Genomic DNA, 72,089 nt, shown 5'->3' on the forward strand with positions numbered 1-72,089 from the left:
GTTTCAACGACGAGTTTATTAATAATTAACAAGTTTTAGTTAATAGTTAATTAAGAAGGAAAAAATAGACTTGTCCGTACATGATGTAATTTCTGTTGGAATGTTTCAATGTTTCATCTATAAAAAAAAAAGTTAAAAATAAAGGTTTTGGGCTGAGCTCATAAAAGAGGAGAAGAAAATGGAGGATTGAAGAAGAAACTTGAGTTTGATTGCTTGTTTGAATGACCATCATAGATAGCTGTGACTTTCTGGTTGGAGCTCGTGTACTATAATATTATAAAGAAAAGTTTAAAAGAAAAAAATACAGAGACATTCGATTACATAGTAAAAGATAAAATATATATATTTTTATTTCGTCATATAAAATAAATTTAATTATGTTTTTATTTTTTTAAAAATTAATATGAATATTCATTAGTCTTTCAAATTTGAAAAAAGTTTCACCTTTCAAATTTACGATTTAAAGATTGAAAATAAATTTTAAATTTAAATTGTAGAGATAAAATGATTTTTTAAAATTTGAAAAATTAAAACGTAATTTTGAAAAAAAAAAATAGAGAACCAAAATCGTATTTTTTTTTAAAAAAAAATTATAAATATAATTAAATCTTTGGAATATTTTGAAAATTAGTTCTTATGTTTATGAAATAAATTTGTTATACTCTATATTAATAAAGTAATACAGGGTTTTAGTTCGCATGTGATAAGAAACTAAAATTGCTCTTTTTTTTTATCAATATAAAACTTAAACATTTTAAATTTTCATAAAAATTAATACTAATACTTTGAAACACTTTTAGAATTAAAAGCATATTTAATCCAATATTAAAAATACCAGTTTCTATGGCTCAGTTCGGTTATTTAAATTAGTTTAACCAATAAAATATTTTAATTTATTTCCTTAAAATAAAATAAAAATTATAATATATAGGGTGAGTTTGTTTGAGTATTTTTAGAAAAAAAAGTCACCAAAACACACTTATTATGGTTTTTTAAACTTATTTTAAAAAAGCATAAGCAATATTTAAGTAGGTAAGGAGGCTGTTTTTGCAAAATATGGAAGAACATGTTTAATAAAAAAATAACATTGTTTTTATAATGATAGTCTAAGTAATTTATGTATTTTTTTAAAGAATTACTTATTCTTATATTTTTTACAAGCACTTTATTTTTTAAATTAACAAACTTACCCATAAACTATTTCTTAAATCTTTCTAGTGATATTAAAAAATAAAGTTTGAGTCTGCATTATTGGTAAGAACCGTGTTTTATAAAAAGAAGTGATGAATATTTTATTATTTTAAATTATAAAGTTATATAAGTGTATATATATATATATATATAATTAAATATTTTATTATTTATTTGTTATAAATAGGGGGATTAAAGTGATTTAATTCCATTTATACATTACTACAAAATCATTAAATATAAATAAATATAAATGGAGTTTAGAGACATAAAATAATTATTTGTTATATTAACTAAATTATATATTTTAGAGACTAAAAGTTATTGATATCTAAATTAATTTTTATTATTGATAAATAATTTTTAAATTGTTATTTATATAGTTATTAATGTTTTAGCTACCAATTATTTAGATTCTAAAGTTGATAACTAAAACCTTGATAACTAATTAGATATCAATTTAGGAACTATTTATCAATAATAGAAACTAATTTAGATATCAATACTTTTTTTTAGTCTATAAAATAATATCAAATTTAGTCAATATAACAACTAATTATTTTTTGTTTTTAAAATTGATTTTTATTTAATGATTTTCTTGTATTGATGATATGGTTTGATTTATTATAATTTGATTAAAAGATGAGTTACTTCAATACTTTAAGTTAGTTGACTAACTCATTTAAATATATTTTTAACCTAAATTTTGAATGTTTATTGTAGTATAATCATAAGTTTATTTTAGTTAAAAACAATAGGTTAACCTATTTTCAATTCTAATCAAATTTATTTAGCTTACTTGTTAAGCAAGAATCATTTTGGTCCATATTGAAAATGTTTCTTTTTCAACTCAGCTTAATTCAAATTCGTGGTGAGTCGGTTGACTCATGGATTTGATTTCATTTTGACATCCATAATTATAAAATGAGTGTCTCTTTAAAATGATATACTCTCGAAAGAGATGATTATAAGTCTTTTTCCCCTTCATAAATCTGAATCGGTTGACTCACGAATTCGATTTTATTTTGATATCTATAATTATAAATGATTGTCTCTTTAAAATTATATACTCTCTAACTTTTCAGAGATAATTATATGTCTTTTTCCTCTTCGTAAATCATTAACAAAATACTGCAAATATCTTAATCTACTTAATCATAATTTTGATTTGTGTAAATTCTTTTATTTATTCTCATATCTCAAACTATTTTTCTTCTTGTGCTTGTTGTAGAAGTAGGGTTATGTTGTGATTTAAAATTGAGTTGAGTATTAACTTTTGATTTTAGATTTTAGAATTGTTATTAGTGAATTACATGTTTGAAGTAATTCTATTTCGATGTAGTAAATGATTATTAATTTAGTTATATTTTAAGAGGTAATATTTTATATTATCCTGTGTAGGTGGGTAAGTGAGTTGGTGAGTGTGTATGTATGTCTCTGTACGTGTGTGAAGATGAATATTTGTTTTCATCTCTTCCCTTATTTCTTTGGAGAGATAATGTTCCATTCATTTGGAAAACCAACAAAATATTTAAATTATGTAAACATAATATAGTTTAATACATTGTATCTATAAAAATATTGTATTACAAATTTTGAGATTTTATATTTTAATTAATTAAATTGAATGTATGAAAGATTGAATGCCTAAGTTGATGAATGATTAAGTTACTGGTTTTTTTTTGGATATGACATATAGTTATTTTCAACTAGAATAATAAAATAATGATATAAATATATTTTTCTCCTTACATTTACAATTAAGATCAATAATCAATTCACTATATTAATTTAAAAAAAAAAATAAAGGTATCAAATTTTAGGATCTCAAAGGTCACAAAAGTGTCAAATTGCATATTTATAAAAAAAATTTAGGATCAAATTGATTTTTTTAAAAATAGTATTGTAAATTGAATATTAACCTAAATGGGGACATAAAAATATTTATACCTAAAATAATATTATATGAGTTTTAAAATATTAGTGTAGTGTTAAATGCTAGTTAAAGATGTTAGAATTAGTATAAAGAATTTTGGGTAAGTTTTGGATGCTTTTAAATTTATTGTACATTGTCTTCTTTGATATATTTCTATTTAAGAGAAATGTTTTAGTTTAAGTGAAAATGGTACAGAGATGTAAGTTATGTTTTCTCACTCAAACTATAAATTCTCAACAAGTTAGAATTTGAAAAAAAAAATATCATTTTCTTATATATGAAATTGCTCCATTCAAACAACCTTTTTAATGATAAATTTATATGATTTTAGGTTGATAAATTTTAAGATATGATGTGTTTTATTAATAAAAAGTTAATAATTACTATATGTAAAATGATAATACGTTATGATTATGAAGAAATCACTACAAGAAAAAATGGTTTTAACGAGGGTTTATTTTTACATTATCCTGGATTAAAACCTCCATTAAGTCATTTACCAAGGGTTGTAGTTTCCCCTGCTAAACCATCTCTGGGCAATGTGTTCCCCAGGGTTTTTTTAAACCTCAGGAAAAGCCTTTCAAAACTCTTGTTAAATACCATGAGTTTAAGAACCTCCGTAAAATATCATGGGTTTCAAAACCTCCGTAAAATACCACAGGTTTTAGAACCTTCGTAAAATACCATGGGTTTCAAAACCTCCGTAAAATACCATAGGTTTCAAAACCCCCGTAAAATACCATGGGTTTCAAAACTTCCATAAAATGTTTTAGAACCTCCTTAAAAAATACCATAGGTTTCAAAATTATGAAATTTTGTTTTTTTTATTCATTTACCATTTAGGCATTCATGTGTTTTTTAAACCACAATTATTTACATCTATTGTATTTGTTTATCTATGTTTGTTAAAATATTTTTTTCTATAAATAAAAGAAATAAATGGGACCAAGCTTTATCTTCAGCAATATCTTAGGATGAAGATTAAGCAGAGATAAATTAGTGTTTAACAAGCACTAAGTAAATGTGCATTCCAGTTAACAAGAATCCTCTCACCAATAGATAAAAACCAGACATCATTTGTTGTTAATTGTTTCCTAACCTTTTTGCCTTCACTATCTCTCAAAATTATTGTTAGTTTAAGAGGACGAACATAAAAAACAATACAATGTGAGTTTGCGAAGTATTGATTCAAGCTTACCAATGACATCAACAAGCCATGATCTTTTACGTGATACATGCTTTGATTGTTCAGTTTGCATCTCAATACCCACATTTTCTTCCCTTTCTTCATCAGATTGTAACCTTGGTGTAGGTTCAGATGTAGATTCATGGACAGATTCATTTGTATTATCAAATTGAAATTCAGGTGCAGAAGTGTTCTTAGTAGTAGAAATCAACCTATGAGGTGCATGTGGGGGAGGAGGCTTCTTATTATTATTCTCTATAGGATGAGAATTCACACGAGGTGCTGCATAATAATTAAATGAATACATGTGAAAAATAATATATTTTTAAAGAGAATGCCAAATTAAAATATAAGTACAAACATCTCACTAAATGGAAGTTGTGTATGAACTTACTTGAGTTATTAAGGGCTGCAAGTTGGTCAAAAGTGTTATTGAGGGTATCATGTTCTGTTGCTGTAGTCTTCTTGATGGACATTTTCTTCATCTTCAGGTATTCTTGAAATAATAACATTAATACAAGTCAAAATAGAAATTCAATAAATCATAATATAATGCATGTATAAACAATAATGTATAAGTAATAAGGATGATAATTTAAACAAAAATAATATACAAGTGTTCAATTAAAAATATGACCTTGTTAACGATATACTCCCTTCTCCATTTACAAATAAAGTTTCAAAAATTGTTTTGTACAAATGCTTCACATTCATGAAAAGTGACATCATTATCTTCTCCCATGTCATATAAGTCTCATGGCTTTAGATGCACAGGAATGCTCCAATCTTTAGCTAATTCATCCACTACATAATAAACCATTTGTGCTTCTTTAGCTAGGATGTATGGTTCATCATCATCATAATAACCAATGTGTATCAAACGTGTAAAGTTTACCAGTGTAAATCCAAGATCATCTGTCATAATCCCTCTAGAAGTAGTTGTATTAGCCCACATACATTTGAACAAAATAACAGAAAATCGACCATTATAGTTTATCTCAATTATGTCTACCAATTTTCCACAACCAGGCACACCCCCAAATTGCATTTGATTGTCGATGCTACTTGCATAACTTCTTGTCCCAAAAGTACCATGAACTTTTAAGTATGTTACAAATAACATAAAGTGATAATTTGAAAAATAATTTAATTACTTAATTGACTTAACTTCAATTTAAATTTATTTAATACATATTTTAACAATTAAATAATTATACACATATTTTAAATATTATTTTGATTGTAAGCATACATTATTTTAATTAATTTCAATTAATCAGGATAGAGAATCAAAATCTAAGATTAAAAAAATAAAACATACGAGAAACTAGTTAACTATTAGGTTAGGTAGGTTAGGTAGAGCTTCTCGTTTTTAAAACATAATCCAACTCAACTCATTTTTGAGCGGTTGAATTGAGTTTGATTAATTAGGTCAAAATTTTGAATTTTTTTTTTTGGAAATTGTAATTTTCAAGTAACAACCTAATTAAAAAATATAATGTTTATAGAAGTTAATTCAAAACTTTAAGTAAACTAATAAGTGAAGTCATAAAAAATTATTCAAACTAATTTAAGATATGAAAATAAAAACATAACAAAATTTATCTAAACTATTTTAATGATATATATCAACATAAGTTAAATATAATCTAAAGTTTAAATAAAAATTACAATACTTTGATAGATACAATCTTTCCAAAATGTTAAACACTAAATAAATATATATATATATATATATATATAATCAATAATTAGTAAGATCAAATTTATGAATGAAATATGTAAAATTTAAAGACAAAATAAATTATATATACATGTAAAATGAGTGATCTTAAATTTAAATATTTTCTCTGGATAAGGAGTAGTCCTAAGAGTAACATTATTCAATGTCAAACTACACTGCTCTAACAATTTATACATTTAGAAAAAATATTAATTTGTATTCACATTGTAAAGAAATGGAAAAAAGAAAAGAGAAGACAATATTATATTTTTTTATTCAAATTGTAAACAAATGGAAAAATAAAAGATAAGACAATAGTATTTTTCATATCCGATTTAATTTTTTATGTTTCACCTTTAAGTTAATTTTGGTCACAATTCAAAGCTTCAATTGTTGTAAGACTTAAAAAAACTATGAAAGGGATCAAGTACACGCCACCGCCCCCACCCACCACATCCCCACTAAAGATAAATTTAGATGACATAGTAGATACATGATTGAACTTCAAATGGTGCATATTGAGTAAGACCTTGAGCGAATGTTACTAGTGACATACGACTTGAGACATTCATACTTTTCATCTTGTGCCAATAGTAGACCTATACAACTAATCTTTTCCATTTGTTTGAACACTGGACCAATTACAAATTGTCAAAAGTAATAATCAACACTATGTTTCATATAAGAATAATTAGTAATAATCAATAAAAAAACACACATTGGTTTGTTTTTACTCGTTAAGAAGAGCTTATGCTCTTGCAAAGTGTAAGCAAGACAATGATAGAGAAATATATAAGACTGATAGAAAAGGAAGATAATGTAGAATTAAAATGCAAAACATTTCACCTAAAACAGTGGTAGAAGACAAGATTGTGTTGGAAAAGAGGAAACAAAGGTGAAAAGAAAAGATGAACAACAAAGACGAACTACGAAGGCAAATGACGTAAAGGAGAGCGAAAGATGGAGACAAATATTGGAGGTGAAAAGTGGAGAAGAACTACAAAGGCGAGGATGAGTGCACCACAATAATGGTTAGGTTTGTTTGTCTAATGTAGAATTGAGATGACAGAGGCAAATATAGAAAAATAATGATGGAGACGATACTCAGGGTTAATACGAAGAATAAGGCGCACCACCATGAGAGTGTTTAGATTTATTTGTTTGATGTTAAGGTTGGGATGCAACAGAGGTGAATGCCGAAGGCAAATGACGGAGATGAAACGAAGGACACACTGCCTCCACGAGAGTTTTAGATTTGCATAGGGTTATGTCAACTACAAGTGAGTGTGAGACAAATATAAGAGTGAATATCAAGTTGAATCTTAGGTCACCAATACTAAACCCATTAGTCAACTTGTATAAGAGTGAATTAGTTTAGTTTGGATCGAATTTGACTTAATTATAAATAAAATTCAACCTTTACTAATTAAATTGAATTAAATCAAGTTGAATTATTGATTAACCAAACCTAATGAACACGGGTAAATGATTTCTTCTTCAAAAGCTATGTATGAAATCGGTTATCACACCCCCAGTTCCTCACTATCTACCATAGATTATGTTAGTTACATTAAATTTTTTTTCTCTGTAGGATTATTTGATAAATATTTTTTTAAAGTATATTATTTTTTAAAAAAATGTAGTAGGCAACTTCGCCTTGGCTATGATAAATAATGTAAGTTTATTTCAAATCATAATCATCTATAAGATAGATGTGTATTATTGCAGAGACGTGTCTGAAATCATTAAGATATATAAGATGTGAATGAACAGGTTTTGGCGTGAAGAGAAGCATAGTTGGTTGAACTAGAAGAGAAAGAGTTAACGTACCCTAACATATAATAATAAAAAATGTATAATGTATACTACAAAATAAATTATAGTTTCATGCAATGATATGATAGTGGACCGAGTTAGCTGATAAGCTTTAAGAAAAGTAAAATTAAAAATGATGAAGGGTTGTTGTGTTTGCATTGCTTGGAATGGATTGGAACAATCCAACTCCACTTGGTCACAAATCTTCATCATCCAACTAGGTTAATGGCAACCACTGAAGTGTATATCTGAATGAGACATTATTAACTTATGTTTTGTGTTTAAAGTATTTTCTTGAAATGTTTTTTTTTAACCTAATCAATATTATTTGCATATTAACCTTTTCAAGAAAAATGTCATTTTAAGAATGTATACAATTTTTTTTTTCTTCTTTTTACCTTTAGGTTCCATTTTTTTTTCACAATTCAATGAATCTCGCAATATAATTGGTTTGACTTCCTCTATGTTCAATCAGTTTCACAAGATTTTCTCAATAATATATCAATCAATGATAATATATTTTAAATACACACGTATATATACCTATTATATATATATATATATATATATATATATTATAATTTAATCATAACTAAATGAAAGCATCCTTAAGGATATGTTTCAAGTGAGATTTTGGAGGAAATGAAAGGAGAGAATTTATTTTGTTACTTTTAAAAATTAATTAATAATGATATAATAAACTAAATATATAGATAATGATAAGAAATTTAGTGCTCTTTTTTAACGCACTGTATATTTGCTAGACATCACCCTAAATATTTTTTAGCATTTATCATAAAATTTAATTATTTTTAATTATCTATGACTATATAACATTTATAAATATATTTTACATTTATTATGTATTCTAATTAAATTAATTTATATTACTTTATTAATTTATTTTTAAAATGATTAAATTATAAAATATGATTAAACATCAATTTTTTTTATCTCTTTTCTTTCTTCTTAAAATCCACTTCCAAATATTTTAAGGAAGCTAGAAGGTCTTTTGATAGACTTTCTTCTTCAATAGAATTCTCTTTTTTTCAAAAGGTCTAATTCTATTTACTAATGACATGTTGGTGTTGTTATCACTAGCATAAGTTTGTAAATAAGTATTAAACCCATATTTTAGTTTGTATTGTACTAAATAAATAATATTTAATTAATATAAATAAAAATAAATAAACTTTTTTAATGTATAAATCATATAAATTAAAAAGTATAATACATATAGATATTCATTAACATATAAGTTATATTTAAATTTATGATAAATAGTTTTTATTAAGATATAATATTTTTTTAATTATTGAATTTTCTTTTAAATATTGAGATTAAGTTAAAAACTAAAAATATTAAAAAGGATTAAGAAAATCTCAAAACTACTTTCATAAAAAACTAACTAAAAATATTAAAAAGGATAAAAAATCTCAAAAGTACTTTCATAAAAAACTAACTAAAAATATTAAAAAGGATTAAAAAAAATCTCAAAAGTGCTTTCATTAAAAACTAACTAAAAATATTCTTTAAAAAATAGTAGTAAGAAATACTTTCATTCAACATTTTTATAATTTATATACTCAGTGGTTGTGGAGGGCATGTGATTATTTAACCTCGTTACATTGTGGAAATTCTACTAAAGATAGCTAATTAATTTTTTCGACAAAAATTAATTATTATAAAAATTAATAAATACTTTTATAAAAAATATAGTTATGAAAAATAAGTTTAATTAATTTTTGAATTACTAGTATATCTGACTTTTGTGTTTAAGTATTTAATAAATTATAAAATTTTAATTTAAGTAAAAATATTAATTTACATTTTATTTCTCATATTTGTTGACTTTTTATTGATGTATTTAAAGTTGAGTCCTATGAAAGTACACACTTTCATTCAATTTAACCCTACTTTTTATGCTGGCCGGTGCTCATATACATAATTTCGATATCTCTTTCTCAATATCTTGTCGTTTTGGTGGTTGCATCTATCATCTTCGTATCTCATTAATACAAAGATTTTTCGACAAAATTATTGAAGGGAACCATATTTATTACATTTTCATCTAATAACATATTATTATATACATAAGTTGATTGATTTAATAATTGTCATCTTAGAGAAATGATTAAAAAGGACTTATGATTAATTTGGCTGATACTGTGAGATACATGCCCATAACTTTTTCTAATATGTATGAAATATATCTTTATTTGATGCATAAAACTAATACATTTTAAGTGGAATGAAAAAGCGGGTTCAGCACGGGTTGACATGTAGTTCGTTGAGATAAACGTGGGATAGATTGTCTATTTTAATTTATTGATCTCAATTTATTGATCTCTTTAAATCTCTTATGCATAATTTGTAGTGTAGGCCAAGTGCAAGGAGGATAGATCCGCATAATTTAAAAATTTAATTTTTTTTTTCACTCTCATATTCTGTTCATGTAGTCTATTTTTTTTAAAATTATCTATTCCAAATTCTACAATCTAAAATACATATTTTTATTTTGAATTGTGTAATCCGGAATATTGTACAATTCAAAACACAAATTTTATCTCTAGATTGTATAGCCTCAAAAGTCTCTGAATTTTATATTGGGAAAATTTTACTCATATCTTATTATGAATGTGTCATGAATATAATATTGAGAGACCATTTTCCCAATTCATCTAAATAAAAAAATAAATTTATTCAAAATTTGTATTTTAAAATTTATTTTTCATTAATTTTAAAAAACTATGTTTTATGCAGACTGACCCACAAGTCCGCGGATCAACCCTTATACAGGATGAACTAGTAAAATCAGCTCGTATATTCTACGTGGGACAAACCAACTCAGCACGCATTTTGTAGACCAAATGCAAGGTGAGTTTATACAGAGTGGACCAACCCACATTGTCATTCCTAATTTTAAGACGATATAAATAAAAATATTTTACCTTTTTTATATTTTTTTCCCAAACATATGCAGTGAGAAATAAAAGTTTAGTCAGCATGATTAAAAGATAAAAGTTCTGAAATTTTGTATTAACACAGTTATTTTAGTCTCACATAAGATAAATAATTTTACAGATTAATAATAAATTATATATAGGTCATAGGGTTACTCAATTTTTTCATGAAGGAAATGTGTGTGCTGATAAGTTGATTAATTTAGGATTTATTCATAAAAAATCATTTCATTGATATAATAGGCTTCCATCTAGTCTGTTTTTAGAATTTTTTATAAATAAGTATAGTCTATTTATGTATCGTTTTTGTTAACATATGAGTTTTGGTCTAGTCCCTCCATAATTTTATTGTAGTTTCTTTCTTTTTTTCTTGTTTTTAATAATATTTTTTTCGTGTGATGACAAATAATTGTTGTTAATTGAGGTGTCAACATAGTTGAAATGTCAAGTTGCATAGTGACGCCTAACATGAAACTTTGTAAAAAAAAAACAAACTATATATAGGCCATATTATGATTAAAAAGTCAGAGTAAATAATTATTAATATATATATATATATATGTGTGTGTGTATATATTGCTCTTACCGAGTATGTGATAGAGTAATCTAAAGTGAAGTAAAGGATTTGGGTTGAGTAATTGAGCATATATCTCTTATTTAAAGAATTGTCGAACTTTAACAATCAAAGCGAGTGGTGGTCCACCTGCAGAAGGTTCTCAAACATTCAAGTCAGTAAGAATTTAATCAAATATAAGTGAAGTATGAATGAAAATATTAAGAGTGTGAAGAATACTCCCTAAGATTTATAGGTTCATGGACATGTGATATGTACGAGTAACTATGTTTCATGTGTCAAGAATAATATTGATCTTTATAGGTGTACTTGTATAGAATGATAGGGTTTCAATAGTACCTAATACCAGTTGGAACAATTGTCTTTGATCTCTCGGTCACTCCTCCTACATCTTTCTTGTACTCCTACCTTAATGCTCGGTCACTCCTCCTTTGTTCCTCTCGTACTCACTTCTTAGTGCTCGGTTGGGAATTCACCTGTAAAAGGTTCTCTGATGATAAAGTAAGTACTTTGTATATAGGAGTGTATGATGTATTGAGAAAAGTGTACCTTACTCGTAGTCATGCTTATTCATAGTGTTTAGTAGTGGGCTATCTCATTCATGATTCGTATTTGACATGTATCTTTAATAAAAACAATATTAGTTGATTTATCTCATAGTTGTCGAATTTATTGAAATGTTACTTGGATTTTCAAGGGTGTTATCCGGATTCGTGGGATATTACCCAATTTATCATAATATTAATAATGATAATATTATTTATTGATAATAATGGTATTAATAATGATAATATTATTTTTATTTATTGATAATATTGTTATTACTATTAATATTAATAACAATAATAACATTAATATTGTTTATAATAAAAATTTCTCCATAATAACTACATCATCAATAAATTTAGTTATAATATAGAGTTATTTTTTTAAAACTAACTAGATTAACTCTCTTTATCTAAATTTTTTTGTTTATTAAGAAAGTGGACTATGAACTACGATTATAAAAAAATTGTTTTTTCCCAACTTGCGAAAACTCACAAACCAAAGATAACATAAAAGCTATCTTGTTCATTGAAAAAGATACTTGAAAACCAAAGATAACATAAAAACTATTTGTTCATTGTTTTCTTTAGTGGAGTTGAGTTTACTCTAAACTACCTCCTTACTAGTAATTTCAGAAAGAAAAAAAAAAGGGAACAACATCACTAATTAATTTTAGAAATCACTGTAGAAATTACGAGTATCTAAATTATTTATCAATAATAAAAATTTGTTCGTCAAGTCCGTTAAGATATTATTATTAGGGTCAATCATTACATTAAAAGTATTGTTCGCTTTGGAGATCACAACCCCGTCACAGTTTTGTCTTTAAAAGGTATATTGGTAGGTTAAGAAAGAAAGATATATAAACTGTCATTGATCTCGACTCTTTAGCGATGTGAGACCATTGGGTGTATCGAAACAAAACTAATTTAAATATTAATATTTTTTTTAGTTTCTAAAATAATATGTAATATAGTTAATATAGAAACTAATTATTTTTTATTTTTAAAATTATTTTTTATTTAATAATTTTCTCGTAATGGAATAAAATATTGTCTAAAGTTTTTCATTAGTTTTAGAAAGATAGTAGTTTTAGAAAATAAAACTAAAATGGTTCAGTTATATACTATATTTATTTCATAATATAACCTAAAACAAAACTTATTTTTCATTAATTTCAAATAATTTTCTCTATTACTTAAAAAAAAATGTCCTTACCAATAAGATGTGTATGAAGATTAAATATACATGAATAAAGATAAAAAGGAGATTTCTTTAGAAGATTGAGAAAGAGAAAAGTGTTAACTACAAAGAGTGTGAAATGTTTCCGCAAAAGAAAGAAGAGAATGAATATTAAAAATGCTTAATTAGTAGTACCAAAACTTTATTAAGGATGCATTGTCAAGTTATTTGCTGATTGGGCCAATCTGTTTTCAGGCCTTTATATGCAGGCCCAAAATGAAATCAAATTATTTTTATCTTCACACATTTTAAAAGTATATACACAATGTCAATGTCCATGCCCATCAATAACTTTAGATTGATTTGTAATTTCATGTTTATAACCTTCAATTAAATAGTAAATTTTGTAAAAAAATGTAAAAGTCTTAAGTTGATCTCCCTTGTATTCTATGTCAAACTTTATGTTAGGGCTAAGAAATTATGAGTCAAATGAGAAGGGGAAACAAGAGTTGTACAAACAAATGAACAAAAGATTTGAAAAGAAAGAGACCCAAGGACATGTGACCATGGTTGTGGTCACTCAACACGCAACTTCATGGTGAAATGGAGCATATAGGGATTCTTTTCAAAAGCAATTAGTTGAGCTTTAAGATGAATGGGAGAATCTCAAGTCTATTGGAAAAATAATTCAAGGGCAAGACATCTTAGGAACTTCAAGCATATGCCATTCAAAACAAAAAAAAAAAAAACAAAAGGAAAGTAAAAAAGCTTTTAGCAAGAGGAGTATATCCAAAGCATAACCCTTGAGTATATGCCAATGTGTCTATGGTTTGCCCTAAGTGTTTTGCCTATATAACATGTAGAAGGTGACAATCACTACTTGACAAAGAGGAAAATAGGAAGCAAGGGAGTGAGAGAGAGGGAGTTGTGTTCATTAGTAAGCAAATTCACTCTTAGGGCATGTCTCTTTTGGCAGGTAGTGGTGATTACTTTGGATTCATTTAGGGTTTACCAAAATATGTCTTATAGTAATCAACTTGCCAAAGGAGAGCTGCCCTGTGAGTGTTTGACTTACCCATTTCTCTCCTTTTCATGCATGCAAAGCAATTATAGGTAATGTGTAGGTGAGCTTGCAAAAATTAGTCAATAGCTTCAAAGAACTTTAGGTAGAAAGAAATAATATTTTCATTAGTAACTTTTTTTTTGTCGGAAAGTTAAGTGATTTGTCTATAATTATTTTTCAAGCCTCTATTTGATTTGTATAGAAAAATCTCTACTTAGATTGTATAGAAAAATGTGTGAGCATGGGGGCAGTACAGCAGAATCTAAGTATGCTGGAGGCTCAAAGAGGTTATAACGAACCACTCTAGATGATTGTATTATGGTTAATTTTTTGGACTTGTTGATCAAGAGTAAGATTTTTTTTTTATCAAGAGTGAGATGGACAAAGAACAATGCACTTACACCAAGAGAATTTGCTCTTCTTTACATGGTCTTAAAAGGTAATGGTTTACCCTCTTAGAAATCAATAACCAGGATTTTATAGCTGGAACATGTGATGAGTACTTTTTTATCTATGCATCTTGGTAGGAAAAGGTTATATATAATGCTTACTGATCTCTTCATCTTGGTTGGGAAATGTATTTGTAATCATGTTTTGCAGGTGAAAGCATAGGTAAGTGCAGTCACTGTGAGAAATGAGAATTCAAGAAGGAAACATGTGTTGAATGGGGCATTTTAGACGCTTACAGATGTAGTCAACTAATCAAAACAGAGAACACATTGAGTTTGGACATGTTTGAGGAAGACAAATGTCTGAATTTTTATGGGCACAGAAATTGAGTTCGACTATAGGATACAATTGGAGAAAACAAATGAAAATACTCAATTGGTGTACTTATTGTAAGGTTTTTTTTCTCTAAATGAAAAGTTGATTTAGTCTTCTAATGTACATCATGTCAAGACATTGATCCCTTATAATTTTTTTCTAAAATATGGTTTAGAATGCGATTCCTTAGTGTGTCCAATTTTCCACCATTTTTCAATTGTTCCTTAACTTCTTAATTATTGGAATAAAATGATAAAGATTTTCTTAGTTTAGAATTTAAAGTGTCTCACATATTTCGTGAAAACAATATGTATGTTGATTTTTTTAATAAATTAAATTACCTTTAGTTTAGTTTTTTTACCCCTAGTGGTAAAGTTGGATTTTTGTAAAATTTGTTACAACCTCCAATGATGTAGGTTTTGTTAGTCATTTGAGTAAGTGTTCTCTTTTACATGAATTTTGTTTGATCCCTTACCTATTTGTTTTTTTTTTTTAATGCTTAAAGTTTTTGGTTTGTTGGAGATCTCTCATGAGTCGATTTTATAAGATTGAGTTAGATTTAAAATTCACTTTATAATATGATTATCAACCTAATTAAGATTCTAAAATTTCATAATAATATTTAACATAATTTAATAAAAATAAATGTGTTTAAATCACTATTTTGATAAAATAAATTCAATAAAAATTAGTGTGAACTTGACTAGAGAATGAGTGAGAATAACAATCCAACTTAGCTTGGTCTGCCTCAAACATAATAAGCTGCACATGTTGATTATTTCTCGGCCAAGTGTACCGAATCAACTGTAATATAATACTCTTTAAAGTACGAATGTCGAATTCACAGGGAACAATTCTAATTAAGATTTTCTGTTATAAAACTCATTAAGTATAGAAAATAATTTTGAGACTTTGTTCATAGCCAAATTAACGATTTCACAAATAACTATGAGAGTTAGGGTTTGATTCAGGACGTAACAAAACTAACTTATCAATTATAGAGAAAGATACTTGGGATTGAATTGCGTCTATCTCAATCATATGTATTTTGAATAATACAATATATAATACTCAAAACTACTTATTCTTGATGCTTAATTTAAAGTCATTCATCTTGATTCCACATAGATGAAATTCATAAGATAATTTCTCAAACACTGATTCCTCATATTTAACAAATCATCCAACTTTAGGAACAAAATTATAATGCAATCAATAACCTGGAATCTATTCCTAGCATTACAAGTTATCAAGTATTTTCGTTTATTTCATATCCTTAAAGGTACTTTCCAGTTAAATTTAAGGATCAAAATCAAGACTCTATTGATCAGACAGAATCAAGCAATAAGCATAAAACGAAAATACCCAGAACAAGTAGAAAAGAGAATTTTATATATATATATATATATATATATATATCACCAAGAATACATTTGATTAAGGTAAATTACATTCAATCCCAAGTTAGAAAGAACTTAGCCACTCATAAAAACAATAATAAATATAAATAAAATAATATTACATAATAATTAATATTTTTTTTAAATATTAAAAAATACATTTAAATATAACACATTCTTATAAAATTGACTTATAAGGAATATTGTCCTACTTATATTGTAAATTGACAATAAAACTAAATATTTATGAGTGATTTGACAATCTAATAATAAGTGACATTATGTATAAGAAACCTTCATATATTCAAAATTAGATTTTTATGATTAACTAATCTCACATAACCAATTTGTAAAATGAAGATTGTCTTTTTATATATTCTAAATTCACCTTATCTAAGTTAGAATAATTCTGTACAATTTGCTAATATGATAATATGATAAATTGATAATGGTAGATGTTACTGTTTGATTACGTATACTGTGCACATTTAATAGATTTCCTTTTACATTTTTGCGTTGTTTATTGATATTATTTTTCTTGCACTTTTAATTTTCTTTTCGATTTTGCTCTTTCGTTTTATTAATGTTGGTAAGGTGACCCTATCAATCTTTTTCTTTTGTTGTTGACTCATCATAGTTAAAGTGAACAGGGAAAATATTATAAACATATATTTTTTTATGTATGAATGAAGCTTCTGGGTGATTTTGTCCCTGTGGCTTTTCTCTCACCAAATCTCAAGATGGAAAAAGGGATTCCATAGAGAAGGAAATCAAAGAACATTGAATAAATACTCATCATTAATCGATTCCCCTTAAACAACTCAGAGGAAAAGGAAGTATGGAGAGACACTCACGAACCAAGAGGAATAAACTCCTCGGATATCCATAGCATAACACAAGCATATGCTATTGCTTCATTGACCCTTTTCATCTCATTGATTAGATTTATAAACTTGCCAAGTTTACTTGCAAAAATGTTGTTGTTCAAAACTAAAACTTAAGCAAATAAGTCATGGAGAATGGCAAGTATGATTAATTTGAAGCATCCGTTAATGCCAAAATATATATATATATATATATATATATATATTATAATTTGATATGAAAGGGTGAAATATAATGAGAAGAATAACACAAACATGGCAAGTTGCATTCCACTCACTTCTCTTAAAACTAAAATGCCATTCTCTCTAAAATTGTCATACAGGTACCAAAGTTTAAAGTTATGGTCACATTTTTATTAGTTCATAGCAAATAAATGTACGTGATAAAGTTGCAGTCGTTAAAACTCTTAAAAAAATTACAATCGAAACATGTGTTTTAGTATAAACTCAGAAAGTTTGCTCTATTTTGTATTGTTTTCTCTAGGATGCTTTTTTTTGGTGCAAATGATATCTCTTTGGTGTGTGATGGAAGATGTATTTGGAAAATGTGTTCTGACATTCAAATCAATATTTTTGGATAGTTATGGATAGTAAATGTTATTAAAATGTATCTCTACGTGACACTTTTCAACCTATTTATAAGGTAGTGTTGGGTCTCCATGTGGATGAATCTGGATTAGAAGGGATAACATAGTTAATCGTGTTTTAGTTTGTGACAATTGAATCTTAATTGAATTAATCTCGTATTATAAGTGTTTGTTGCAGTATTTTCCTGAGATGTATTTGGTTGTGTTTCCTAGTTTATTCCAACATCTTCTCGACCTTCGTTGGTGGCGATGATTTCGACCATGTATAATACACTAGCTCCCAAAATAAATAAATAAAAAGCCTCTTTGTAAGAAAAATTTATGAATTTTCTTAGTTTAGCATCATCTAAAGATGTCGGGATAATCTTGGCTATCCTCCTAGCCACCCAGATTTGAGGGACAACTCCCTGTACATTTTAGGATTTTTTTTCGTACGGGTTGGTAGGGATGTGAAACAACACCTTTTGTGAATCTTTATGGTCGTTGGATGTGGATGGATCTAGCGTTGGGAAGGGATGTGCATTTTGGGTTTCCTTCGTTTTCAAGTTCTATAAACAACGGTGGGTCCTTTCGATGGGACCACCTTTGTTTTTTTATGAACCTGAGTAGTGGCTAGGTGCAAAGAGTATTTTTTTTCTTTAGGTTAGTAATGTCTTCCTTCTTGAGTTTGTTGGCCTCTTCGGGTGGGTACTCGTCGAATGATTCTGGCGAGCCTTCAATTGCTTTAGGTATTAGTTCTGCCTCTGGGATTGGGTTAGGTTGATGCTCCCAGTAGGACAACAAATTTAGCCGAGAAACATGTTAGAGTGTTCTTCCCCCTCAATTGGGTGACTAGGTAGATGGGTGTGTGACCAAATACTTTTCCAAGTATCTGTGGTTGTTTATGGTAGAGTCCTTTGTGGCTAGGGTGTTGATGCCTAAAAGGGATGTCGAGGTGGCATAATCTCAATGGAGCAAGGTAGTATCGTTGACAATGTTTGCCATAGCTGAAAGGGAGCTCAATCCGAGTTTTTTTACATCTACTCGTACTTTTCCACATATCTCCATGTTTATTTTGAAAATTTTACCATGGGTGTACTCATGAGCTTTGTTGCAAGTGTTTCGCTTGTTGTAAGAAATGTTCAAGTTAAAATCTTCCGCACATGTTTTTCTTCATTATTATAGTTCTCGGTCAATTGACCTGGCCGATTGGTTGTCCCTTGTTGACTAACTGTGAACATGTCTTTTCTCGCCCTACATGTCTTCATACAAAAGAATTTAAGGGGATTTTTCAAAGTTGTAGTTCAAACCATAGGTAACCATTTTCTCTATGACATTGGCAAACCAAAGATCCCATTTTTTTTAAGGGCGTTAATGTTGTCCTAACGTCTTCCAAGAAGGAGGTTGTGACTTTAGCCTTAGTAGATGACCTCATCTTAGCATGGTTGGAGATGCAAAGCCCAGAATCTTGTGCTAACCAAGGTGATTGGTGTCAAAGCTTTCAAGACATCATCTACAAAGGTGAATAAACTTAAACACGAGTTGGCCAAGTCAGCTAGTTCTCCTGAGGCGACATCTGAAGCTAACTCCAATTTAGAAGAACAGAATAGGGAGGTCAAGCGAGACGTTGTAGTCGCGAAGATGAGACTGTGGCAAACTCAGTAAAAAATCAATATGAAAGAACTTGAGCAAAGTTGAACCGAGATGACTTTGGCTCATGAAGAGGTCGCATAGGGCAAGGTGAATCTCGGGGTTGAACTTCAAAAATTCCAAGAATACATCCATAGTGTTCATAGAGAGGTTATAATCAAGTTGTCCGATAAACAACCTTCTTCTACGAAGTTTCTACTAAGGAGGGTAAATTTGATTCCAATAGGGATGTTTTTCGAGGTCAACTCGTGTCAATTGATGATATACTAATAGGTGGGATCAAGGGAAATAAAGACGATGCAAATGAATGAAGTTCGAAATCTCTTTTACTTTTTGTATAACCTTTATAAAGTGACTAGGTTTTTTTCATTTTTGAACAATGTTTTGTAAGTGTTAATCAATACATACTCAGATCTTAATGAAGAGTTTATTTGATTATGCTTTATTAGATGTTAATTAACATTTACTTTTCATTTTTTTATTATTACTATTAAGGTTACTCGAGAGGAATCGCTTAGTTATGAAACTTCCTTAGTCGATACCTTATTTGAGAGGGGTTAACATGGTCAATTGTAGTCGACTTTGGGCGTCATTGAAGTGTCCTTATCTGAAATGAGATGTTCTTATCCAAGATGATCAAAGTAATAAAAATACTTTATCTGAAAGGACTTTGTTAGCGGCTTCAGCCTATCTGTTCATCTAAGGGTGTTTGATTGAGCTGATTATATGTATAATGTTGAGACATTCGTAAAAATTGATGATTCCTTGATGAATGAACTGTTAGTTATTATTAGTAATGATAATATGGGGACACCATATTGATATATGATGTACTTTCGCACAAAATTCTTTACACTTTTAGCCGAGATGGTAGCTAGGGGTTTAACATCGATCCACTTTTTGAAGTAGTCGATAATGATCGACATAAATTTACACTGCCCTTTTCTGAGTGGGAAAGGTCCTATGATATCCATACCCCACATGGAAAACGACTAAGTGGAAGTGATGTGATGCATCTCCTCTGGCTTCTAATGCATTATGTTCCCATATTCTTAATATTTAGTACATTTCGTTACATAAACTGCATAGTCGCTCTGAATTGTCAGCTAGTAATATTTGACTCTAAGACACACACATCTATCCAAAATAATATAAAATATAATTACAATAGTTTTCTACCTAAATAACAAATAAATGATAAACTAGATAAGTTATCAAAAATAAAAATAATATTATATATAACTCAAATTATATATTCCTTTATTTTCATCAATTATATATGAATACATGGATTTATATAACTAAAAAATAAATAAAGAATATTTAGAAATATCTACTTATGTCTTTTAAAATGTTTTTATTATGTTTTATAAAAAATTAACATCTAACTCATTCTAAGCATCTCAGGTCCATAAACCTCGACTTCATATGTTATGATAACTTTTAAGGCATCCAATATTCAAACATATTTGTGTGTTTCAGATATATGTAATAAACTCTCCATCAACTTCTCTCACTACATGAGACTACATAATTTAAACACTTAAGTCAAAGTATATACGTAAAAATATAAACATTTGTACTAAATTCACAACATGTGTTGTGTGTGTATAATTCATGAGCATTTAAATAATCATCTCAATCACAATAAGATCTAAAAATGTTGCTTGAGATACATAACATTGCTTGAGCGATATAACATCGCTTGAGGGACATAACATTACTTTAGCAATATAACATCGCTTCAGGGATATGGATCCAAATGTTTTCGCTTGAGTAAAAAACACAACAAAGACAAAAACCAAACTCGTAATCTCATTTTTACTGGAAGAAGAAATGTCTTGCTTGAGTGAAAATCTTTCACAAATGTAATATTTGACTCTAACATTTTCTCTTTAAGAGAGAAAGGTATTGCATAATCAAAAGTAAAAAAATGAAATTTTGTAGAAACAAAACATTTTCAAAACCCACAAAAAAAATATATTATTTCCGTTATACCTTCTTTAAAATACCAAATTTCAACTATTTATTGTACAAATCTCATATTTAAACCATTTTAACTTATTCTGACCATGCAAAATTCAAATATGATTAAATGAAGTTCAAATATCACTTCAAGTACAATTCAGTTTAATAAACAAGTACAATTCAGTTCAATAAACTAAATCTTATCCTTATAATAAGTTCCAAACTACAATTTAAAATGATTTTCTATTTCAACAAACAAAATCTCTTAGTCAAAAATAGAAATGACTATCTAATACTCAATATCCTAAACAAAAATTATCACCTTAATTCTAAATTATCTTAAACATAAACCTAGTCATTCAGATTCAATCACTTCTAAACGTAAATTTATATACTATACTTCACCAAAGATACATTCCCTTCAGAAAAAACATAACCAAATAAAACCAAAATTCAGTAAAAAATTAAACAAGTTGACTGAATATTTTTTTTTTCAATTGACCTAAAAAATAATGAGTTCACCAACTAGTAGAAGAAGGAATTAAGAGATTTTTTTAGAGAAAAAGGAACTCATTATGAATTAAAACTTATTTGAGTAGTTTGATCCTTGACATACCACATTGTAAGAAAAGGTCTAATTTTCGAAAGAGATGAGAAATAGAATTAGAAATTTATAAAGATAGAAGAATAAGGAACTAGAAAGAAAAAGCTTTACTAGAATAAAATAAAAGAAAGAAGGAAAATGATGATAACAAATCAAAATAATAAGTAATTAGAATGTGAGATTATCATTTTATATATATATATAATAAATTAGTAAATATTTACAGATAATAAGTAATTAGAATGTGAGATTATCATTAATTATATATATATATATTTATTTATATTAAATTAGTAAATATTTACAGGTGATTTAATAGTAACTTTAATACATAATATAAATCTAACAAATCTTACTAATTAGTAAAATGAAAATTATTCTTATTTAATTTATACATTTTATTTTAACCTTTTTAATTTAAAGAATTTGAAATTTTTACTCCAACATATATCAATGAAAACATGAATAAAGACAATTTTGGGTTAAGAAATATGGCAAAAAAAGTTATTGATAACCCTCAATTAGGTTATATAAGAAAAGGAAGCATATAACTTATGTACTAAATACTAATACATAAGCATTTCCTCCATCCTAAATTATTAGTAATTTTAACATAGATAATTTGTGCAGTAATTCTTCTTTCTCCTCTTAATTTATCCTCACATAAATTACCTCAAACTTAACCAATATTGAAGTAAATATAATGTATTTGTATCGGTACGGGGAAGATCGACACTCGGTCTTCTTGGCCGAGTCCCACCTGTCTGCCAGAGATCTGGTCTACCTGACCGAGACCAGGGGAACCTGGCCAAAACCTGAGAAACTTGGCCGAGGCGACCGAGACCAGGGAAGCCTGGCCGAGACCTGAGAGACTTTTCCAAGACCACGGAAGATTGGCCGAAACAAGGGGAATCGCCATGGTCGGCCTGGTCGACCGACCCATACTACCGTTAACGCTCAAACCAAGGTCAGTGAAGCTAATCCATCATTAAGGATTAGGTAATGTAACCCTAAGCGAGATTTACTCTGCTAATCAGGCCCAATAAGGTAAACCCATTAAAATAATATAAATAGCACACATCCCAAAGAGAAAGGTATGTCATTTATTACTGTAAACCTACCTGAGTATCTATCATCCGCTTTAATGACTTGAGCGTCAGAGTGCCTCCACAGGTACCCCCATTCGGTGTTCACCCGAGACCGAGAGCCGAAGGAGAAGCACGAAGACGAGAGGAACCCCAATTCATCACCCAACAATCTGCCCGACCGAAGAAAGTAGACGAAGACTTCAATAGTTCTCTAGGTCTCATCTCTTTAGTAGGAACAATTATTATTGAGAGAAAGAAGACTATTTCACTAAAATTGTATAAAAATAATATACATTTATTGTTATTCTTAATTTATATGTAAAAATAAGGACATAGGGAGTAACTAACAAACACAAGAAACTAACACAGTTACACAGGTACACGCTGATACTTACACAGGTACACATGCTGATGTAACTAAGCAACCAATCTAACTAATTATATCAATAAACTCAAGTACATATGTTGTAACATTAGCAGAAAGGGTTTTAACATAGATGCAACAACTTAACTCAAAAGGTATGTAAGTAAATTTATGTTATTTATTTTTTCTTATACTTGCTCTTTTGTACAATTTCACTTCTCACAAAAGCTCTTTTTGAGAATAGACAGTAGAGAAAAATTGACTAGATATTTTTGCTTGTATATTGTTGATGATGTTGATTTATATCTAATTAATGTGAAACTTTACATGTGGAAAGAGAAATTTTTATACAAATATGATAAATGAAAATCTGTATACTATATTAAACTTCTTTCCTTATGTGTTAATCTTTGCAAGAATAGAATTATGACAGATTTCCTTCTCATTGTTTGTCCCATTCAATGTCCAAGTTTATTACACTGTGAATCCAGCTTCATTCTTAGTCATATTTGTGTCATATGGTGTGAGACAGCATTATTGATATATATTACAAAATAATATAGATGATCAATTACTCAACAAGATGGTCTAAAAGACAAGGAATCATGAATGATAATGCAAAAAAGTTGCCTTAGCAAGCTGTACTGCAAAAATGGCCTAAAGTCCTGGCCACATCAACTTTGCCAACAAAATCTTGCAATGACTAATGAGTCATAAAAGTCTCTAACTGCGGAAAATGTTTGATATCAAAAGGCATAAAACCCCAAAAAACTTGCTAAACCAGAACACATTAGTTTAAAGCAAAGCACAAAAAGTTGAAAGATGTGTTATGAGAGTGAGAGTGAGAGTGAGGTCATTCCACTCTGCAACTGATATGATAAAAGATTAGAAGATACCCTGGTTTTGGTACAACTTCTTTTTTCCACTTCTCTTCTTTAAAGTACGGAAGAATCTGAAAATGTTGGGAAGGACCAATAAAGCTTTGTGACCCTTGGCTATCAGGAATCAGCAATTTATGAGCATAAAAACTGTGCAATTGTCAGCCAAAGTAAAACATCCTTTGGTGAATGGATATCCTTAGCATAACCCAAGCGCATATGCCAATGTTTCAGTGGTTTATTCCATCTTCTTTGCTATAAATATAGACTGCTCAAGTGTCACAAACACAAACCAGAGACAATTCAAGACACAAGCACCAATTCAAGGTCAAAACTTAAGCAAATCAGTTATAGGGCACCTCTCTCCTGGCAGGTGAAGGGTCACCCTTTTTGCAGCTTCCAAAAGTCAGTGGCAATAACTTGCCAAAGGAGAGTTGCCCTGTGGCTGTTTTAGCTTAATCACATACAGTGGTGGCAGATAAAAGGTAATCAAAGTTTAATTAATGGAAATGCATCTCATTGGTTTTAGTCTCTTGCATCTTAGTTAGTTTAAGGGAAGTTTTGTTTTTTTCTTTTTCATTACATTTCATTGTGAAAATGTCAGTTTTCCATCAATGTGCTTGAGATATTTTTAGTTTATCAACAAAGAAGCAAAATCTACCTCTTTAAACCTATGAAAAATAACAATTTGATGTAACTAGCTGAGTATTTTTACATTTTGGAAAAATTATGTTTGTCTGTCTTATGTTTGCCTTTACTATGTTCTGCTGCATGCATGCTCTTTGTCTGGTGATTATTGGAGAAACCAATCTTTCTGTTCTTACCTTTTAGCATTTAAAATTACCAAATACAAATAATTTTGATCCTTATTTTATATTTTTAACCACTAAACTGACTGAAGTATACTAATTTCTAGTAGTACAATGAGATTTTTATAATTTCCCAGACTAAATTGGTCAAATATGAATGAAAAACATTAATTTATCCACTTCCAACATACTTCACCTCTTAATACACAAACTCCTCTTGTTCCTGCACAAGCATCTATGATTCTATCACAACTTGTACCAGCTCTGACAGTGGCACCACAAATGTAGAAAAAAAGATCTCATTTGTTTAATTCAAGAGCAATGGTAGGAAAATGTGTGCACCAACTCTAATGTGGTAGCACCTCACAGTTCACACAGAACCTCTGAAATGCTGAATACAGAACTTTAATAGAGAGAGATCAAAGTTCTGGAATCACTAACAAAGTATAGTTTTATACATAAATGGTTTAAATAAATGATTTATTTGGATTGTTTGAAGGGAAATAAAAGGGAAATTTAAAGAAAGTCCCACACATTTCTTCTCTTTTCTAATATGAGATGGATGTTATCTCATTTGGATAAACTTTTTGGTTAATACTTGGAAAGAAATATGAGTTAATTTTTTTAAAACAAGTTAAAATAATTTATTTTAGATAAGTTAAGTCTGAAAAAATAAAGTATACAATTTAATTTATGATAAAAGGTCTATTTTTTTCTATAAATACTTATGAATGACTTTATTCAAACTTAACAGTAATTCTTATACTTCGTCTTTAAAAAAACTACATAATGAAATAACAATATTATTTTATGTTATTTTTCTCTGATTCAAATTTGATTAAAAAAGTCTCTATTTTTTTTTTCAAATTCCCATGGACAAAATTGCTCAACTAGCTAGAATCTTTACATAATTAAATTCCAATCCATGCTTCTTTGATTAATTTGCTGCCATTTTTTCTAAATAAAAAAACACATCCTTTTAATTTGAAATCTTGTTAATACATCTTTTAAACATATTTTTTAATATATCAAAGAAATGTCATGAGATTTAGTTGCGTATACTAATAACAGTTCCAAACCAATCTTTTCAAGACTATTAATCATAAAAATGAATTTAGTTTCTCGGATTAGCAGCATTCATTTGGTACCTCGAATAGATTAATCTCTCACCCAATAAATTGGAAGATAATCAAAATTGAGTATTAAATGAAGAATAATTCTTATATTAACTAATTATTGTAATTGATTTAAACTCAATCTTAAAGATATTTTTTTATTAACAAAGAATCAATTGAATTAAAAGGAATACTTAAGAATGTGTCAACCCTACACAAAATTCTCGTCCTTTTCATCTCTCTTTTCTATCTCTTACTCGAACTAACACTACTAACAACCAATACAATACAGATACGCCTACCTATTAAATACATATTAAACCATCCCCTCACTTATGACCACACATAACATAATGTTGCATTTAAAAGCATCAAAACCATAGCTATTGTGTTGCCCCTACCATTGGTTTTCGGATTGTTTAGTGTATATATAGATCCTTTTAGCATCAACATTTGAACATCTTTGCATACCAATAATTCAGCTTCAGACTTATATCAAACATTGCACTTGTATGTATGCTCATGCAGCTAAGCTCCTGCACCTGCAAATGTTGGTTCAACACATTAGCACAGCAACAGAAAATGTTTCCTTCAACACATATTCCTCCTTATGAACCACCTTGTTGAAGCATTAAAAACATAACTATACTCTTTTAAGTATAGCATGTCCTTAAGTTCACACATCATGTACCATATATCACTCACTTGCTCCTTCTTTTGCCTTAGCCAGTAAAAAATCTGCAACAACCAAGATACTAAGAGATCTGCTTCAGTAGTTGCTGCAACGTCCATTACTTACTAGAGCTCCATTCTAATTTCATAAAGCATTGATAGTGATTTTGCTCCACACAGAACAAGATCAGGTACCATCCTCTTCCTTTTCAACCCAAGCTTGGAAACCATCGTACTAAAAATGGATTGAGGAAGGACTTTGGTGAAAATGTCTACAGGTTGCTCAGAACCCTTGATGGGGAGCAAATGAAATAATCCAGCTTGTAGTTTTTCTCTAACGACGTGGCAATCTATTTCGATATGGTTTGTGCGTTCGTGAAAAACAGGATTTGAAGCAATGTGTCAGACAACTTGATTGTCGCAAAACAGGTTGGCACTTTGTTGAATATTGATCCAGAGATCTTGTAGAAGAAAAGTGAGCCATTGAATTTCACATGCAATGGTAGCAAGAGCTTGATATTCAGCTTCGGACGAAGAACGTGAAACAATACTTTGTTTTTTTGTTTTCCATGAAATCAAGGATGATCCAAGATATATGCAGTAGCAAGTACTAGACCTTTGTGTAATGGCACAAAAGGCCCAATCTGAATCGCTAAAAGCCTTCAATTGAATGTCAGAATCGCAAGAGAAAAAATACCTTGAGCAGGAGAATTCTTTATGTATCTCAAAATACGATTGATAGCGTTGTGATAATTAACAGTAGGGAACTGTGTAAATTGACTTAAAAATTGGACAGGAAAATTTATGTCAGGTCTTGTGTTGGTTAGATACAACAACCTCCCAATAATTCTGCGATAAGCTTCTGTCTCATAAGTACATTTGTCTTGTTTAAACATGAGCTTCGTATCCTTTGTCATAGGGGTAGAACTAGGTCTAGCAGCAAGCATTCCTGAGTCAGCCAAGATGTCCAGAGCATACTTTCTCTGACCAACATGTATCCCCTTGCTTGTTTGTGTTACTTCTAAGCCAATGAAGAAATTTAGTGGCCCAAGATTCTTGATCTTGAATTTCTCATCGAGAAGGATTTTAACAACATTCATTTCATTGAGATTGTCTCTGGCAAGAATGATGTCATCTACATATATCAGAAGAGCAATAAAAGATATATTAGACCTTTTTGTGAAAAGAGAGTGATATGAAGAATATTGAATAATATTGAGATTATGCAGAAAAGAAGGTAGTTTTGCATACCACTGTTGGTTGGCTTGTTTCAAGCCATATAATGACTTGTTAAGACGACACACTTGGTTTGGTTTCTCAACATATAAACCTTGAGGCAAAGTCATGTAGACTTCTTCATTCAAATCATCGTGGAGGAAAACATTATTTACGTCCAATTGTTCCAAAAACCAATTTTTAGCAGCAGCAACTGCTATGAGCAAACATACTGTGTTCATTTTGGCAACAGGGGAATAAGTGTCAAAGTAATCTAGACTTTCAAGCTGGGTGTATCCTTTAGCAACAAGACGTGCTTTGTGTCGCTCAACATCACCATTAGCATTAAACTTCAACTTATAGATCCATTTGCAACCTCTGGGAGTTTTTCTTGCAAAAAGATCAATGATGGACCAAGTCTGATTGTTCTTTAAGGCGTCAATCTCGATATTCTGGTATGTTGACAACTTCCTAAAAAATTACGAGACTTAGTGTAAGATGAAACAACAGAAATGAATCGTAAGTGATTTTGAGATAGAAAATTGTATGGAAGAACAAAGCTTATAGGAAACTTAACTTGATTGTGTTTATTTTATATAATATATTTTATCACAAGGGTTTTGTTCCTACTAGGGAGATGGGACCTAGAGAACTATTGAAGGGCTTCGTCTTCTTCCTCTCTTTCAAGCAGATCGTTGGGGGCTTCACTGTGGTCCTGCAATCCTTCATGCTATTACTTCGGCTCTCGGTCTCTCAATCTCAGGTGAATGCCAAATGGGGGAGGTACCTGCAGAAGGCACTCCGATGCTCAAGTCAGTAAATAGGGTATTCGGCACTCGGGGGTGTAAGTGATAATGACGTACCTTTCTTCTTGGAATGTGTGCTATTTATATTATTTTAATGGGCTTACCTCATTTGGCCTGATTAGTGGAGTGGATCACGCTTATGAGCGTATTACCTAATTCTTAGTGGTGGTTTAGCTTTACTGACCTTGCTTTGAGCGTGAATGGATGAAGTGTGTCAGCCGGTTTGCCCGTTCGTGCAAGTCTCGGTCTCCTCCTCTTACTCGTCCCTCTTCTTCTCCTCTCGCTCGTTCCTCTTCTTCTTCTTCTTCTTCGTCCCCTTCTTCTGGGTCCTCTACCACCGATTCTTTGTCGGTCGGGGTGGCCGATGTGCCGCTCCAGGTAGAGATTGTTAGGGGAGATGATCCGGCCAATGTTGTTGACCGGTCCGGCTTAATGTGGCTCCCTCCTAGATTCATTCAAACACCTGAGCGTCCATTCAAGCCTTTCACCTGTTGTGTGACGTCCTACGTCTTCACCCTTCTCTTTCTTCCTTTCTTTCTTACTATACTTCTCCCCCTGCTCAACTTGTTTCTTGGCACTCCCTGATCAGTCGGTCAGGGAGTGTTCTCTTCAACTCCTTCGTTGTTTCTTATAAAAGATTCAAAGAGAGGTTTGTTACAGTTGCCATTCGGCCAAAGGCGACGACCTTTTTCTTTGAGAAGACTGGTCGGTTAAGGTTTTCTCTCTATTGGACTAACAAACCTCGTGATTTTAAGGAGTGGTTGAGGCCAGTTGGGAATGCCGATGAGTTGGAGATTCTCTCGTTCTTCGATGCGCACCCGAGAAAGCTTCCCACAAGGAAGTTGATTGGTGCCTATACCGAATCGGCGTGATGGATGGCCGTTAAGGGTATGGAACTTTACTTTTTGTTATCGATTGGGCTTATGTTTCATCTTTTAACACTTGTTCTTTTTTTGCAGAAATCATGGCCCAAGAATCTCCTGCTGGTGCCGATGTATTGGACGCCTATAAAAAACGGGCGGCCGAGAGAAAGGGGCGTCGAAGCATCAACGCACTGGAAACATTGAAGGGCTCAGCCGACCCTTCAAGCAAGTCAAAGAAGAGGTCAAGGGAGGGTAGTAACATTGTTACCACCACCCGCTCCCTTGGCTCCCTGCCGACACCTCCTCCACGTCGGGAGACAGTTGAGGTGGACTTGCCCTCACCGAACTGTGTTGCTAAGGCGGTCGCCCCTCCGGAGACAAGGCGATCCATGGAGGTCTCGATGTCACCACTGGCCCTTCTGGGGGGGATATGCAATTCTCTCGAGGGGTGCGTCTGGCGCTTCCCGAAGCCACCCAGGAGGTTATTCGGCCCATCCCCTCGTCAGACTTGCTGAGGGGCGGCATGGACATGCTTTGTCATTCGGTGGTCATGATCCAGCTGGGGTCCCAAGAACGAGACCGCCATGCCGAGGAGATATCCCGGTTGGATCATGAGTTGGTTGAGGCATCCGGTCATCTGAAGCAGTCTTTGGCTGCTATCTCCGACCTCTCGCAAAAACTGGACTTGGAGGTGGCCGAGAAGGAGAAAGCTCAGCAGGAGGCTGCTGAGGCTAGGCGCCGCTTGGCAGAGGTGGAGGCCGAAATGGCAAGGATGATGGTTGAAAACACCCAACTGAAGAAGATGGTAGAGGAGAGGGATGAGAAGCTTTCATCCTTGGCAACCAAGTTGGCTACCTTACAAGCTGTTAGGGACAAGGCCGAGGCAGAGTTGGATCGCAACTTCGACCAGACAGAGGAGTTGCTGAAGCCGAGCTTCCTTCGAGCTTTTCGTCAGGCCCATGTGCTTTATGGAGGGTCGTCGGCCTCTGCTACCTTTGATCTTGACAACGAAGTATACTAGGGTCAGATTATGCCAATTGCCGAGATGAAGGCTTTGGCGAGGCAGTAGTTTGGTCCGACCGAAGGCCATGAAGACTAGTTTCGCTTTCGGTCTGGTTGTGGCTTTTTTGCTTTTTAATCTCTCTCCTCCGAGGTCGGGGTGTGGCCTCCCCCTTTTGCTATTATCAATATATCGACCGCTTCTTTTACATTGTGTACTCGGTCTTGATGAATTTAAACAAAATTTCACAAGTTAAAATATCAGGCTTTACGTTGAGTGGGCGATCGGCCTTTAATGCAAATCTTTAATCGAACAAGTTGAATGGGTGATCGGCCTTTAATGTGATTCTTTAATCGAACAAGTTGAATAGACGGTCGACCATTAATACGAGTCTTTTAATCGAACAAGTTGAATGGACGATCAACCTTTAATGTGATTCTTTAATAAACAAGTTGAATAGGTTGTCGGTCATTAATACGAGTCTTTTAATCGAACAAGTTGAATGAGCGATCGGCCTCTTGTTAATCAATACTTTAATTTTAAGTTTATTCTTATTCTTATTATTAACATTTTATTAGAGAATTGAGATCGGGTTCTACGCGTACAAACAAAACATATTATTCTTATAATTATTATTATTATAAATATTATTATTATTAATATTAATAATAATATTAATAACAATAATATTATCATTATTATTAATAATAATACTATTTATAATATTAATAAAAATAATAATAATAATAATAATAATAATAAAATTAATATTGTTTATAATAATACTAATTATAATAAAAATCTCTCAATAATAACTACATCATCAATAAATTAGTTACAATAGACTTAATTTTTTAAAACTAACCTTAAATCAAATTCTAGATTAGATTAACTCTCTTTATCTAAAAATGTTTTGTTTATTAAGAAAGTTGACTCTTAATAAGGAAATGAGTTTTTAGATTGTCGTGATAGACAAAACTAACAAACAAAGACATCACTATAAACTATGATTATCAAAGATTTGTTTTTTCCCAACTAATCATACTTGCGAAAACTCACAAACCACATGCATGAAAACGAGGAAATAAAAGACTTGAAAACCAAAGATAACATAAAAGTTATTTATCAATAATCGAAACTTGTTTTGATCTCAAGTTCGTTGTTGAGATAATATCACTAGGGTCAATCATCACATCCGAAGTATTGTTCGCTTTGAGAATCGAAACTCCGTCACAGTTTTGTCCTTAAAAGGATATCTCAAGCATGAAACTCATTGTTCCATATATCATCTAATACAATGAGGAAACTTCTCCCATGTAATATCTCCTTTAATTTGATTTGGAGCATATTCAAATATGTTATATCACAATGACTGACAGTCACACATTTATAAATTTTCTTTGTGATCTTCAATACATCTTGTCTATGTGAGATGTACACCCATGATCTTACATAGAAATAATCCTTAACCTACTCATCACTGAACAAAATTCGAGCAAGGGTGTTTTTTCCAATTCCCAGCTCACCAACAATGGCAAGTATAGGAATTACTTTTTTCCTTGTTTAGATTGTCTTATAATAAGAATTCTTCTAAAATTCTTTCTTTTTCAAACTCTCTCTCATATACTTCAGATTCATCAACCAAAGAACTCGTGGGAACAAACAAGGTGGGCAACTCGTCTATAATATTTACAAGACAAAACATATCTTTTTGTTAGACTAACTGTTCAAGCTGATCTACCATTTCGAGCATCCTTGAGTGTATCCCATTTGGATTTAAAGAAGAGAACACATTGTTGAACCAGTTAGACTCGAATTTCATCTCATATAATATTTCGTCTACATCATACATGATATGTTTTAGATTTCCAAGCCAACTACTCACGAATGCATCAACCAATCCTTTTTCTTTGGCGTCATTTACAACTCATTTCAAGCTTAGTAATAACATTTTCAATCTGCGCATCAGTCTAAACTCCACAGAATCAACATTCACCAACTACCAACATTTTAAAAAGGTTTAATTTGGTCCTTCCGTTATGTTTTCCCCAACTACGTTAATTGTTGATGACATGACACACATAGTGGTATTGATTTGCACACATGGACTGAATGAAACTTTAGGGTTTGGAAATTGAAAAAAGAAAATTGAGGGAGAGGGAGGCAGAGGCGGCGACAACTGTGGTGGTGGAGACAAGGGGAAAGGGGGCCAGCGACGACTATGTTTCCTTAATGTCTATCCAGACTCGCATACATCCATCCACTTTATCCCAATTAGACCACATTGATCAAAGTTTCCATAAAGTTAAACCAAACTTGTCAGCTTTGGCTCTTCGGCAATAGAATAAGTGTAATGCACCAAGTTATCCAGAGAGAATATCCTTTTCCCTGCAATAAATCTTCCCCAAGAGAAAATAAATTAAAGATACTACAAAGTGGGAAACTAAAGAAAAACAAAAAATAAATAAACCCACCCCCAATCAAAAAAGGTAAATTGAGAATAAGAAAAGCACACATCTTTGTAGAGACTCAGATCTGCTGAAGAAGAAATTTGAGAATCACAGGCAATAAACGCAAGTGGGTATGTTTTATTCACACAAAAGGCTCGAATCCAACAAGATCAAGACAGAGCAAGGAGAATATGGAGAGGGGAAACAACATTTGGTGTAACTAGTGAGAGAAACCACGTTCTGGCGACGCTTCCTAGTCGTCGCCCCTCTTTTGGCTCCACCACCACAGTCGTCACTGTCTCCGCCTCCATCTCCCTCTCCCTCAATCTTCTTTTTCCAATTTCCAAACCCTAAAATTTCATTAAGTCCACGTATGCAAACTAATGTCAATGTCAATGTGTGCGTCATGTCATCAACAGTTAACTTTTTTGTGGAAACTTAATGGGAAAAACCAAATTGTTGGTGGAAACTTAAGGGAAAAGACCAAATTAAACCTTTTTAAAAAACCTTGGAACCAAATTGATTTTTTTAAAAACCACTATATTAAATTGAATATTAACCCCAAATGTAAGGACAAAAAGATAATTATACCTATTTTGTATTATTAATAAAGTATGACAAATATATAAGTTATTTTTTTAGGTCTTGTAAAATAAATAAATAATATAATATGATTGAATGTAGTTTTGTAATACTATGTAAATGGTCTACACGTTACACAGAAAAAAAAAATAGCCGCAATTTTAAAATAAGTTTACCTTTTATAAGTTTGTAGTAAAAAACTAATATAGAAAATCAACCTTCTATATTGTTATAAAAGAAAAAAATTGTTATTGTGTACAAAAGTTGCAATTTGCAAAGTAGATTAAGAAAATATGATACTTTATATTTGTTCTTATTGAGGATGAGTTGTCATTCTTTTGAGATGTATGTGAATATGGTAAGAATCTCTGAGTTGTTTCATCGAGTGGTGATACACATGTAAAATAATCTTTGATACTCAAGTCAGTAGTACAGATTTGTATGTGAGTAAATGAATAATAAGATGGATTTATTGAGAGAATGAAGATATTTATAGACTCATGTACTTAAGTAGAGGCCCAGTAAAATGACTACTTTATCGTAACCATTTAGGTCTTGTTATTCCTTATGTGTATCCTATTATTGAGGTGACTTAATAATTAGTTGACAGTTAAGATCGAACTCTAAGTGATGTGCGCAATTACTACCGACCTATAAGGTGAACTGCTCATAACTGTTTTACAATGCGTTTGGATTAAGGGGTGCATTGTTCACGCGGACGGGTGTGAGAGTGCAACTCATGTTTGTTTCAACAGATACATGAAGGAGAAGGGGTGTCGAAAAGAGAAGATGGGTATTTTTTGTGTCTCTCATTGACGAAGGGAAAATTCTATGAAGAAGAGAAAGTCACATGGACTCGTACACACTTACCCTCAATATATACTAAAAGATAACTAAAATCATTTAATTTTTTTTAATTTTATTTCAAATAAATTGTACATATCCAAATAAATAATAATAATAATAATATTTATATTATTAATACTAATAATACAAATATTAAAATAATAATAATATAAAATTATAAATAGTAATATTAATTAAAATAAAATTTTAAAATAATGATAATAAATGTAAATCAAATAATTTTAATAAATAATAATAATATTTTTATTTTATTTTATTTATATTAAATATTAATAATGTTATTAATAATAATAAAAATAAATATAATTATTTATATAAAAATAAAATTTTATAATAATAAATAATATTAATTAATTAAAATACTTAATTAATTTTTTTATATATTAAATAAATTTGTAAATTTTAATTTTTTTTCAATCACACACATCATATTATTTATAATTTTTTTATGAAAAAAGTTTATGTTCTAAAAATGTAAGGGACTTGTATTTTTTTATATAAAATTTTAGTTAAATTAACTTTTACAAAATATTTCATATTTTATTATTTAAATATTTTAAGGACGATGGTAAATTTGTAAACTTAAATTTTACACATTTAAAAAAATTAAAATTTTCTCACACCCATCACATCATTTACAAACTTCAATAAACTTTTTTCACACATACACTCTAACATACCACAATCCAAACACACTTAACTTTCTTCAGACTTTCTTCTCAAATCTTCACATTTCCACTCTTCCACACTCTCGACTTTTCACTCTTCAATCCGAACAAAACATTAATGATTTTCATTCCAGACATGATGTATTAAGAAACTCTTTATTTAGGTACTAGGTAGTACAACAATATTTTTTTTTTATCAGCAATGAATAAATTAAATAAAACGGGATACTTCAGGGGTATTCTAACCCTTTTACAAAAACACTATTAGGCCCTCCTATGCTTGAAACCCAAACATTATGACTTTAAGCCATAAGAGCAAAAAAAGTCAACCTGCAGAAGCAATCTAAAAAAGACCAAACTATAAATTAAAACTGTGAGAAATCTTCTGGATGGTGTATAACCAACACCAGAGAGCTATTATAATAATAGCTTATGCACCAACCACCCCATGCTAGCAGCAGGACGACACCTTGCTCTCTTTGGTTCAATCCAAAAGACAGACATTAGGAGCTTTTACTTCCCTGTATATTGCACTCTGCCTCCACACAGCTGCTCCAATTTGTTACGGTAACCCCTATTATATGCCTAACTTCATTTGCTGCCTCTCCTAATGTGAGTAAGTTTGCTCTAGCAACCTTGGAAAAGAGCTACCTCAACTGCCATCAAGTTTATCTATAACAACAGCAACCACTGAGTTAATTGGGAGCTCTAGATCTTCAACGTGTAGCACCCTACGTCCCTGCAGTTTGATCCAGCTACATCCATCACAACCAGTTGTAGCAGGTTTGCAGAAAGGCTCCCCCTAGCAGCACCAAGAGGCATCAAGAGCGCCCAACCTTGTATTAGGCACCATTCAGCAGCTCCAATGAAAACCTTTTACCTTCTGAAGCTTGATCATAACATCTTGAGAATATTCCATCAGTCTTCACGGTCTACTTGAAATTCAAGCCCAATTTCCATGTAGCCTCTACTTAATACTACTTCCAAACAACAAGCCTTTAATTCCTCCAGCACATCATAAGCCTTGCCTTCCATGGACCATAACGGCACAAACCTCTTCTTGAACAAAGATGTTTTTACTTCTTTCTCCAGAGCTAGGTTCTTACATCATATCCACCTTCTGTATTCAATTAAAGAGCTTGGTTCCCTTCAACCACGTTTATGGATACAGCAGGTTACCATCTATGCTACAACAGATTAAAACAACATCCCCCTATCCTTTCCATCCCATGATCACAGAAGGAAACCAACAAACCAACAGATCCAGCACACCCAACACAACAGTGTTAACAGCACCGACTGAACAACAGGCCAACAGCACTAACAACCACCTAGTCATCCAGCAACTCCACCCAGGACCAGTGAACCAACACTACCATAGATCTACTCCCTGTGTTTGAAAAAATCCGTAAGCAATCCAACTGGGAGCAGAGTGTAACTCCACTATCCTATGCTTTTTAAGCAATCCAACAGGTTGAGTAACCAATCAGAAAACGAATGAGAGTTATGAGAAGTTCTATACTTCATCCACAACCACGACTTAAGCTGTGCCATTTGCAGAATCTCTTCAACATCAACTACATCTTGTTTAAAAATAATCGCATTTCTTTGGTCCCAAATACACCTCACAATGGCAGCCCAAATACCTTTTAAGACCAGATTTTGGTTGAAGCTAAATTGAGGTAAATGGAAACTCAGAAAGTGATCTTTAAGGTCATTTTGTTGAACTAGCGTGATGCCTAACCATTTAAGACATAAGAACCAGACCTGTTGTGCATAAATGCATTCTAGGAACAAATGCTGACACGTTTCCTCCTTCACTTCACATAGAACGCAAGCTAGAGAACTCAGTTGTACTCCTCTTCTATTCAGCCCCTCCCTGGTTGGGATCCTATTTATTAAAGCCCTCCAAGAAGTTGACAAAATGTCGGGGAACGCTTTAGCTTTCCAAAGGTATTCGAAAGTTGCATGATAGGTACCCCCACATCCAACAAGTAAACTTTTATAAGCTGCATTGACTGAATACCTTTCCAGATTCTCTTCCCCCCAAACTCTAACATCATCCTTGTTTTGCTTTACATCAGCCCCCCCTAAGTGTTGAGAAAAAAATTCTTCCAACTTCGACTCCCATTCGAATATGTCACGACTCCATCCTAACCTCCACTTCCAATCCAAGCCTTCCCACATCCCAACATCTTCAACTTTTTGCTCCTTGTTTGCCGATAGAGAATACAATCTAGGGAATAAGGATTTAAGGGTTGTGTCTCCAATCCACACATCTTCCCAAAATCTAACCTTATCTCCCCTACCTAATACCCAGTGAACCTCCTTTTGGAACCAGCCTTCTCCACCTCCCTCCTTACACACCTTTACTAGATCTCTCCACCACCAAGATTGATATTTTACTGGTAAATGAGAACAAACAAGCTCCCCCCATACTTGGATTCTAACACCTCCTTCCACTTCCCCTCATCTTCAGACAAAAACCTCCATCTCCACTTTGCAAGGAGTGCAACATTAAATTTTTTAATATCTTTTAGTCCCAACCCTCCCTCCTCCTTTAGTTTACACAAGTCCTCCCAACTTACCCATGCAATGGGTCTCCTTTCCTTACCCCAGCCCCACAAGAACCTCCTCTGAATACTGATAATGCTTTTATAGATAGACTCTGGCACTTTGAAGATTGATAGATAAAAGAGTGGTATTGTAGTGAGAACGGACTTAATGACACACATCCTTCCTGCCAAAGATAAGAACCGCCCCTCCCACAGACTTAACCTTGCTTTGAGCTTGCTTAGAACAGGATCCCAAAACGATTTCTTCCTTGGATTCCCTCCCACTTCTAATCCCAGGTATTTGAAGGGTATACCCATCAGATTACAATTCAAAAACTTGGAATAATAAAAAAAGCTTATTTGACTGCACATTCACACCAGCTAGCCTTGATTTGTGAAAGTTGATCTTCAAACCTGAAGCTATTTCAAACCCCCTTAAGATGGTTTTCATTGTAACCACGTTGCTCCATGAGTCTTCGCATAGGAAAAACGTATCATCTACAAACTGGAGAAAAGACATCTCTACCTCCTTATTCCCAACCTTCACACCAGACAAGAGATTAGCTTTCAGTGCTTGTCGTACAAGTCCAGCAAGGCCTTCTGCCACTACCAAAAAGAGAAAAGGTGCCATAGGATCACCCTGCCTTAGACCTCTTGTGGGTTTAAACTCCTCTGTGGGACTCCCATTAACAAGCACCGAAACAGTAGCAGATTCCATGCAAGCTCTAATCCATTTTATCCATACACTATGGAAACCCATCTTGCTGAGCATATCATATAAGAAATCCCATCTAACTAAATCATAAGCTTTTTCAAAGTCAACCTTCAAACACAGTCCCCTCTTCCTTCTCCTTCTGATGTCCTCAATCACCTCATTTGCCACAAGCACGCTATCTGTCAAACATCTTCCTTCTAAGAAAGCTGATTGACTACCATCTATGAGATCAGGTAACACTTTCTTTAATCTCCCAGCTAAAACTTTAGAAATAACTTTATAGATGGCTCCCACTAGAGAGATGGGTCTGAACTGGTTAAGATTGCACGGGTCCCGGACTTTAGGTATAAGTGCTATGAATGAAGCATTGCACCCCTTGGGAATAGAACCTGTTTCCTGGAAGCATTCCATCGCTGCTAAAAAATCAGATTTAAGAGTATTCCAACTCTTCTTGATAAAGTTGAAGTTAAAACCATTTGGGCCTGGGCTCTTCGTACCCTCACATTGCCATACAGCCTCTTTAATTTCTTCCTCAGTGAAAGCCTCAATCATAATCCGACTTACATTTGGTAAAAGGGATTTAAACTCTATCGCATCCAGTCTCACTCCAAAGTCTTTTGTTGCTTTAAATCTGGATTCAAACAGCTTCTTAGCTTCAAACCAAACTGTACTTGGTTCCTCACACCATACACCCCCCACTTCCACACCCTTCACTTCGTTCCTTAGTCTCCTCCATCTTAGAGACGAGTGGAAGAAGCTCTTGCCTTCTGCCTTAGGAGGGATTCAATCTTTGCGTCAATCTCCCAAAGTTTCCTTACCAAGTCTGATCTGAGGTTCCTCTGACTCTCCTCTAAGCATCCTTGGTTGTCCTGGCAATCCAGATTCTCCATGTCCTGTAGCAGGGATTGTTTGGTTGAATACAGGTTCCCAAAAACATCCTTGTTCCAAATTTTTAAATCCACTTTGAGAAGTTTGAGCTTATCCTTGAGCACCTTTAGCACATTTCCTTGACCATCATAGGACCTCCACTTTTCCTCCGCCATCCCCGAAAAACCTGTCTCTAGAAACCAAGCATCAATAGATCTGAAAGGTTTGGGACCCCAATCTTTATCTACACATTTGATCATCAAAGCGCAATGATCTGAGACTTCCCTCCGTTGGACATATTGCTTACACATAGGCCAATTCTGCAGCCAATCCTCAGATACCAATACTCTGTCAATCCTGCTCTTCGCCGTACCATTTGCTTTAAACCACGTATATCTCTTCCCCACAATAGGCAAATCTAATAACAGATTTGACTCAATAAAATCATTAAAGCCCTTTATCTCACTAGAGAAACCCCCCTATTCACCCCTTTCCTTTCATTCCTACTTCTGATTGCATTAAAGTCCCCACAGAAGCACCATATTTCGATTTGAGATGCCGCTTTATAGCTTGTTAACTCCTCCCACAAAATTTTCTTCTCCTTTAAGTTGCAAGCTGCATAGACATTTACCACACAACACCTTTGAGCCGATCTCACATGGATACCCACGATAGCTATGTAACCCTTAGCCATGGCGTGACTTTCAAAGGTAAAAGCCGCTCTATGCCACATCGAAAGAAGACTACCACTGCCATTAATCCCTCCATTATGAATCCATCCAACATTGTTATCCCCCCACAACGAAAAAATCTTGATGTCCGTGACTTCTACTGTTTTTGTTTCCTGAAGGCATACAAATTCTACCTCCTCTGCAGAAAAACACCTCCTCAAATACCTTCCTTTTATTCCTCCCCCCAAACCTCTAATATTCATATTAAAAATCTTCATAAAAAACCGTTCAAGTTACCTCCTGCTATGCTTTTCATAAACTCCAGATCTTTGTCTTCCATGCACTGATATTCTTGAATCACCTCCTCTTCATCACCTCGACAGACAAGCCCAATCTGTTTTCCTTGATCCCACAAGTTGGTCGGTTTCACCCCGGTTTCATTTTCCCAAATACGATAATTGCAATACCCAATATCCCCATTAGATATAGAAATCGACAAAGAACCTTCTCGGACTATCGTAGACTTCCTTGCTTGCAATGCCTTTTCACTCAGCCTTACAGACCTCCGAGGGTGTGTACAAGGCTCAACCACGTCGCAGAGCCCTTTCATCTTTCGCCGACGAAGAGGTGTTTCACAACTTGTTCCGGAGAGCGACTCCTCTCCAGCCAGCGAACATGGCAAGTTCAAAACCGATTTCTTCTTAACATCCTTAGAAGCCTCGGGAATTTGTTCTGAAAAAGAGTGGATTCTTTGAACACTTCCTTCTAACTCAACGTTACACAGCACCCTCACTTCGCCGCCTCTATCTTCGTCTTGACCTGCAATCCTACTAACTGGGCCTTGAGCAAGTGTTTGTAGCAAGGTCTTTCTCTTTTGCGATTCAGTCAAACCAGGGACGTCCCCCGATCCTTGTTGATGATTCTCTTTCCCTTCTTGGTCCAGAGATTCTTTAATCTTTCCTCGCGCACCCTTGCATTCACCTATCCACCATGGAGATGCTGGCATTAAGTTTATTGCCTACAGTCGTGATTTCACACGCCAAGAGACTACAGCTCAACTCCGTGTTCGAAGGATGACCCACCGCTTCCCCTGCCCCTAGTTCGCAAACACCCTTACTTCCCAAGTGGGCTTGTTGGCAGCTTTGCTTGGAGTGGGCCTCAGATGAGATGGGCTTGTTATTCAAATTGCTTGACACCTCCACTTCCTCTACTAAGACAACCTCAGAATTTTGAAATGTGGCACCAGCAAAAGAGACTTTTTGATTTGCTGATAAAACTGACCCAGCAGCAGATACAAACGGCTTACTCAATTCCTTTCTTAGGAAAGGATAAATCCTCTTTTTCTGACAGCCCTCCAGACGACCCGAACATTCCTTTTCCTGTGTTTCCTCTATCCTTGCCATTGATCCGCCCCTTCCTCCACCGCTGGACATCTCCGGCCAGCTCCTATTCACTCCTTCTTCCCCTCCTTCACGTTTACCTGAGTCAGCAGAGAAAAAAGTTTTTTCAACAAAAGTTTCTGTTGAGGAGACACTATCCGATGAGCTTTCATGATAAGCATAACACTTGCACATGGGTTTATCTCCTACATTTATTGCCGCTTCCTCCATAATGTTAATGTTGTACACTACACCATTAATCCGAAACTCCTTAGACACCTTTGCCTTTGCTGACTGAAGCAAGCGCACCCGAAGCCGTGCATAATCCAGTCGCTCCCATGCCAACGTGACTTCGTCCACTTCCACCAACGTTGCAACTTCCCCTACTACTTTCGAAAAACACTCCTTACTCCACAGGGATAGAGGCAGTCCATAACACTTGACCCATACTATTTTGTAACCTGTTATGCATGGTTTAATATCTTTAAAACAACTCTCAAACCACTCCTTATTGAGCTTAACTATGTCTTCCATCCGTTCTTCTGTTTTAGGAGTCAAAAGGATGAGGTTATCCCCCAAGGATCTTGCCTTAAACATACTCATGCCTCCCTTAAAGCATTCTTCCTGTAGAAGCTCGAAGTTGAGCTCGTTTGACAACCAACCAACCAAACTATTCGTCATCCAAGGAAGAGTTAGCGCTTTCGTCATAAAGCTCGGTCCATTCCAAAGTTCATGAGAACGCTTTCTGACCGCATCTGCATATGACTTAGAGACATCGTCGTTTGTATGACTTACGTTTCCTCTTTTTTTCCTCCAGACCTCCTTTCCCTTCCTCAGCACCTTCGGGAAGACCTCCCCACCGTTTCTTACCCCAGTAAACACCTTAGCTTCGTCACCTTTACGTCCATACCTATCTCTCTGGTACCTTGGCAGATTTACGTACAGCTTCCTACTACTAATGTAGAAGCTGTCAAGCTCCCTTTCCAACCTCACTGCATTTTCGACATTGAAGAACCTAACAAAACCAAATCTTCTGTCCCACCGATTCAGCCTCCTTGGTATGAACACTTCTTTAATCCTTCCCCATCTCTGGAACACCTTTAGCATCTCATATTTACCATGGCTATCTGGAAAATTTGAGAAAAAGAACGTTGTGGACGAATGAGATGAAAGATAACTTTTGTGTTCTGCCAATCTCCTTCCATAGTTCTCCCCCTCCGTTCCTCTCCCTAGATTTTCTCATCCCTCGGACTTGCTGTCAACAATGTTGCATCCACACATGTTTAATTGTAAGGTTTAAAAAACTATTAGGGAAGATACAAAATTGTGAGTCTGACAGTGAACAAGAGGTGGGGTTCACATGTGAGACGCGTAATTTTGTTGTCTTGTGGGGTTCATAATTTCTAAGGGGAGGGATAACTGGGTAAGGGTTAAGTGGAAATAGAAAAAGGCAAAGAAGCACGGGTAGTACAGCAATATTGATTAATTTCACTTATTAAATGTAAAATAGCTTATATTAAAAATAATTTTGTTACCATTGATACTTTAAATAAATAAATTGGTTGTCCCCTTCTATGATATGGAAGTGACATAAATGCCTTATTAAATAAAGTTGCCATAATTTATGTCTGGAAAACTTTGTTGAAACTTTGTAGGCTATGTTAATGAGTACTATATATTTTAAACCTCAGTTATATAAGCTTTATTTCATTTCGAAAAATGATTAATTAATCATATAAAAGTTAACTTTTGGTTTATAAAATAAAACGATGATTTTAAAGGATTCATATGTACCTTAATTATTAGTCAAAGGGGCACTTTAAACTGCCTTTTAACTCTCTAACCTTTTTCAAATTTGAGAAAACTCTTAATTTAGTATTTTGTGTGTGATCATTAACCTTAAGATGTTCTTTTAAAATTGTATTGTTAACATAGTTACAAAGTTTGATCATCAAACTTGTACCTTAAAATTTAAATATCATCCTATTGATCATTTCAAAAATTTCATCACTTCAAACATCTAATCTATCATTAAAATAGTCTCTCAAAATTTTAAAATTTGTCATTATAATAATATATTCAAAGGATTAAAATGGTGGTAAAGGAAATTTGAAGATTAATATAGTGATAGACTATTATATTTTAAAAAGAAAACATCTACACTTTTTCCAAAATCCTTATGAAAGATTAATATGATGACAAAAGGAATACTTCAGAAACTAATATGATAACAAATTAAATTTACATGAAATTATCCAATTTTTAAAGTATAATGACTAGTTGTTCATAAAACACTGGTATATAATTCATCCAACAACGTACCTAATTTGGATTCTTAATTTTTTTCTTAATTTTTTTTTTTCAAAACAAAAGCCACTAGTACAAAATATGAAAACAACGACCCTTTATTTAGTGCGGCTTTGCGCTTAAACGCATTTGTAAAAAACGCGGTGACATTTTTTAAATTAAATTGATTTACAAATGCGGTTTTAGGGTAAGACCGCATTTGTAAATCAATTAAAATAAGGTTGTACCTTCTGCACATGTTACGGCGTGGAGGGTGTTGGAAAATAAGTTGGCTACTAAGGCTAACTTGAAAAAACGTGGGATCACGGTGGTAAGTTCTGTGTGTAGTCTTTGCGGGGTGGAGGAGGAATCTAACACTCATCTGTTCTTTGAGTGTAGTTTTGCGTGGCGAGTGTGGAACCTTTGTTGTGCTTGGTTGGGCGTGCAAAGTGTGTTTCATAATCTTCCACTGCAAAATTTCTCTCAGTTTAGGTTGAGTAACGTGTCTGTTTCGGTAAATGAGGTTTGGGGAGTGATTTGGATCGCGGTCGTCAACGAAATCTGGAAACATAGAAACAGAGTAATTTTTAGAGGGGGTGTAATAGATGTATTGGAAGTATTCGCGTTGGTGCAACTAAAGGCATGGGCTTGGGTTACTTCCAAGTCGCAGGATGCTATCTTTTCCTTCTCTGACTGGTGTGTTGATCCTTTGGTCTGTATGAAGATGATGTTTTGATGTCTTATTTGGGTATAAGAGTGAGGGTTGTTGGCGGTTCTTTTCGGTTTTATTTAAGTTCTTAGGAGTTGGCGGGGTGTGTGTTGTGAACAAGGTTAAAGGTCGTGTGTTTTGTATAAGGGTTGGGTCACCCCTAAAGTGACTCACATTTATTCATTGTTTATTGCTGATAAAAAAAAAAACAAATGCGATCTTTACTAAGACCGCATTTGTAAATCATTCTGTTGTAAATAGTGATTTATGAATGCGGTTTTTACCAAGACCGCATTCATAAATCCTAAACCCCAAACCCACTCCCTAATTCAGAATAATATACAAATGCGGTTACCTAAAATAACCGCATTTGTAAATGTGATTTAAGAATGCGGTCCTATGACCGCATTTGTAAATGCCAGATTTACGAATGCGTGCTGATCAAATGCGATTCTATGACCGCATTTGTAAATTTAAAATAGCCGCATTTGTTTTACATATCACTAGTGAAATATATTATAGTAACCAAAATTCAGAATGAAGGTATTTTAAGAAATATATTATTGAGTAAAGTAAAAGAAATTAAATTTTACTTTTCTTAAAAAGAAAGGAGTTGCTTTTTTTAGTTTTATTTTATAAAATTTTAAAAATAATTTTATTTTATAAAATTTTAAAAATAATTTCATTTTAAGAAGGAAATAATACAGTAAAAAGTTTAAATCTTTTAGTTGAATAAATTTTTTACTTATTTCATTTCACACAATCTTTACTCTCTCTTTTTCTTATTCTTTTAATATGTAAAGATTTTTTTTTCTCAAATGTATATCTATAAAACATGATTTATTTAGTTTTATAGATGAATATGATCAATATAATATTCTAAAATTGATAATTAATTTTTTTTTAAAAAATATGACTTCATCAATCAAACATTATTTTAAAGTTGTAGAAATTAATACAATATTTTGGTTTGTCCCCACATCCAATAATTATTTATTTTTGTTTTTTTTTCCAATAATTGCACACACTTTTATAAAGATAACTCAAATTTATCCCCTTCTCCTCACTTCTCCATAAATATGCCTTACATTATAGTTGTCTTGCTGAATCCTTTATCTTTTCTTGTCTAATCATGGTACAGCATGACATACCTTAATAGTTCAATAATGCAAGCTTTATCCAGACAAAATAATAATAATAATTCAACCGATTGAAAATATCACTTAATATAAAAGATCAAAAGTTTATGATAAATATATGAAAATTCTTAAGTATATATGAAACAAAATTATCACAAAATTTATAATATTCTAAAAAAAATCATTAAATAACAATAAAATTTTAAATTTAAAAATAATTTATCATTATATTAATTAAATTATATATTATTTTAAAACTAAAATATTATTGATATCTAAAGTGATTTATATTATTCATAAAATTTGATATAAAATTTTATAAAATAATTTTCAAATCGGTATCTAAATTAAATACTAAAATTTTAATTATTAATATCTTATATTTTAAATTAGTATTTAAAAAATATAACAAAAAAAATTAAAATATAAATTTTTTAATAATTAAAATTTTAGTAAGTAATTACTTTATACCTTATTAATAATAGAAACTATTTTATATATAAATAATATTTTTTAGTTTATAAAATATCTCTAATTTAATCAATATAATAATTAATTATTCTAATCTTCAAAATTAATTTTTATTTAATAATTTTTTATAATATATATATATATATATATTACAATTTACATATAAAATATACTTAGGTTTAATAATTTTTAATATGATTAAAGTCTCTTTTCTACTACTTCAATATAATCATGAATAAGTGATCAATAAAAAATGTAATTTATAAAAGAAAATACATATGATTATTTTTGGAAACTTCTTGATACAGTGACTGATTGGAATGCCAAGAATAAAATCTTAACAAATAAGAACAATAGGATAAAAACATAAATAAAAAGTGTTTTATTTAATAGGACAATATCTCACTTATCTTTCTCTGAATTGAACCTCTGAGCCTTACACAACTTAAATAAAGACCACTTTTTGCTTCCACTCCACACAACACTAACAAACAAACCATGACCAAATCTCATTCTTCAAGACCACCAATAATCTTGCACCAATTACTTCTTATCAGAAAACCAGAAACTATGAATCCTTTTTTTCTGTTCCTATGACTGAATCATGATCTCATTTCTAATATTGCTCTGTGAAAAAGATGGCTTATTTTAATTTTTAAACTGTAACTAGTTGAGATTAGACTGCAATTTGGTGCCTTGGTCTCTGATTATATAATTATACATGTATGACCATCATCTTAAATATCTTTCTCTCATCATTGCCTATGTCAAATGCATGATTTTTATACAGTTAGGGGTGATCACTTGCAATAATTTAATAGAAATGAACAAATCAGAGTGACCAAAACAACAAAAACAATTAGTATTCGAAGGGAACTGTGCAATCCATCAAAGTACAACTTAGCAAACACTTCAAGTAAGTGCAACAAGAAATATATAAGTTTTTTAAGTAGTTCTTGAAAGGAAATTTTCAAAATCATATACACATTACCATCAATAGACCAAGATAAACGGTTCTGATTGATTGGCTATGTCAACTAGGCAAAGGAAACTATGCAAGACCAAGTCCAAATTGAATTGCATGACCCTTTCGATGGTTTCAACTTTCATCATACATTGCCGTATCAGCCAGCTAAATCCAAACTAAAAATATTATAAACAGAAAGAATAGAGATTCCTTTATTATCTTTATGTGCTTTTCTCATATGCCGAATGGCACAAAGCATCAACAAATCCAATAGGTAATAGCTGTTGAAATGTGAAACTATTACATATATACCAATTGTCTGAGAGTGCAACAACAAAAGAAAATGCAGACCCTTAATGAAGCCTCCCAAACGTGCCCTCAGTGTTGTTGCAGCTGCACAACCCCATTTTTCAACTCTCCAATTTCATCACACAACACAAAACCACCACAACAAAGGAACAGTTCTGCTGAGTGGCGCCACAGTTTTGCAGTCACAACAACATCTATATTCCCAAACACTCAATTTACCAACCATGAGTCTCTTCCATCACTTCATGAATCATTCAATGAGTTCACCAAAGTGTACCCTCAGTATTCTGATACTGAACAAGTTGACTATGTTAGAGCCAAGGACTATTTCCACCTGTCACTCTCCAACCAAACTTGCCTTGATTACATTGGCATTGGCCTCTTCTCTTACTCTCAGCTTCAACACCATGACACATCAAAAAGCCAATTACCCTCATCTTCAGTTCCTCAAACACCCCAATTTCAACCTAGTTACTCAGATAGTATTCCTTTCTTTAGCATCTACTGCAAGACTGGTAGCTTAAAGACTCTGTTGCTACATGGGGGACAAGACTCAGAATTTGAGGGTGCAATGAGAAACAGAATCATGAGTTTCCTTAACATATCAGAAAAGGACTACTTTATGGTTTTCACAGCAAACAGAACCTCAGCTTTCAAACTTGTGGCAGATTCATACCAATTCCAAACTGGTAGGAGGCTTCTGACAGTTTATGACTATGAGAGCGAGGCGGCGGAAGCAATGATTAGTTCCTCAGTGAAGAGAGGCGCCAGGGCCATGTCAGCAGAGTTCTCATGGCCTAGGCTAAGGATTCAGACAACAAAGTTGAGGAAGATGATTGAGAGTAAGAGAAAGAAGAAGAAAAGGAAAGGCCTTTTTGTTTTCCCACTTAGTTCAAGAGTGACAGGAGCAAGATATCCTTATCTGTGGATGAGCATAGCACAGGAGAATGGATGGCATGTGTTGGTTGATGCATGTGCATTGGGGCCAAAAGAAATGGACTGCTTTGGCCTCTCTCTCTTTCAACCTGACTTTCTTATTTGCTCTTTCTATAAGGTCTTTGGGGAAAACCCTTCTGGATTTGGATGCCTTTTCATTAAGAAATCTGCCATTTCCAGCTTGGAATCTTCCCCTTCAGCAGGAATTGTCAACCTTGTACCAGAAAAGCAGCCTCGCCAATCATCAGATTATTCTTCAGGCACTGACTTAGAACTTATGCGCAATACAACACCGACATCCCCACATGAAGAGAGACCATTTCCTTTGTCATCTTTCTCGGGACCAATGCAAACTAAACAATCTGAAATAGTTGAAGAAGGAGAAGAACCAACTGACTCCAATCTAAAAGCTCCTCAATGTTCTGAAATTGAGGAGATACAAGAGCCAGTTCAGACCCTTGAGAAAAGTAATGTCCAAGAAAGTTGCATCCAATGCGGGTGCTTAGACCAAGTGGATTCTTTGGGCTTGATTCTCATTTCTAACAGGTCAAGGTACCTTATTAACTGGCTGGTAAACTCTATGTTGAAGCTTAAGCATCCTAATACACAAGGGGTTCCTTTGGTCAAGATTTATGGTCCAAATGTGAAATTTGATAGAGGGCCTGCTTTGGCATTCAATATATTTGATTGGAAAGGTGAAAGGGTTGAGCCTGCGCTTGTCCAGAAACTGGCTGATAGAAGCAACATCTCTATCAGCTATGCATTCCTGCATCATATTTGGTTTGCAGATAAGTACGCAGAAGAGAAGGGAAAAGTCCTACAAACCAAAGTGGTCGGAGACAAAGGAGTGGTAACAACAACCAACAAGAAGAAAGATACTGTTGGAATCACTGTGGTCACTGCTGCATTAGGCTTCATGGCTAATTTTGAAGATGTCTATAAGCTTTGGGCTTTTGTTGCTAGATTCCTAGATGCTGACTTTGTGGAGAAAGAGAGCTGGAGATATATTGCCATCAACCAGAAAACAGTTGAGGTTTAGTTTATCCATTGAGTTTCATTTATTCTTCAGGATTGTGCTTAAAATTTCATGTATATGGAAATTAAGGATTAATTACATACACTATTCATTCATTTGTATGATGAATTCAGAAACTGTGGATAATTCATAATGTCAAATATACTTTGATTCTTGTGTGCTGTCCTAGCATATTAGATTATGGCAGGTCCATAACTCTAGCAAACATTGAAGGCATTATCTCTCTCTCTCCTTTCTCTTACAAATCTTATGAAGAGTCACTCCTTAAACAAAAAAAATTAAAAATCAAAGCATATTTCCACGAGAAGCTAGCATCACATCACACCATTGTGTAACTATGCTTTCTTGATAGCTAGGATTAATGTTTTCAACATTTGAATTTTTAACTCTTCTTAAGCAGGCCTTTTATTGACAAGTTAGTTTTAAGAGCATAAATTATTTTTCCAGTCCAATGGTGCTGAGATCCCACATCACCAAGTGTGTAAATCTCACTGTATAAGCTGGTTTTATGAGGTTGACTTGTGCTTAAAGTCTACTTTTTAATATGATATTAAAGTCATTTTAAATCTATCCAAGTGATTATTTCTTAGGCTTATAAAGTCATGCTATTGTGTCGTCATCCATAATATAATATAATGAAGAGGTGTGCTAGAGATTAAGAAATTTCATAATAAATATAATGGTCATATTTTAGACAATAATTTTTAAACGTTTATTGTTTGAAAAAAACATTGACTACTCCAACCTACATTCACCTAAACAACGGATAGAAATTCGTTGCCTAAAGGATTAGGCAACGGGTTTTTCAGTGTAGACTAACTCCAATTTTTTCATTATTGTTTAAAGTCATTAATATTGTAGTTACACTATGAAATAGTGGTGTTTCTACTCATGTTATTATTGTTGGTCTAACAACTAAATATGAAAAAAAAATTGTTGTGGTGTATAAACGATAATTATGTTTTTAGTGAAGACCAACTTAAGTTTAATATTATGTTTAATTTTTTTTACAAAAAGTCTAGGGCCTAAGATGAAGAAGGTAGAAGTTATATTCCTTTGTGGGTTTGACAAAGTCCCAAACAAGAAGGAAATAACCTTGAAAGTTCCCTAAACCAACACTACTCGTCAACTCTCGGACATAAAAGATACCTTCAATGCAACTCATCACAATCATTTGGCACACCATCATGTGTGTATGCTTGAACATTTCAAAACCTTAAATATTTTTGAGTCTTTATACATAATTATTATTATTATTATTTTATTTATAAAAGCTTTCATATTAGATATTATTATGAATTTTTTTTTATATTACATCTTTTATAGGATTTTTTATAAAATTATTTAGGAAGAATGAAAAAAAATCATAAATTAAAATTTATTTTTAATATTAATTTATGTATAAATAATAAAATTTTAGATAATTTATAAAAGAGTTCTACAAATTACTTTTTATATAAATTAACTTTTAGTTTAAGAAAAAAACAATTATCTTATTGCTTTTGTTTTTCTCTTATAAATTTCTGTTGAAAAAGTCTTTTAAACATATTGTTTACATAAACTTTTGTGGATAAGATTAGGTTTTGGTCTATCCTAGTGCAAATTTCTTAATTTCTTTTCTTATGGAACATGATAATGGGCCTAGAAGACTTTATATTTTTGTTGTGTATTGTGCCGAATACATGTTTACTTTGTTATATAATGATTATATATATATATATATATGTTTTTTAATACAAAATTATATTTTGAATGTTTAATTAATAATTAAAATTGTAATATTTCTTCAGTTTTAATTATTATTATCTAAAAGATGAAAGAAACTATTGATTGAAAGATATAGGTGGTTAAAAAAATGAAATGCACAAATAAAGATAATAAAAATGATTGTTCGAGAGGATTGAGACATGTACTCTTTTTTAGTTACAAGAATACAGTGTGGAATCATATTTAAAATAAAAAATATAATAGAAAGAGTGATTAATTTATAATAAAGGAGTAAATCAAATTAGTTAGACTTTGACTAATTTGATTCGATTTTTAAATGTGACAATAGACTCTTAATAATTTCAAAATTTTTGTTTTTGTTGTGACTAATAATTTAGTTTTTACATATTTTCTTCGGATATTTTAATATGGAACATCGATTGCTTTTCTTTTAAGATACTTAAAAACGGTAAGCATGTGTACTTCATGTTGCTGATGACTATTAGAACATATCAATATATCATAAATGAATATCACGATTTAAGTATGGCTGAAAGATCAAACTAATATAATTGATTAATATAATTAGAGGATTAGTCACTTTAAATTATATAATTATACATTCATAATTACTATATCTAATTTTTATATATCATCATCTTTATGGTCTAATGATATTTAAATCCCAAATCAATTTTGGAGAATATTATTGCACGTGAAGTTGATATAAATAATTATTATTTATTCTTTATAGTTAGTTTATTCAATTATATATAATCAATGTACGGTCAATATAATTATTTTTTTATTAATAAAACTGAAGTTCATTATTATCTATGTTTATCATTATTTATAAGCAACATATGTAGATCCTTTTAGTGAGCTCGTCTTACTTGAACCATATTACTTTCTCTCACAAAGAAACACTTATTCATGTGAAAGACCTCTCACTATTTGAGTGGTAATGCTTTAGAGAATTAATTCGACTTCACTCACTTGAGTTTGTTGGTCACCAAAGTAACCCTGACAAGTTAGTAGGAAAGTGAACTTTAAACCTAACTCAATCTTATAAAATTAGTTTATAAGACGAGGTTTGCACCCACTTATATACTATTAAATGTCCTTAACTCTAGTCGATGTGAAATCTCCAACACACACCCTTCACGCCGAGACCTGTCAACTCGTGCGTGAGACTACATATTTATGGGAAGTGAATTTTAAGTTTAACTCAATCTTATAAAATCGGCTTAAAAGATGAACTTTGCATCCATTTATATACTATAAAATGTTTTTATCTCTAATTGATATGTGATCTCTAACATAAGTTTAAGAAATATTAAACACATCGCCTACTTAACACTTAAGTTACCACATTGCTACATGAGCGAGAATATATGATTGCATGGTTTAATGTGTTTCAAAATCTACATGTTCCTATAAGAAAAAATATTATATTGACATTTTTCTCACTCTAATCTATAAGTTATTTCTTGAACGAGACACTTTATCGCTAAAGTGATTATAATGTTGCTCGAGCAGTTACACTTAATATGTGTAACTATTACACTCAACTTAAGTGTTGCTTTAACGACACTAGTCCAATGTTTTAGCAATATCCATCCAAAAACACAAATGTCATACATGCAAAATATCAATTACAACACATATATTTAAAAACTTCAAAGCATGTTAGGCTCCAAATATTTGTTGTATTATGTGCTTAAACTTTTAAAGATATATTTCAATTTTACAACAAAACAATTATAATATATATATATATATATAATTATATTCCAACATATACATCCATTTAATAAAAATACATTTTTAAATGATAAAGAATATGTTCAGACTATTTTAATCTAAGTTGATACCTCCTTAGAATATAATTTTTCAATATAACAATTCACTTATCAAATTTTAACAGTAGAAAATGTTGAAGAATAAAATTCTAGAGAAATAAAACTTATAATGAAATAAATAAAATTTTATTATCTATTTATAAACTTTTTATTATTTATCTATTAGAAAATTTATTTCTAAAGAAATTTTCAATTCTTTAAAAAAAAGATTTAAACATTTATTTAATACTTACGTTACAAAATAAGGTAAAAGTTTGTTTACCAAAGTTAATTAATTGATAAACTTTTAAATTAGGTGAAAAGAGTTGAAATTCTAAAAAATTGCAAACTAAAAACTACTCGACCGAACTGAAACAGATAATAAAAGTTAATTGGCATAGTATAAAAAAATGGCATGCAATTAATTATTCGATTATATATAACATTTACATTTATTTTTTATCGTCTCTTAAAATTCAGGATAATAAATCTTAAAATTCCATAATATAAAAAAGTGAAAATTTGGGGATTTTTCGTAATCCTCTCAAATTATAACGATAAAAAAAATAAAAGAAAGTTTTTAAATATTTTTTTAAAAAGTAAAATTTCAAATATGTCAATGGGAATAAAAATAGAGAAAATATGAACTCATACCCTGGTTAAAATATTTATAAAAAATAAATTACGAATCAATAAAAAAAAAGTTAACGTATGTACAAACTTATTTTAGTTAAATAAGCTCAATGGTTTGTTAAACACTCTAAATGTTAATCAATGAAAAGAAAAAGTTACTAAAATGTGTTACTGAGTTCATCATAATCCTAAATTCCTTTAGAGTATAATTTGATTTTATACTAACATTGTTTAAATATATGTTTGAGAATGAATTCATTTTCTAAACATGTCATTGGAAGAAAATTATTAATAAAAAGTTCATTTTAAAGATAATTAATGTCAAATAATTAGTAGCTAGATAATTAATGTCAAATATTAAATAAAAACTAATTTAAATTTTTTTATTAATAATAAAAAATAATTTATAAAATAGTATCTAACTTAATCAATATAATATTAATTATTTTTTAAAAAAATTAGTTATTATCTAATAATTTTCTAATATTGGATAAAAAAATTATCTATAAAAAAAGAAGTTTCTAATTTAAACTTTCTTAAAAATAAAAATAAACAAGATAAACTTAATGTGATATTTACTTTTTATTCCCATAAAATATTGCATAAAGTATTCATTTAAAAATAAAAAATAAAAAATTGTCCTAACTCTTTCTAGTAACACTTCAAAAATTGTATTTAACTATTACAATACAAGTTCTACATCTTCCTATATAAGTTTAGAATTTTTCAAAACATTTCTAATACATGATTAGAACTTATAGAAATACAAATATTTACAATATAAGGTTCAAAACAATATCCTAAAGCCCTCCAGACCCTCTGACACCTGTATGATCATTTATTCTTGTACGTAATACAGTCATCGCAGTTCACAACACAATAAGAATCTGTCGTCTTCCAGAAGACTCATTGAATATGCCCATACCAGAGACTAACATCTAATCCATACATCAAGGATCAGAATAAGTTCAAACATCCAATACCAAGTGTCTACAGCGGAACCCGGCGTGTATGAACTACCTCATCAGTTTCTCACCACCTGATATCTTAGTCTATATGACTTAGATCATCAGTGAAGCTAGAAAGTATATCTGTTAAACATAGGCTTTTGATACTTAATGTACTATCAAACAACAACTCGTATATTATCCCAAATGTATGACATTAATTTCATACAATTTTCATTATTCATATATAATACATAACATTTAAAAATTCATAACATTCAAGAACCTTTCCAACATCAAAAACAATATTTAACTTCCAAACTATCAAAATCTATTATTTATGCATGTTCACACAACATAAAATCAAACAATTTTGATCAAATAACATCTCTTCAAGAGAAATTGAAACTTGAGACCACGTCCTCTCCACACCCAGATTTTCTAACCTAGGGTACTATTGAAAGTTGAGAGGATTAATTTTCTCAACTGGTCCCACCAAAATTGATGACTAAATCCTAAAGAAAAATAGAGAATAAAGGATCTTTAAAGAAAAAATGAACTTACTATATTTGAAAATCTGATTGGGTAGGGGGGGGGGGGGGTTCTGTATTTCTTTCTTCTTATTTTTGTTTAGGGTTACATTATCTCCAACTACAAAAAATTTCATCCTCGAAAATGAACTTACAAAAAGAGATTAGGGTATGATGCTCGTATTTCCTCTTCAATTTTCCAGGTGGAATCTCGAGAGATGAGATCCCACAATACTTTCACCATGGGAGTACTTTTTCCACGAAGTTGTTTTACTTGTGAATCTAAAATTCTAATTGGCTTCACTTCAAATGACATATTTTCTTTCACCTGGATTGAATCAGACTCTAGTATGTGGTTGGGATCAGGTACGCACTTTCTTAGCTGGGATACATAAAAAATATTGTGAATGCTAGCTAAAGGAGGAGGCAAAGCAATTTCATAAGCCATTGGGCCTATTATCCTGAGAATTTGATAAGGTCCTATAAACTTAAGAGTCAATTTCTTAGATTTGATTGCTCTTCCTACACCAGTGAATAGTGTAACTCTAAAAAAGACATGTTCACCCACAGAGAATTCCAAAGGTCTTCTTCTTTGGTTTGCATAAGATTTTTGCCTCTCGAGAGATGTTTTCAATCTTTTCTGAATCGTTTTGACCTTCTCATTGGTTTGTTGTATTAGTTTTGGTCCAATTACCACATTTTCACCATCCTGAAATCAACATAGAGGTGTCTTGCACTTTCTTCCATACAATGTCTTGAAAGGAGTCATTTCTATGCTTGCTTGGTAATTGTTATTGTAGGTGAACTCTACCAAAGGTAGAATTTCATCCCAATTGCCCAAATGATCTAACACACAAATTCTAAGCAAATCCTCTAAGTAGTGGATAGTTCTCTTTGATTTTCCATCAGTCTGAGGATGGTATGCTGAACTAAGTCTGAGTTTAGTCCCCAAAGCTTCTTGAAGTGTTTGCCAGAATCTGGAGGTGAATCTGAGATTTTTATATGATATTATGTTGGATGGTACACAATGCAATCTGACTATTTCATCTATGTGAATATGGGTCAACTTTTGCATAGAGATTCTCAAATCTATAGGTAGTAAGTGTACCGTCTTTGTCAACCTATCCTGACCCAAACAAAGTCATGCTTCCTCAAAGTACATGGTAAGTGGGTAACAAAATCCATTGAGATATTGTCCCACTTCCATACTGGAATGCTAACTGAGTTAACATGCCTCCAGGTCGTTGATGTTCAATCTTTGATTTCTGACAAGTCAAGCAAGCAACTATAAACTTGGCTACATCATTCTTCATGCCATGCCACCAATAAGACTTCTTGAGATCTTGATACATCTTGGTCATTCCTGGATGTAAACCGAGTTTGCTTTTATGACCTTCAGATAACACTGTTTGCTTTAGTTTATTATCCTATGGTATGCATATTCTATTTTTGAATCTCAAAATACCATCCACTCCTAAAGAGAAGTCGTTAGCTTTATCAATATTTAATAAGCCCAGAAAGTTCTTTAATTTTGAATCTTCCAAGTGCTATTCCTCCATCTTCTTCAAAAATTCATTAGTTATAACAAGTGTATTACAACTAATGCAATTCGAAGACATGGAAACCTCCAAATTCATACTATTGAAATCTTGAATCAATGCTAGCTCTCTAATCATAAGCGACGACATTTGTATCTTTTTACGACTCAACGCATTTGCAACAACATTTGCCTTCCCAAAATGGTATATTAGCTGGAAATCATAGTCTTTCAAAAATTCAATCCACCTCATATGCCTCATATTAAGCTCCTTTTAATCAAACAAATACCTCAAGCTTTTATGATCACTAAACACATTAAAACTAACACCATAAAGAAAATGTCTCCATATTTTTAAAGCAAAGACAATTGTTTCCAATTCTAGATCATGAGTTGGATAGTTTCTTTCATGCATTTTTAACTGACGAGAAGCGTAGTCAACAAATTTCTTATTTTGCATCAGAACACAACTCAATCCCTGATAGGAAGCATCACAGAAAACTTCAAAAGACTGATTGGTATTAGGGATTGTCAATATAGGAGCGTTAGTCAATCTTCTTTTTAACTCATCAAAGTTTCTCTCACATTGTTCAGTCCATGCAAAAGGGTGATCCTTTCTAGTCAATTGGGTCAAAGGAGCCACTATTTTAGACAAGTCTTCTATAAATCTCCTGTAATATCCTCCTAACCCCAAAAAGTTTCTAGTTTCTATAACAGTTTTAAGACGTTCTCACTTAAGTACAACCTCCACTTTAGAAGGATCTACTGATATTCCCTGTGCAAAGATAACATGTTTTAAAAATTGTATTTCTGACATCCAGAAGTCACATTTTGAAAGTTTAGCATATAATTGTTTTTCTCTCAAAATGTTCAGGAAAGTTCTAAGATGTTTTGCATGTTCTTCCCTTGTACGATAATAAATCACGATATCAGCTATGAACACTACCACAAACTTATCAAGGAAAGGTCTGAATATTTGATTCATATAATCCATGAAGATAGTTGGAGCATTGGTCACACCAAATGACATAACCAGAAATTCATAGTGACCATATCTTGATCTGAAAACAGTCTTTTGAACATCTTTCACTTTTACTAAAATATGGTGATAACCTGAGTGCAAATCTATCTTAGAAAAGACAATTGCCCTATGCAACTGGTCCATCAGATCGTCAATTCTAGGGTGAGGATATTTATTCTTGATTGTTAACTTGTTCAACTGTTTATAATCTATGCATAAACAAGATGAACAATCCTTCTTCTTCAGTAATAACACAAGAGCTCCCCATGGAGAAACACTAGTTCAAATGAATTGTTTCTCCAATAAGTCTTCTAGTTGTTTCTTCAATTCAGTTAACTCTGTTGGTGCCATTCGATATGGAATAATTGACACAAGGTCTACTCCATGAATTAAGTTTATTGCAAACTCTATCTCTCTTTTAGGTGGAAGTTCAAGAATCTCATCAGGAAATACATCCATAAAATTATGAACAACAAACATATCTTTTTGTACTTTATCAGTAACTATAGAACAAGCCAAGAGTACAAAACATTTTGCACCTTCTTGTATCTCTCTCTCATACTGCTGAGTTGAGATAACCTACATTCCTTCTAATTTAAGGAAAATTAACTTCTTCTGACCACAACCTATAAAGAAATGATTAACAGACAACCAATTCATTCTCAAAATAACCTCCAAATCTTTTAGAGGTACACAAATCATGTTGATCTTGTATCTCCACCCATCTATAATTATTGGACACTTAGCACACATAGAAGAAGTTACTATAATACCTTATGTTGGTGTAGATACCACAAACTCGATTTCTAATTCTCGGATTGACAAATTAAGTTTCTTAGCACAATCAAAAGATATAAAAGAATGGGTTGCTCCATAATCAAACAATACAGATAACTGTGTTCCAAGGATAGCAAATACATCTAACAAGGCTATCAGATTGCGAAGCTTCGACTACACTAATGGCAAAAACTTTGCCTGCTGCTTTGGGTTTCTGATTATTATTCTACTGCACTCCAGTATTATTTGGGGCCTCAAGTCTGGCAAAACATTCCTTCGTAGCATGACCATATCTATTACATTTATCACGTGTAACGTTTGGCACTGGATGGGGACAAAGTTTAAGTATATGTTCCCCACCACACCTAAAACATTTGACATTTGGTAGCAATTGAGAAGTAGGTCCTCCATTCCTGGAGAATTGAGGTTTGGAATAAAGCTTCTTTTTATCTTCATATTTGGGTGTGCTTCTAGAAGGTCCCCCACCATCTACAGCTTAATAGCTCTACTACTACTATTTGTTAGACTCTCCACCATCTTTGCCTTCTCCACCAGAGTAGGGAATTTTCTAATGGACATTGGGACTACCACTTCCTTAAGCTCATGTCTTAATCCAAACTCATTTTTGCATCTCCAAGCTTTAGTCATAGTCTTGGTATAAAATCTAGTCAGATGTTTGAATCTCGTAGCATACTTAGTGACAGAAAGATCTCCATGCTCTAGTTGCATGAATTTAATCTCCTTTGCATATCTAACATTCTCAAGAAAATATTCCTCCAAGAATCTTGCTTTGAAGTTCTCCCAACTGGCATCTTTTCCTCTATCTTCCATCATTTGCTTCATGCTTATCCACCATAATTCAGCTTATTCAGTTAGTACATAAATGGTATAGGATAACTTCTTCTCTTCAAGACATTGAGTAGCTTCAAGGTTCTTTCTATGTCTCTCACCCACTGGTCTGCTTCATCTGGATTTACCTTCCCATTAAATTTGGGTGGATTGTGTCTCAAAAAAAATCCTCCAGACTAAAGATATGGGGTTGTTGACGAAATTGAGACGTTTATGTACTAATCTAGTTATTTCTAATTGATGAAGGGTGACCTGATGTTGTTGTGCCATACTAGCACTCTGTTGTTGCAAGGCTATTGCCATAATCTCTATTGCCCGGGCTAAGTTGGGCATATCTACTGGTGGAGGAGGAGCAGGTAGTCTACGTGCCATCTTCTAAGCACATAAAGAAATGGGTTAGGAATGACTAAAAATTTCCAACTACATCTTTAAGACAAATTAACTTAAAAGAAATAATCACACAAAACAACATCGAGACTTATCTCTAAAATGTACTCTAATTATTTAGAATTATTATAGAAATCGTGGTCTGCTATAGGGGAAACCCCTGAATCTAAAGCTACTTGGCATTCCAATCCAGTTCCAACAATGCATTTTTTGGACTGAGAAAGCGGAACTGCTTGACGTTGCATATTTGAACTCATTAAAGCTCCATTCGCATCATTATGTTCGATAAAAGGAATCAGAGAAACTCCAATAGAAAAATATTGGAAGGGATAAATACTTCGAAGATGAACCTGTTCCCATGCAATCGTAAGAAATGATCATGCGTGTAGACCCTCAACACTCCATCAAGATTCTTTTCATTCTTAATACTTTCATCTTTATTCATAACAACTAGTTTGACTTAAACACAAACAAGATTTCAAAAAAAAACAACTTTGTCAAACACATTATTAGAAACTTTTAACTAATTATTGACACTAAAATTAAACAAAAATCTACACACAAGAGAAACATGATAAACCCACTACCCTCAGGTCATCCTAAGATGAACCAGTCTGATACCATTAAATGTAACACCCAAAAATTACATCTAACTATTATAATACAAGTTTTACATGTTCCTATACAAGCTTAGAGTTTTTCAAAACATTTCTAATGTATCATTAGAGCTTATAGAAATACAAATATTTACAACATAAAATTCAAAACAACATCCTAAAGCCCTTTAGACCCTCTGAAACCTGTATGATCATTTACTCGTGTACGTAGTACAATCATCCCAGTTCACAACACAACAAGAAAAGCAAGGGTAAGCTAATGAAAAGAAATTTCATAACATACTTAATCCATGCAAAAAGAACCAATCAGACTACATTTATAATCATTTCTTTAAATGTTGTCATATACCAATTTCATCATTCATATAGCCCACACATGGATCTATTTTCAATCACAATCATTGGATTTTATTTAATCCATAACACTTTGATTTCATTTCAATCACACTGACTACACATGAATTCATCGTCTTCCAGAAGACTCATTAAGTATGCCCCTACCAGAGACTAACATCCAATCCATACATCAAGGACCGGGATAAGTTCAAACATCCAATACCAAGTGTCTAGAGCGGGACCCGGTGTGTATGAACTCCTTCATCAACTTCTCACCACTTGATATCTTAGTCTATATGAGTTAGATCATCTGTTAAGTTAGAGGATCTCTATTAAACATATGATTTTCATACTTAATGTACCATCAAACAATAACTCATACATTATCTCAAATGTATGACATCAATATCATACATATTTAATCATTCATATACAATACATATCAAAATCTCTAACAATATTTAACTTCCAAACTATCAAAATCTAATATTTATACATGTTCACACAATATAAAATCAAACAATTTTATCAAATAACATCTCTACAAGAGAAATTAAAACTTGGGACCACGTTTCTTCCACATCTAGATCTTCTAACCTAGGATACTATTGAAAGTTAAAGTTAGTTTTCCTTACCTTAATTGCTTGCTTTCCAAACAACCTCTAGAATTTTATCCCCTTGGTCTGTATAAGCTATATAAGTTATCCAAACAGAACATAAAGTCAATATATAGTAGAATAAGTTGAGAGGATTAATTTTCTTAACTGATCCACCAAGATTGATGATTAAATTCTAAAACAATAGATAATAAATGATCTTTAGAGAAAAATGAACTTATTCTATTTGAAAATCTGATGAGGTACATTGATGTTTATGTGTTTCTTTCTTCTTCTTTTTTTTCTTCTTTTTTTACGTTGTTAAACTTCTTCAATCGAAAAGGCCATTCTCCAATGCACCCTAATTAAGAGTATGCAATGAATCATAATTAACGCTGAATGTACTAAGTCACTAACTATTACCAGATCCAATTTAATAACATTTATTAGAAGAATTAACGAAAATTAAGTTTATTACTTTGACTTTTTGCTATTTGGTAGTATTTTTTATGAACCCACTGGTCTGGAGATTCATTTAAGTATTCATTAGTTTGACTTTTTCCTATTTGGCAGTATTTTTTATATAAAGATTCATTTATGTATTCATGAAACAAATTTAAGCTAAAAATCAATCTTGAAGAAACTAAATAATAAAATTATTAAATAGAATTTTTTGAGAAAAAATAATAATTAATTATCATATTAGTTAAACTAAAAAATTTATTAATATCTAGATAATTTCTATTATTAATAAAATTTATAAACTAATTTTTAAATTAATTTTTAATTCGTTAGAATATTTTTAGCTATAGAATAACTAAAATTTTAGTAACTAATTTCATACTTTAAAAACTAATTTAAATTTTTTATTAATAATAAAAATTATTTTAGAAAGTAATAATTTTTAAAATAGTATATAATTTAGTTAGTATAGTAATTAATTATTTTTTTCTCTAAAATTAGATTTCTCTTTAATGATTATCTTATAGTGATATAAAATCAATTTTATAAATTAAGTTATTTATAAACTAGTTATAATGTAATATATATATATATATATATATATATTTATATATGAATAAGCTTATTTAAATATACCTTAATATATAAATATAAAACATTTGATATTTAGCAAAATTTAAAGGGACTTGTAATATTAGATAAAATAGAAAATAAAATCTGCAAAAACAAAAGTGGAAATATTTTATAAAGTACTCATCTTACAAGAGTGCAATTTTAATCATTTAATTTTTATTTTTTAAATCACTGGTGTGCTCAGATTTCAATTTCAATGAAACATCAACTTTTGTTCCCCTTTATAAAAAAAATCAAACTTTGTTCCTTGTTCTCAAATTTCTTCATATCACAGTAGTGTGATTAGTAATTTTAGTATAATTGTTTAAACAAGTTATATATTGTTAGTAAAAATTATGTATTTATTGAAAGAGTGGATTTTTTTAATAAAGTTAATTTAAAAATAATATATTTATTGTTATCTTTATTAAGTTTGAAACAATATTATGAGTTTGAGGAAGTACTCATTTAAAAAATTAAAAAAAAATGGAAATCATTGAATAAAAACTTGATTGATTAATGTTTTAGGTTTGTTGAGAAGTCAACAACCATAAACTGATATAATAAATAACATTTATTAGAATAATGAGCAGCAATAACATATGGATAGTGGTTAAGTATCATGTGTAAGAATGAAAGGAGAAGAAAAAGTAATAAATATGATGAATTGATCTATGAAAAGAAAGAAAGAAAAATAGATAAAGAAATAAAGTGAAGTCTTGGATGTCAACTTATTTAAAAGGAAAAAATTCTTTTGACATTACTATTTAAAAATACATATATTCTACAACTATTTTATAAAACAAAATATTATATTATAATAAAATAATATTTTTTTAGACATCAAATGAATGTAATTAATATCAACCTACCATTGTCCTACTTAGAATGACACGCTTCAGATATATAACATGAATTTTAATAAATAAAATAAAATATATATTAATAATAACTTTAATTCAATAAAATATTCTTTTTACATTTTAAAGTAATAGTTTTTTTTAACACTCTAAGATGTATAATGATCTCATAATAGTCAATTGTACAAATATAATATATATATATATATATATTAGATATTTAATCTTTTAGGTCATTTTAAAGTGAGCTACTTGGTTTTATAACATATTAAATATAATTATATAAAAAATTAATTACTAACTTAAGAAAAAATAAGTCATCAAATAGAAGATAATTATATATAAATTACTTTTATAAATAGAAGTATAATTCAATCTACAATTATTAGTTTATTTAATTATAGATCAATTAATGAATTTAAATATAAATAAATATAATAACAAAGTAGATCAAGTAGAAGTTAGTCTATTAACTTGTCGTAATTTGGTGAGTTACGTTCTTATTTTCAATATGTCAAACATTTTATTGTAATTAAAAATTAGAATAAAGAATAGTTTAAGAGAATTATTTTTATAATATAAATTATTTATCAAAATAGTAATTTGTAAGCTTAAATTCTTATTCATTATGACTATTTTTTGTAATATAATTTCAGTTGGGTAAATAATTGAAAAACTAAAACAACAATCTGAAACTGCTATAGTGTTGCAACTCATCAACCATAGACTGATATGATTCATTAGTACAAAACAAAATGAACAACATCATGAACTACCTTAATGTAATGTTTTTTTTTCCACCTACAAAATCAGACTATCCATTATTGCTTTTGCAGAATTGATGACACATTCCATTCAAACAAACACCCATTAAAATTTCCGCCAAAAAAGGTGGTTAGTTGGGAAGGCACACAGCACTTCTTCCTAAACCTAACATTTTATCTCAGACACTTACACTTCAAATTCCAAATTCCACAGCTTTCACTTTCTTTATAAAACAAACAAACACACAGCCACCTCACACTACTTCCCCACTCTTTGCATCCAAACAGGCCCCAAAACAAAGAGAGGGAAATTACACTTCCATGGCCTCTTCACACCCTACCAATGTGGGAATCCTTGCCATGGACATCTACTTCCCTCCCAGCTGCGTCACCCAGGTCTCTAATTGTGTTTTTTTGTCATAAAGACCTGATTTTTAAACTTAGTTTTGTGTTTTGTGCTGTAAAGCTGCGATTTTTATCGTTTGTCTGGTTGTCTTGTGTGCTTTGTTTTGTGGGTTGTGCAGGAAGCTTTGGAGGGTCATGATGGGGTGAGCAAAGGGAAATACACTATTGGGCTTGGACAGGATTGCATGGCCTTCTGCTCTGAGGTTGAAGATGTTATCTCAATGAGGTCGGTTACAATTTTGCATAAACAATAAGCATTTCCTAGTTATAATTGTTTCTTCTAGTTAATAGTTTAATTATTGCGGTGACTACACTTTTGGTACCTTTAGTTTTGAGTGTGTAGAGAAACTTTTCTATGAGGTAAAATGAAGAAACAAAAAAGTTTCTTCTTAAGTTAAAGTTAACTAGTGCTTAAACTAACTTCTAGAAGCCCTGACGTAACTTCTCTAAATTCATATTTTTAATTCGTGTACAAGTTACTTTTAGTTTGTGGAGAAGTTCATTTTTTTATCTCTCTCCTAGAAATGCTTATGGAGAAGTGTGCCCTATTTTGATTTTCTTCTGCTTAAACATCTTAAATTATTATTTTCATTTTCTATCCAAGTGTTTGAGAGGTTACAAAGAACTTGGGTTTTGAAGTAGTTTTGAAATTTTAGAAGTAAAAATTTGGAGTACTATAGGGGGTGAGATTAGGATTTAAAAAGGTGGAAAATTGAGTTTTTTTTTTCTTATAAATTTTGTGGTCAAAGTTGAAAATTTAGCTGGTGAGATTTGTGCAAAAGAAGGTTTAAAACAATGTGATTGATGATTTGAACTTTGGGGTTTTAGGTAGAAGAAAACTAACAGAGGGGCCAGATTTGCTCAATTTTAAAGTATAGGTTAATCACTGGGGTTTAAAGAGCATGTTAAAGTAAGTGTTCTAAAGAGTGCGTTACTAGGATTCCTCAAATAGAAAATGTAGTTTCTCTGTTTTTGTGATACTGTTTACTGGGAGGTTTTTCTGATAAGTCTAACGTGGTTCTTTTTTGGGGGTATTTAATTCATGTTTTTGTACTTGATCTATGTCCTGGACTTCTATAATACTATAATACACATCTTTCCTGCACTTACTACAATATTTTTCTTTTAAACTTTGAATTTGCAGCTTGACAGTAGTTGCTTCACTTCTTGAAAAATTTAATGTTGATCCAAAGCAGATTGGACGCTTGGAGGTTGGGAGTGAAACTGTCATTGATAAAAGCAAATCCATTAAGACCTTTCTGATGCAAGTTTTTGAGGTAAATCATTCTGTTTTGATGGTGACTATTGAGTGTTGTTGACTCTCACCTTCTAAGGTTATTAGGTTTTACAGCTTTATACTAGTTTTGCTGTATTGATAGGATCCTGTGGCTTGATACCTCTTGTGGGATGACCTGGAGTGTGACAGGATTTAATCCCTTCATTTTGTGTCCATAGGCACATAAAAATGAAAAGGGAGTTGTTTCTTGATATAGATTTTGTAATTGCTTTCCTATTTTTTTATTTTTTGAAGAAGAATCAAAATTAGAAAGGAACAAAAGGAAAGAAATCTGCATCTGTGCTTATGTGATATCTGCATCTTATACTTATTCATGCAACAATCAGGCGAGTGGTAATACTGACATCGAAGGTGTTGATTCAACCAATGCGTGCTATGGAGGAACAGCGGCTTTGTTCAACTGTGTGAATTGGGTGGAGAGTAGTTCATGGGATGGACGTTATGGACTTGTTGTATGTACAGACAGTGCGGTATGAACTCCTGGCAAACATTAATCTTTCTTTTCCTCCTTTCTTTTGCTACTGATTTACTACTTTATGCTTAAGAAAATTACAATTGTTATATTTTCATCAATTTTTTATTTTTTAATAATATTAGTGACATAATTGTATGCATGTTAGAGCCTCTGACCGACTCTAGCATCTAAGATATATATGCTGAGATTCAAATTTAAGTACCTTAGATTTCACATAATGAGGCAGGAGGGTTGCATGTGTTGCCTTGTAGTAAACTCCTATTTCCAGATGTTGTCCTCAAGAACTTAAATTGCATACATTTTGGTGGGGGAGAATAATATAATTTTCTCTTGCTTTATTAATGAAACATAACCATTAATAAGACCCAGCAAAGTATGAACTTCAGAAGCTATATATTGTTTAAGTTTATAGTTGAATTTCATCCATAGTTAGTTTACCAAGATATTGCTTTTACAAGAAAGCCTGCAACACGAGTTTGTTTGAATGTCTATACCATGTCCCATCACTTGTTCTACTTGACTACTATTATAGTTATGTTCCTTTCCCTTCAAATGTTGAAATCAATTGCAAATTGTACAGAGTATCAAACAGTTTATTAGCCTTGTTTCAGGTATATGCAGAAGGACCTGCCCGTCCCACTGGAGGAGCAGCTGCAATTGCCATGCTTGTAGGGCCAGATGCTCCTATTGCTTTTGAAAGCAAACTCAGAGGCAGTCACATGTCTCATGCATATGATTTTTACAAGCCAAATCTTGCTAGTGAATATCCAGTAATGATTTGTCACCTTCTCACTTTAATTTTATTTGCACCATAGCTGTATTAATAAGAGTGTCTTAGTTTTTGTTGAAATTCTTATGTTCTTTCAGTAAGAAAAACTTCTCCACGGTGAAAGTATTTCCAAATTCCAGTATTACATTTTGTTTTTCTTCCCTGTTTTGTGTTCTATATTTTATTTGAAATATTGACAAACAAAATAAAAGGAGGATTGTAATTGAAAAAGGAATAACTTTGTGAACAAAAATCGATAATTTGTACACTGGTCCTCTCTTCATATTGGTTACCGGGATCCCTTTCCCACCCACTTGTAACAAATTATAAATTTCACATGCATTACCAATGATTTTACAGAACAGCTAAAGTTCACGAACACTGATTTTTAGCGCTGCTTTATATATGTATGTATGTATCTTAAATAGCTATAAAGATTGCCATTTGATTGAATTTTGTTCAACTAGTCTATCTCAGTTTGCACACATAAGTAGTTAAACATGTTTAGATTTGAATCTCTTTTACACCAATCCTCGCCATTATGCTTTAGTGCCTGTTGTGCTTACTGTTAATCATCTAAAAGTTCAGCACATATGAAGACATCTTTTTCTTTATTTTTAATTGGTCGTTTTCTTGCTATAGGTTGTTGATGGAAAACTCTCACAGACCTGTTATCTCATGGCCCTTGATTCCTGTTATCGGATTTTTTGTGAGAAGTAAGTATAGACTGCACAAAATAGCCATTTTGAATTTTTCTTTTTGGTTTCAAATTCTCATTATGTTCTTCCATATACAGATTTGAAAAATTGGAGGGGAGGCCTTTTTCAATATCAGATTCTGATTATTTTGTGTTTCATTCTCCATATAACAAGGTAATTGTCATGCAGGAATTTTTTCACCTATTTGGAATGAAAACGAAAAGGCAGAGAAGTATGTCATAACACGACCTACAATGACTTTCTACATAATTGCTTTCTTCATGTATTGCAGCTTGTGCAGAAAAGTTTTGGCCGGCTATACTTTAATGACTTCATGAGAAATCTCAGGTTTTTGTATCTGCTACCTTATATTTGATGCATTTTTAATTCAAGGTTTCAAGCATAGAATGCCATTGATCCTTTTGACAAGATAACTGTTACTTCTACCTTTAAGATATTTGCTGTTTGTAATAAGTCAGTAGGAGCCTTGCACTTGAGGTTTCAATTGAATATACTGATCAGTTTTTCTTTCACAAAATTCACCGGTGCTTACTAGAAAAAAAGAAAAGATTATTGAACCATGAAACACTAACAACTCCTGGAAAACTGCAGTATATGAAACGTAGAAAATACTCTGCTAGTTTTAAGTTAACGTCTTTGGATCCTAATTTTCTTTTATCAAATATGTTGTTTGGTGCCAGTTTCGTTGATGAAGCTGCCAGGGAAACCCTTGCACCATATGCTTCCTTATCTAGTGATGAGAGTTATCAAAGTCGTGATCTTGAAAAGGTAGCTACTATTGTGTTTGAGTTTTTGAAATTTGAATCTTGTTTTATGATTGCTTGAATGGAACTCTTAAATGGTTTGTGATCATTGTGATTCATTAGGCAAACCAGCAAGCTGCCAAACATGTATATGATGCAAAAGTGCAGCCCAGCACACTAATCCCAAAGCAAGTTGGTAACATGTACACTGCATCTCTTTATGCAGCATTTGCATCTCTTCTTCATAATAAAAACACTTCATTGGTAATTTTCCCTCTGTCCTGAACTGCATCTTTCTCATGGACAATGGCTAATTCTAAATTTCTCACTAGGGTTGTCTTTCAATGTGCAGGTGGGTAAACGGGTGGTTATGTTTTCATATGGAAGTGGTTTAACAGCTACAATGTTCTCTGTCCACCTTCAAGAAGGTCAGCATCCGTTTAACTTGTCAAACATTGTAACCGTGATGAATGTTTCGGACAAGTTGAAGCAGAGACTTGAGGTATGCAGTTTTTATAAGCTATAGTTTATGATATTTGAATTTGGGCTTTTATATAAAGCTATCATTCATTATGAAACTACACATATAGATACGTTGACATCTTCAATAGGTGCATGAATGCTGTCATGACAACTTGTATTTGACATAAAAATTTAGCAATACAAATGATAGCCGGCACAAAGAAAAACTTTTAGTGTAAGTAAAATACGACTATATGGAACTTATCTCCTACTACTACACTCTATGAAAGTTTTGAAAATCTTGCACTTCTGTTCATGTTGGATTGAATTTTGCAAATCCTTCATGCCTATATATACTAAAAATAAGCTATACAATTATACATGAAACATCTTCATCATTAACCATATGTATGAATGAGAAAATGAATCTGACTTAGTTAAAATTACCTTTTTTTTTATCAGAGTTAAAATTAGCTTATGCATAACCTAATTTACAGAAACTCTTTTACATAGCTTTTTAAAAAATTATTTTTAATTGTACATAAGCTAATTTTAGCTTATGGAGAAGTCAATTTCATTTTTTCTCTTCATATTTTTCTTTCTTTTAAAAGTCCTTATGGAGAAGTTCGTCCAAACAAGTCCTCAGGTACAAAGGATTTGTAACATTTAATCCAACAAGATTAGAAGGGCAAGATATTCAAAACATTTAAAGAGCATAGTTGTGATAGATAAGTTGTGTAACTAAATTTTTCTTACTATAATAAGATACTTCTTTGCTATCCTTTGTATAGTTAAATCTTGTCACAACAAATAGGTATTAGAGCTATGACATTTGTGATGTTCAATGTTGACAAGTTTACTGGAAAGTAACTTAATTTTAAATTAAATGCATGACCTTGGATCTGTTTGGCCGGTAAGGTACTGAAGTGTATGATTACATGCATTATCCCAAAAGAAAAGGAAATTAGCATTTCTAGTATTTCTTACAAACACTACAGACCTGATTTACCTTGGCAACCTTTAGGAGAGATTTTGGTATTCTATGTACTAGCAAATCCATTTTGGTTGTTGTGCCTCATATAGTGTTCTATGCTAGCAGATCTGTGAAGTTTATTTTCAGAAGGCCAAAAAATGGTGTGATAGTTTTGAAATTGATCTATCTCATACAGAATAATGAAGAATATGTACAAGTCTGTTATTATTGAATGTGGGTTCAGAAAGCTGGTTGATAAAACCAAAGGATGAACAAGATTCATAACATTGGTTTATAGAAGTACTAAAGTTGAAATTTCTTGATGACATTTTGAAAGGAACCTGTGCAGTTTGAAAGAAAAACCTCATGGATTCATCTTATTTCAACATGTCAATGGCTTTCAATATATCTCCTTTAACAAAACAATGTTGTGTTGCAGATTCCTCCTGAAAAGTTTGTTGAAACATTGAAGATCATGGAGCACCGTTATGGGGGTAAGGACTTTGTGACAAGCAAGGACTGCAGCTACTTGCCTCCAGGCACCTTCTATCTCACCAATGTTGATTCTATGTACAGGAGATATTATGCCAAGAAGGACAAGGTGATTGGTTAGTTTATATGTCCAAATTTAGAGTTAAAATGTATTTTCTTATGCTTCAACTGTATTTGATCTCTCAAAAGCTTATTTATCAAATTGTTTATAAGATGATGTTTTCATTTTTTTTTCCATGTGGTGCTCAGGTTTATCCAAAATAAGAACAAGTTTATATGCAATTGTTAATTGTTTAAAATAAAAATGTATTAACTCAATTTTATAAAATTAGTTTGTATTCATTTATATATTATGAATTATGAAATCTTCTTATATTTGGTCCATGTAAGATATTTCAATTAGTTATTCACGAGAATTAATAAAATAATTTTTTATTTATTAATTTGCTATGGTATTGTAGTTGAGAAAAAAAGGAAAATATTATGAATGTCGTTTTATGGTATGAACTTTATTTTATTTATTTTTAAATGAATTGAATTTTCTCATGTTATTAATAGGATATGATCAAAGGAGATAAATTCTATTTATTTTTTCCTCTTATGTTGTTTGAGAGACAATCCTCTAATTTTTTTATCCCTACATTTTTTTTTTCATTTTTACTTTAAACACTGTACTTTTTCTCATTAGATTTGATGGACAAAGCACTACTGATAATATTGAATCTGATTTAATAAGAACAAAGAAAAGCAAAAACATTCTTAACTAAGAACCTTAAGCTTTAGACGTTTAAATAATAAATAAATAAATCTTAAAAAATAACATAAAAAAGGGGTCTAGTAATTGAACGCATTTATCAAGAGTTATTAAATGTATTTGCTGTTTGTTACCAACCTTTAATGCATTGAATAATTGGAAGTGGGAATAAGGAATAAAATATATTAATTTGATAAATTACCTAAAATATAATGGAGAATTAGAAGTACGATTGATTAAAAAATCAATAAAATTCTATAATAATATTATAAAATCATGGAATGATTAATATAAAAAAAAATACACAGTAGTTGTTGATTAATTTTTTTAAAAGCATAATATATATATTTCATAAGAGACAATATTGTTCGAATTCAAGAAACATAATCTCTATAAAATATTCAATGCAAATAGTATGGTAATACTACAATAAAATTATTAAATAATAATAAAAATAAAAATAATTAGTCAATATATTAACTAAATTAGATAGATTAAAAAATTATTTATATCTAAACTAGTTTTTATTATTAATAAAAATTTATAAAATAATTTTTAAGTTTGTATTTAAATTACATACCTAATTTTTAACAAATGATTTTTTAATTTTAAATTAAGATATAAAAGACTAATAGAAACTAATTTAGAATATAAAGTAGGATGGCAAAGCGGGGCGGGCTGACCTTTTCAACCCGCTAACCCGCATTAGCCCGCGCGGGCCAGCAGCGGGGCGGGGCGGGCTGGCCCGCTAACCCGGAAGAAAAAAAAATGGATGAAAGTTCTTCTAAGGTGGCATCCAATGTTATTGAAATGGAAGAATGTCAATAATATTTATGTTTAATGTTTTTGAATTAATGTTTATGTTTAATGTTTTGGAATTAGGTTTTTTTAATGTTTTGGAAGTGGAAGAATAGTGATATTTGATACTTATCTTAATGTTTAATGTTTTGATGTTTGACTATGTTTGAAAAGGAAGAAAAATTAATTTAGGTTTGATAGTAACAAATATATAGGTTTAATTTGACAATTTTTTAAGAAAAAATGTAAAAAAATAATAATAATAATTTAAAAAAAAAGAACACGAGTTGGCT

At 31.4% G+C, this 72,089-nt stretch overlaps 3 protein-coding genes across 5 annotated transcripts; 2 read left to right on the forward strand and 1 right to left on the reverse strand.

Annotated features, from left to right (window-relative positions):
* Nucleotides 1-36,836: 36,836 nt before the first annotated feature.
* On the reverse strand, nt 36,837-39,215 carry LOC137838835 (uncharacterized). Its single transcript, XM_068648055.1, has 2 exons — nt 38,363-39,215; nt 36,837-37,798 (listed from the first exon to the last, which is right to left on the reverse strand). Exons 1-2 carry the CDS (start codon nt 39,213-39,215, stop codon nt 36,837-36,839), a joined length of 1,815 nt encoding a protein of 604 aa, XP_068504156.1.
* Nucleotides 39,216-47,101: 7,886 nt separating this feature from the next.
* On the forward strand, nt 47,102-49,587 carry LOC137837693 (uncharacterized). The gene has a single exon (XM_068646795.1). It carries the CDS (start codon nt 47,496-47,498, stop codon nt 49,434-49,436), a length of 1,941 nt encoding a protein of 646 aa, XP_068502896.1. The 5' UTR covers nt 47,102-47,495; the 3' UTR covers nt 49,437-49,587.
* Nucleotides 49,588-63,924: 14,337 nt separating this feature from the next.
* On the forward strand, nt 63,925-70,572 carry LOC137837695 (hydroxymethylglutaryl-CoA synthase). Of its 3 annotated transcripts, none has more exons than XM_068646796.2 (12): nt 63,925-64,305; nt 64,434-64,540; nt 65,459-65,591; nt 65,938-66,081; nt 66,698-66,856; nt 67,498-67,571; nt 67,652-67,727; nt 67,846-67,901; nt 68,255-68,342; nt 68,441-68,581; nt 68,670-68,819; nt 70,192-70,572. In XM_068646796.2, exons 1-12 carry the CDS (start codon nt 64,231-64,233, stop codon nt 70,363-70,365), a joined length of 1,377 nt encoding a protein of 458 aa, XP_068502897.1. In that variant the 5' UTR covers nt 63,925-64,230; the 3' UTR covers nt 70,366-70,572. The 3 variants fall into 3 exon arrangements, 2 of the variants coding, with proteins under 2 accessions (XP_068502897.1, XP_090157686.1); XM_090301560.1 differs by having other exon boundaries at nt 64,216-64,305; nt 65,694-66,081; XR_016520502.1 differs by lacking the exon at nt 67,652-67,727 and having other exon boundaries at nt 63,957-64,305; nt 67,743-67,901.
* Nucleotides 70,573-72,089: the final 1,517 nt, after the last annotated feature.

This window comes from Phaseolus vulgaris, chromosome 4, assembly GCF_051622355.1.
Source record: "Phaseolus vulgaris cultivar YP4 chromosome 4, ASM5162235v1, whole genome shotgun sequence".
NCBI classification, from domain to species: domain Eukaryota; kingdom Viridiplantae; phylum Streptophyta; class Magnoliopsida; order Fabales; family Fabaceae; genus Phaseolus; species Phaseolus vulgaris.

Coding starts and splice junctions, on each gene's coding strand:
- LOC137838835 (XM_068648055.1), bottom strand. CDS start 39,215: ATGATTGAGGCTTTCACTGAGGAAGAAATTAAAGAGGCTGTATGGCAA. Junction 37,799..38,362: donor GGGGTTTGAAATAGCTTCAG/GTTTGAAGATCA, acceptor CTCATTTACCAG/TAAAATATCAATCTTGGTGG.
- LOC137837693 (XM_068646795.1), top strand. CDS start 47,496: ATGCAGACCCTTAATGAAGCCTCCCAAACGTGCCCTCAGTGTTGTTGC.
- LOC137837695 (XM_068646796.2), top strand. CDS start 64,231: ATGGCCTCTTCACACCCTACCAATGTGGGAATCCTTGCCATGGACATC. Junction 67,902..68,254: donor GACTTCATGAGAAATCTCAG/GTTTTTGTATCT, acceptor GTTTGGTGCCAG/TTTCGTTGATGAAGCTGCCA. Junction 68,343..68,440: donor AAAGTCGTGATCTTGAAAAG/GTAGCTACTATT, acceptor GTGATTCATTAG/GCAAACCAGCAAGCTGCCAA.